At 45.2% G+C, this 71,260-nt stretch overlaps 1 protein-coding gene, 1 long non-coding RNA gene and 1 pseudogene across 8 annotated transcripts; 2 read left to right on the top strand and 1 right to left on the bottom strand.

The window, feature by feature from the left end:
- Positions 1 to 29,164: 29,164 nt before the first annotated feature.
- On the bottom strand, positions 29,165 to 34,752 carry LOC132540348 (uncharacterized). Its single transcript, XR_009551505.1, has 3 exons — positions 34,629 to 34,752; positions 30,999 to 32,153; positions 29,165 to 29,839 (listed from the first exon to the last, which is right to left on the bottom strand). It is a non-coding gene; the product is annotated as an uncharacterized LOC132540348 (long non-coding RNA).
- A 76-nt stretch (positions 34,753 to 34,828) lies between these two features.
- MGAT1 (alpha-1,3-mannosyl-glycoprotein 2-beta-N-acetylglucosaminyltransferase) lies at positions 34,829 to 54,069 on the top strand. Of its 7 annotated transcripts, none has more exons than XM_060197383.1 (3): positions 34,829 to 34,965; positions 35,916 to 36,310; positions 51,649 to 54,069. In XM_060197383.1, exon 3 carries the CDS (start codon positions 51,747 to 51,749, stop codon positions 53,076 to 53,078), a length of 1,332 nt encoding a protein of 443 aa, XP_060053366.1. In that variant the 5' UTR covers positions 34,829 to 34,965; positions 35,916 to 36,310; positions 51,649 to 51,746; the 3' UTR covers positions 53,079 to 54,069. The 7 variants fall into 7 exon arrangements, with proteins under 7 accessions (XP_060053366.1, XP_060053369.1, XP_060053367.1 ...); XM_060197386.1 differs by lacking the exon at positions 34,829 to 34,965 and adding an exon at positions 35,734 to 35,753; XM_060197385.1 differs by lacking the exons at positions 34,829 to 34,965; positions 35,916 to 36,310 and adding exons at positions 40,734 to 40,876; positions 41,652 to 41,718.
- A 14,635-nt stretch (positions 54,070 to 68,704) lies between these two features.
- LOC103117175 (ubiquitin-conjugating enzyme E2 Q2-like) lies at positions 68,705 to 70,274 on the top strand (annotated as a pseudogene).
- The last annotated feature ends 986 nt before the right edge of the window (positions 70,275 to 71,260 follow it).

The raw sequence follows: 71,260 nt of genomic DNA, 5'->3' as shown, positions 1-71,260 counted from the left end.
ATATGATACAATGTGCAAGGACCTGGGTTCAGGCCCCTGATCCCCACCTGCAGTGGGGGAAGCTTTGCAAATGGTGAAGCAGTGCTGTAGGTGTCTATCTCCCCCTTCCCTCTTGATTTCTGGCTGCCTCTATCCAATAAATAAAAAGAGTAAGGGTGAGGGTAGATAGCATAATGGTCATGCAAACAGACTCTCCTGCTTGAGGCTCCAAAGCCCCAGAGTCAATACCTCACACTACCATAAGCCAGAGTTGAGCAGTGCTCTGCTCTTGTTAAAAAAGGAGAGAGAGAGAGAGAGAATAAAAAAAATTAGAGTGTAAGCTGTAAATGAACAAGTTCTTAAAGAAAGGAGGGTTGGGCTGTAGTGCAGCAGGTTAAATGCACATGGAATGAAGCACAAGGATGGCATAAACATCCTAGTTCCTGGTTCGAGCCCCAGGCTCCCCACCTGTAGCGAGTCACTTCACGGGTGGTGAAGCAGATCTGCAGGTGTCTATCCTTCTCCCTCCTCCTTTCTGTCATCCTCTCTTCTCTTGATTTCTTTCTGTCTTATCCAGCAATAACAACAGCAGCAGCAACAACAACGATAAACAATAAAGGCAACAAAAGGAAAAAAAAAAAAAGGCCTCCTGGAGCAGTGGATTCATAGTGCAGGCGCTGAGGCCCAGCAATAACCCTGGAGTCAAAAAAATAAATAAAAAATAATGAAAAACGAAAGTTGTCTGATTGCTTCCTGATGTGTTATCTTTTGTGCATCTATGCCGTTTGAAATGGGAGTCTGGAGGTTTGATTAAGTGTGGATTAAAGTGGTTTTTTTTGGAAATATTTCAGTTACATCTCATGAAGAAGTTCATATGTTGGGCTTTTTTCTTTTTAGATTTTATTTATCTATTTATTTATTTATTTATTTATGAGAAACATAGGAGGAGAGAGAAAGAACCAGACATCACTCTGGTACATGTGCTGCTGGGGATTGAACTCAGAACCTCATGCCTGAGAGTCTGATGTTTTATCCACTGCACCACCTCCTGGACCACTGTTGGGTTTTTTTCCACTAGTGATGTTAAGGGCAGGTAAGCTGGTTGAGAAAAAGCACTGTCATAGGGGCTGGGCAGTGGTGCATTGGGTTAAGCACAAGGACCCACACAAGGATCCTGATTCAAGCCCCAGGTTCCCCACCTGCGGGGAGGGGGGCATGTTTCACAAGCTTTGAAGCAGGTCTGCAGGTGTCTCTCTGTCTCTCTCCCTCTATATCTACCAGTCCCTTCTCCTTTTCTCTCTGTCCTATCCAATAAAAATGAAAAATAGCCACCAACAGCAGTGGATTCGTAGTCTTGGCAATGAGCCCCCTCTATAACCCTGGAGTACACCTGGTTATGTGCTCACAATAGAGTATGCAAGGACCTGGGTTCAAGCCCTTTGTCCTTGAGTTGCAGGTGTCTCTGTCTCTTCCCTTCTCTATTTCCCCCACCCCTCTCAATTTCTCTCTGTCTTTATCTAATAATAAATAAAAATATTTTTTAAAAGTCAAATCCTCAGAACAACAAAGGATAACATCTCACAGGGCACAATGTTTCCGTAACACTAGATGATAAAACAGTTTTACCTACCAGACGTGACACAAGAACTACTTTTTACCAGTTTAAAAAAAATTAAATTATCTTTATTTATTTATTAGATAGAGACAGCCAGAAGTTGAGAGGGAAGGGGGTGATAGGGAGAGAGACAAAGAGACATCTGCAGCACTGCTTCACCACTTGCAAAGCTTTCCTTCTGCAGGTGAGGACCAGGGAAATTACCAATTTTTAAAAAAGTTTAAATGGAAATTGAAATCACTTTTTCTTCCTATACCTAAGTAAAAACATTGTATGTTCATCTCATAAGGGAATTCAGGACTCCACAAAACCATTTGAGATATTATGTGAACTATCAATAATTACCAATTTTTTTCAAAATTCAAAAACATTCTCTTTGGAAAGAAAGCCTTTCTTTCTTCTTAGAAGACAAAAGAATTTTTTAAGTCACCATGGCCATTTGGACAGGACTTTTAGTCCCCCACTACCACTTATACTTAAAGCCTAAGACCGGGTACTGTAATATTAGATTGATTCTGATGTATGCTTAGTGATTACAGAAAAAAAAATGTTGGAGTGGTCTGGGAGGTGGTGCAGTGGATAAAGCATTAGAATCTCAAGCATGAGGTCCTGAGTTCAGTCCCTGGCAGCACATGTACCAGAGGATATCTGGTTCTTTCTCCTATCTTCCTCATGAATAAATAAATGAAATATTTAAAAAAATAAGAAATTAAAAAAAAAATGTTGGCGTGTCTGACTTACATAAGCATTGACAATTCTTATGCAAGGACTGCAGACTCTACAGAAAGGTAAAGGTGGTTCTAGAAGGCATGTGGCTCCTTCCCGAGTAAGGCAGGCTCATCCTTACCTGTAAATGCAAAACTAATTCACCCTGAATGTAGGGCCAACAGTTTTCACAGTGACTGTCTACAAGTCTCAATGTCATATCAGTGGTTTGCAAACATTTTAGACTCTGACTACTATAAGAAATATCACTAGTCACACACACACACATGCAACTGAGCCCACATTTAACCATGTGCAAGGACCTAGGTTCAAGCCCTGGTCTCCACCTGGTGGTAGGGGGAGGAGGGAGCTTCACAAGTGGTCTCTCTCTCTCCTCTCTGTCCCTCTCTAGCACCCCTCCTCCTCTCTCCATTTATCTCTTATCCTATCAAATAGGAGAAAGGAAAAATGGCTGTCAGGAACAGTGTATTCATTGTGTAGGTACCAAGCCCCAGTAATAACCCCAGTGGTAAAAATAAAAAGAATAAAACAAGCTTTATGAGATAAAGTACAAGTAATCTACTCTTCTTCCCTTCCTTACTACACTCTCCCTCCCCCCCATCTCTACTCCCTCTTTTACTGTAGGTACCCCGCCCAACTTAATACCCGGATATGCTCCGCATCTGCAATCTGTGAGAGTTAATGGCCCACTGTTTGAAATACCGGAGCCTGTTGCTTTAACTAATCCAGTCAATGTGTAAAATGTTTCCCTTTGTGTCCCACAGCAAGGGACAAAAAGTGGGGGAGTGGTAATTTAGTATTAGACTGGGATTGTGACCTGGTAACTTGTAACCTGGAGATACATTTGGGTAAATTACCATCTGTGCGAAGATGTGACAAAACCATCTTTATCTATGTTGCACTGTGGTCCCACTTAGCATGCCATCCTTATCTCCAAGAAGGCAAGATTGAGCAAACAACAAAACCATTTTCAGTTAGATTTGAATTTTAGATAGACAAGGAATTGTTTGTTTGGTTTATTTTACCAGAGCACTGTTCAACTCTGGCTTATGGTGGTGCAGGGGATTGAACCTGGGATTGGAGCCTCAGGCATGAGAGTCTGTTTGCATAACCATTATGGTATCTACCCTCTGCCCAAGTAATTTTTTATTTTTATTTACTTAACTTTTAAAAAATATTTATTTCCTTTTTGTTGCCCTTATTTTTATTGTTGTGGTAGTTATTATTGTTAATGTTGTTGTTGGATAGGACAGAGAGACATCGACAGAGGAGGGGACGACAGAGAAGGGGAGCGAAAGACACCTGCAGACCTGCTTCACCGCTTGTAGGGAGGGGGTGTCTCGAACTGGGTTCCTCACGCTGGTCCTTGAGCTTTGCGCCACGTGTGCTTAATCCGCTACACTACCGCCTGACTCCCCCAAGTAATTTTTTTAAGTGTATGATCCACGCAGTAATCATAATCTTTGTGTACCTGAAGTTCAAATTTAGTTAGATGTCCTATATTTTATCTGGCAGCATTACTGGTCATAGGCCTTGTCCTTTTACTTTAAGGTCCCACATCTTACTGATGGGTCCTCGCTGGACAGGATATGGGCACTGCTTCTGGGAGAAAGGAGTCATCTGGCTCCAGCTCCTGTTCCCCTGAATTTTCATCGCTGGTCACACATCCTGTGGTCTATTCAGAGTTGCATCATTGGGTGGTCACCAGCTTGAGGCACTGGGATGGCACAGTAGCAAAAGCTCTGACCCTCACATCTTTCTGAAACTTGAAATGCCGCACCTCCAAATGCCTGCTGTCCCACCGCCATCTCTACTTCAAAGGTAAAGGGACAGTGACCAAACCTTTTCAACTCGTGAACAGATACCCTGTCCACATTCTATAATTACTCCAGTCTCTACAATGATCCCCCTAGTGAGTTAGGACCCACTGGTTGCCTGTTGCACCCCATTCTCCACAACCTCTTATATCTCCAGAAGGAAAGTTTTACCTTTCCATCAAAAACAGTACCTGTGTCCCACAGAAGCCAAAGCTGTTCATCCTCTCAGATTTAGAAGCTTTGAAGATGGTTTTCTGTCTCCCTCTGCTCCTTCTGACTCCCAGCAGATTGGCCAGTGTGACATCCCTACAAACGGATAGTTTCAGTGAGGTGCTCTCCCCCGCCCCTCCCCCCGCCACTGTTCTGGATGTTTCTTTAATGTCTGGTTAACAGCAAGAATAAATATCAGCTCCTGGCCAAGGCTTTGGTCTGAGTTCAGAGTGCTGGCCTGTTGCAGAGCCTTCCTCTATGGCCCAGGTTCCATGATGACACTATCTGTTTCTCCAGCTGTGACCAGCATGAAATGAGTTGTGGGAGGCATTTTATGGAAGGTCCTTTTTTTTTTTTTTTCTTTTGGTGGGTATAATCAGCTACTGCAGCTGGATAGAGGGAGCTGTGGGGAATTACAGAATGTGATCCTTGGTGTCCTTTCTGTTTGCTTTCATCAAACACTTTCAGTAAACACACCTTCCTCCAGGCTGCAAAGACCCATCAAGATGGCTGTCCAGGCCACACTTCTGGAACCTTCTCTGTTAATACTTACCCAGACCTTTTTGTCAGGACCATCTTGGCCTTCCAAAATGGTATAAAGTGAATAACAACAACAACAAAAGAATCATTACTAATATCTAAATAGTATCATTAGGATAACTTTGAAATGTCAAAAAATATTAAACCCTATTATCTGTGGCTACTACGGTTAAGATTGCAGAATGTTGACACAAGTTCCTCTGTTACAGAATCGTATCAGAGGTCTGGTGAAATAGATCACTTGGATAGTGTGTGCTTTGCCATGTGTGTGAAATAGCTTCAAGCCTGGTACCCCCTGCATTGAAGGAAGCTTTGGTGATATAGTCTTTCTCTCTCTCCCTCTCTCTCTCCCTCTCCCTCTCTCTCTCTCTTTCTCTCTCTCTTCCTTCTCTGCCTCTATATATAAACAAAGAAATCATGCTAGAAGACAAAATTTATATTAAAAGGTCACTTTTGAAAACTACATCACAGGAGTTGGGCTGTAGTGCAGCAGGTTAAGTGCAGGTGGCGCAAAGCACAAGAATGGGCATGAGGATCCCGGTTTGAGCCCCCGGGTCCCCACCTGTAGGGGAGTTGCTTCATAAGCGGTGAAACAGGTCTGCAGGTGTCTATCTTTCTCTCCCCCTCTCTGTCTTCCCCCTCCTCCCTCCATTTCTCTCTGTCCTATCCAACAACAATGACAACAATAATAACTACAACAATAAAACAACAAGGGCAACAAAAGGGAATAAATAAATAAATAAAATAAAATAAAATAAAAAAGAAAGCTACATCACTACTCAGCTCTGGCTTATTGTTGTACCAGGCACTGAACCTGGGACTTCATAGCCTCAGGCATGAAATCCCTTTGCATAACCATTATGATGTCACTCTAGTCCCTATCTTAAAAAAGCCATTTGGAAGTCAGTCTTTAGAGAGACTAGTGGACAACAAAATGCACACAAGTCACTCATACAGGTCATGTCACTGTGGCTCATTGTCTGTGAAATCACTGGATTTGACCAGTTTACCCCTAACAATCCCTTATTTGTTACAATGAACTACAAATTCAAGCTTTCGAATTTTATATGATAATGTAATACGATATGGTACTATGTGTCAGGCACCACTGCTGACAGTTCCTCCAGTCTTTCCAAGACTACCATGAGATGGCCATTATTCTCTTCCCACACTTCTCTACCTAGTGAAGCTGTTCACACTCTATCTGAGGCTCTCAAGATACCACTGGAGCATCAGGGAGAGAATTCTGTAGTTGAGCATAGGACTTAACATGCATAAGACTCTGGGTTTGATCATCAGCACTACCATAAGTCAGAACTCAGTGGTGCTCTGACATCTATCTGTCTGTCTTTCTCTCACTAATTAAAAAAAAAAAAAAAACACCAAAATTATCTGGAGGGGAGGAATACAGAGGAGAGGAAAGTTAGATAGATGTGGCCTATACTGAATTTCAACACAAGGCAAAGAAAAGTCAGTGTTGACAATGAAGCTGGCTTCGAAGCAGGGCTGGTATTAGAACTGGGGCTAAGTCCTTTAAAGGGCATTAGTGGGTGAAGAAGGAAAGGGTGACACCCCAAGTTGAAGTGAGAGAGATGAATTTGGAGTCTGGTCTCCCACACCAACCTTCTCTGATCTCTTCCCTGAAACAGAGCCTGTAGTATTCCAGGGACTGACCAAGTCCCCCCACACCCCCCAAAGCAACCAACCAAACAAACAAAAAAAAAACCCCGCTGTTTCTTGGACCAGTCTCCCCACTCTTGGCTACCTGGGCTAGATGATTAATTTGATTCAGTTCTTTCCTGGAACTCCTATTGTTTTTCACTTATCTAGGAGACTTGTCTTAACATAAGCAAGCTGAATACTCCCCCCACCCCCCCCACCCCCGACATGACGTCAAGTGCTTCTGACTTCTTTAGAAGCATCAACATCTGGAAAGGGCATCCCTTTGATAGTTTCTGTGTGCACACAACACAGAGGAGACAGCCACACAGCAGTGCAAAAATGTGGAGATGGAAGCTTCTGGTATTATTAACTCCCAGAAGTAAGTGGCCCTTTCTCCTTCTTTTTCTTCTTATCCCTCCTCCTCTTCTTCCTCAATTTTCCTCAAACATTTTCTAGAAGAGACCTATTGAAATGGCTGCTGGAATATTAGACTGCCTTAAACCTCCATTCTTCCATCATTCTGCAGGAGCCTCTTGTTGGCTGGGCCGGGGGTGGGGGGGGGGTGCAGGAGGAAGAGGAGGAGAAGGAGGGAGCATGTGAACCACACCTTTGTCCCCAAATCACATGGAAACAGTGAATCACACATCTAACAAAGGCCCAGTGATGATTCTTTGAAAAGATGAATGTATGTGTTTCTCTTTTTATGATTAATCAAAGTTATTACTGGCAAGTACTTAAAATGTTTCTAACAATTGGAAATGGTTGTGCTGATTTAAAACCCACTTAAAAAAAAGATAAATGGGTTATTATAAGGTTATAATTATGGTTTGAGGGTAATAGTGGCAATTGTTCTCCCCAAGTACTTTTTAATTGCTCTCATGCAAAAAGATGCTTTCAAGGATTTGGTCGGGAGGGTAGAACCAGGTCACTGCTATCAGGGCCAGCATCCTGACACCAGACCCACTTTACATTGTACAGAGACCTAACATTCCTTTTCAGGTTTTTGTTCTACTTGATGTAAAGAAGAATTTAGGCCTCCTGGACTGGAGTCCCTCTCTCCTTTCCTTTAGAAACTTGCTGGTAATCCATCTACCCCAGGGAGAGATTCCTGAATAATTTTATACCCCTCTAAACATTGCTTTGTAGTAGCGTTTCTAAATTGTCTCTCTTTCTCTTTCTTTTTTTTTTTTTTACTTCTGTTTCCTTTGTTCCTTCTTGAAACTGTCTCTCCTCTCTCCTTGTGATCTGTTATATCCCGATGGCAAAAGATACTTTTTTAAAAAAATTTTTCTTTATGGGAGGGTTAATAGTTTACAGTCCACAGTAAAATACAATAGTTTGTACATGCATAACATTTCCACATAATAATACAATCCCCACTAGGTCCTCCTTGCCATCATGTTCCAGGACTTAAACCCTCCCCCTCACCACAGTCTTTTACTTTATGTAATATACCAACTCCAGTCTAAGTTCTGCTTAGTCTTTTCTTTTTTCTTCTTTTTGCCCCCAGGGATATTGCTAGGGCTCAGTGCCTGCACTAAGAATGCACTGCTCCTGGAGGCCATTTTTTTCCCTTTTGTTGCCCATCTGTGTTGTAGTTGCCATTATTGTTGTCGTTGTTGTTGGATAGGACAGAGAGAAATCGAGAGAGGAGGGGAAGACAGAGAGGGGGAGAGAAAGACACCTGAAGACCTACTTCACCGCCTGTGAAGTGACTCCCCTGCAGGTGGGGAGCCGGGGGCTCAAACCGGGATCGTTTTTTGCACAATGTGTGCTTAACCTGCTGCGCTACCGCCCAGCCCCCCTCTTTTCTATTTTCTTTCCTTTCTTTCTCTCTCTCTTGCTTTTCCTTTCCTTTCCTTTCCTTTCCTTTCCTTTCCTTTCCTTTCCTTTCCTTTCCTTTCCTTTCCTTTCCTTTCCTTTCCTTCTGTCTCTTTCTTTTTCTTTCTTTCTCCCTTTCTTTCTTTCTTTCTTTTCATCTTCTTTTTTTATTGGGGAATTAATGTTTTACATTCAACAGTAAGTACAATAGTTTGTACATGTATAACATTCCCCAATTTCCCAAATAACAATACAACCCCCACTAGGTCCTGTTAAAGTTCAGAAGCTCCAGCAGGCTGGGCTAGCGTCGCGCTGGTAGACAGAGACAGAGACTCAGGGACACACAGCTGGGCTGAGAAGCTGCAGTTTAATCTTTATTCACGAAATCACCACACCATGTGCTTCTCCATCATTCTTCCTCCACGGCTGCTGCTGAGACTCTGCACATCCTTAGCATAGGGGGCGGGGAGAAAGTGGGGCAAGAAACTAGCAAGGGCCAAACCAATTCCCTCAGAGGTCAGGGGGAAGAGGAGCATGGCTGCCAGTTCTTAGCAACATCGCCCCGCCAGATGTTCCTCGGGATGCGGCATCATCTAAGCTCATTTCCCACGTCTATGCTCGACCGGACCTGCCAATATACGTGGATATCTTCGCCCACCCTGTCCAACGCTTGACGTCTCGTCACCCAATCTGGTCCCCTATGCCTACACTGAACTTCTCTGTTCCAGACTCTTGGAAACAGAGTTGGCAGTCAGCTGAGGTAAAGAACAAACACCTCATCACAGACCCCTGCAAGCGTCAACCCGGCTTTGACCTAGCACGTTATGATTGGGCCCTCCTCAATCGCTATTGAACAGGCCATGGCCGGTGCGCCGCTATGTTCCATCGCTGGGGAGCCAGAGACGACCCGAAATGCCCCTGCGGCTACAGATAGACTATGACCCACATAGTCAACGACTGCCACCTCTCTAGATTCAAAGGAGGTCTCGAAACTTTACATCAGGCTCAACCTGATGCTGTTGACTGGCTACGGAAGAAGGGCAAGCGCTAGAAGAAGAAGAGGAGCAAACCAATATGAAACATACCAACAAGGTCCTCTGAATCCTTCTTGGACCTTGGTGCGATATGCCAGTTTCTTTCTTTCTTTCTTTCTTTCTTTCTTTCTTTCTTTCTTTCTTTCTTTCTTTCTTTCTTTCTTTACTTTTTTTACCAGAGCACTGCTCAGCTCTGGTTTATGGTGGTGCTAGGGATTGAACCGGGGACTTTGGAGCCTCAGGCATGAGAGTCTCTTTGCATAACCATTATGCTATCTACCCCCACCGGCAAAAGATGCTTTTTCAAACTGTGCTCCTTTGACTGGTTGCCCTGTAAGTTCCCCCAAAAATATACATAGTGGAGGCCCAGTACAGGCAACACTTTGCACTGCTGCCCCACCCAACCCCCCCGCCCCAAACTGGGGGACCAAAGGTTTCAAATACTTAGTAGGTACCTATGCAGTCTCTACTGGTGGAGCTGGTCGAGGGAAATATTGGGCTGAGCAAAATGTTCCTCATTTTAAATGCAAAATTTAGATTTAAGAACCAACCCAGTACCACTAGGACTTAAAATAGTGTTAAAGAAAGGTGTTTAGAAACAGGCAGGTTTTCTCTCTGGCACAATCACACGTTAAGAGCCCTGAAAAAGGAGAGGAGAGGTGGGGGCTGGGAGCAGCTTCCTCAGGGCAGGGCTGCTCAGAATCTCCTCTGTTATCACCTGGAGAGGACATTGTGTGTCAAGCCCTCTCCCAAAGCAGGCTTCTACCAGCACCCAGGCTTTTCTGATAGCTATCTACAAACTTCCAACCATCAGAGGTATTTACATAATTCATTCTACTCGCAAAAGGGTTCCCACAACCTTGGCTTTATTTGATCCTCGTGAATAACTGTTAAGGGGTGAAGGACAGGTTTTAGTATCCTCACAGAGGAAAGCAAATCTCCCCCAGCCCCTAGAAATTAGATGATCTGGATCTGAGCCTACGTGTAAATGTTCCCTGAATTGAACAAGTATAGAAATAGTTGAGTATTTTAAGGTATACAAGCTCTCTTTCCCGAGAAGCTTATAATCTAGCTGGGGAGAAATGCCCCAGATTCAAATAACTAAAACAATACCAGGATCTAGTAAGGAAAAGCCAGTCACAAGACAGTAGGTGCATTGTGAGTTGAGGCGAGAATGTGCTATGATTTTCAGTGTAAACAGCATTCATTCCATGACTGAACTGAACGCCTCAAGTGTACTCCACCTGCCACTCTACCTCCAGTCTAAGTCCCTGCTTAATATTCTGGGCTTTACTCAGATTCCTTATGGCTTCTATAAAAAGCTTCAGTTTTACACTTTAATTATGGTGATGTTTGGGCTTGTCACATTCTCTTTGGCTCTTTATTTACAGTGTTAACTCTGGGTCTCTCTTTTTTTTTTAATTTAAAAAGTTACAAGAGATATGAAAAAGGAGTGGGGGAGGGCACTTCTCCTTTATTCTCCAAAGAAGTCTAACCCCCAACTCCCGGAATTCCTGAAAAAGGCTTTAGACTATGTACAACGATTAATGAATCACACAAGAGAGATGTCTAGGAGGGGAACAGGAAGAGATACTAACACGGCCAAAGGAAGAGGGACAGAGAAGGTGAGGAGAAAGGCAGGGCACAGAACCAATGCTGATTATCACATACCAATAGGTTGACCGTCATTTAAAATTAGGATTTTCCAAAATCTAGGGTGGCACTGGTCTATATCTGCTTGTCTGTGGACTCTGCAGTCATTTATGTGGAGATAATAATTTTTTCTTTTCTTTTCTTTTTTTTTTTTTTTTTGCCTCCAGGGTTATTATTGCTGGCACTCAGTGCTCCTGGGGGCCATTCCCCCCCAATTTTATTGGATAGGACAGAGAGAAATTGAGGGGAGAGAGGAAGACAGAGAGGGAGAGAGAGGGGCCAGGCAGTGACACACTTCGTTAAGCATACGTGATACAATGCTCCAGGACCCAGTTCGAGCCCCCAGTCCCCACCTGCAGGGAGACAGCTTTTCAAGTGGTGAAGCAGTGCTGCAGGTGTCTGTCTCTCTCCCTACCACCCCCTTCCCTCTCGATGTCTGGATGTCTCTATCAAATAAATAAAGATAATATTAAAAAATTAAAGAGAGAGAGAGAAAGACACCTGCAGGTCTGTTTCACTGCTTGTGAAGCATGCTCCTGCAGGTGGGGAGCCCAGAGCTAGAACCCAGGTACTTGCATGGGTCCCTGCACTTTGTACTAAGTGCGCTTAACCTAGTATAGATACTCCACTGCCAGACACCTGAGATATTCACACTTTACGTCACACTGATAAAACCAGATGCACCAATGTTGAAAAGCAGATGAACAATGGAAAGAATTGATGAATTTTCCAAATGTTATGTGTATATATACATATTAGATACATATACATAAATATATCTGAATGCTATTTACAAAAAGTAATGATGTAGCCATATATTACAATATGGATAAACTTTAAAATAATATGCTTATTTAAACAAACCAGTGATGACTTCTTGGTTATGATTCAATTCACATGGAATGTCCATGGACAGAATGTAAACCAGTGTTTGCCTGGGTTTGGGGAAGGGAGCTATGATGTTTCCTGTGGGAACGTTTTGTTGCATCTTTTATCCTGGGGTGATAAATAGTTCTGCAATTGGTGATGGCCATACAACTCTGTGAAAATACTAAATAAAAGTCCTTTATTATACAGTTTAGAAGGATGGAAAAAAAACATGTATATAATGTGATAGTTTTAGTTTGAATTTATGGAAAACTTAAGGAAAACAGAACTGGAGTAATCTGGCATTTCCTTGGAAACATTAGAAACATCAAAAATAAGGGGCCAGGTGGTGTTGTACCCTGTGGAACACACATTACCATGTACAGGAACCTGGATTTAAGCACTCAGTCCCTATCTGTAGGGGGAGGCTTCTCTCTCTCCCTCTCCTTCTCCCTCTCCCTCTTCCTTCCCCCCTCTCTCTTTATATGTGTATACTCTCTCCCCCTTTCCTCTCAATTTCTGTCACTATCCAAAATAAATAAGAATATTGAAAAACTAAACATAACTAAAAATCTACTCATTAAAATATTAAACATGAAAAGAAACAGAGACATAAAATGGAAGAAATGGAAGGTAATCAAAGGAGCTCCAACCTAAACCTTTGAAGAGGAATACAGAACATGCAGGGGTAGATAGCATAGTGGTTATGCAAAGAGACTTTTATACCTGAGGCTCCAAATTTCCCTGATTGAATACCTCACACCAGTATCAACCAGAGCTGAGCAGTGTTCTAGTAAAACTAAATGAATAACAGGAAAGCAGAGCCAGGAAAGTACTGGTGGAGACTTCTTGACATCAGGTAGTGTCAGGGCAGAAGGTAGAGCAACTTCTGCAGATCCTGAGGAAAAATGTGACACATGATTTCAGTAGTTGAAGGCTTGTCCTTCAAGTCAAAAGTTTTGAAGCTTTTGGTATTCTGTCAGAAGCATCCAAGGAAGCCGCCTAGGCTCCTTCATTACTGCCAAAACTCATACACCCAACCACTTGCTTGGCATCTCAGCTTGGCCCCTTTCATATTCATGGAAGTGCCAACATTGAACTCACAAAATTCCTCCAGGCTCTTCTCCCAAGATTTTGCTTCTCCTCAAGTGACTCCATCAATTGGTTGTGCCATATACAGTTGTCCCTCACCACTTCATGCTTTGACTTTCATGGCTTCACTCTATTGTGGTTTTTTTTCAAACATATTCATTAAAAATTGCTAATAGAAACTATGTGATTTTTTTTTTGTTGGTCCAACTAAAAGAAAGGTTAAAATTGGGCTGGCAAAATAGCTCACTTGGATAGCATGCTGCTCTATGCTTGGCCCAGGTTTGAGCCTGGTCCCCACAGCACTGAAGGATGTTTTGGTGTTGGTGTTGTGCTCTTTTCCACACACTCTATCTCTCTGTCTTAAAAAAAAAAAAAAGTGTAAAATGAGAGAAAGTGAAAGTCCAGGGAAGGGGCCCAGAGAGCCTGAACATTTATCTGGCAGAGAAGAGGGGGAAGGAAGAAGTTAGTTAGGAAGAGTGAGGAGCAGATAGGAAGGGGCAACTCAGGAGAGTGAGGTGGGGAGGGAGATGGGGAAAGAGTGTTGGAAGATGAGCAGTCGGCTGTGTCAGCTGCTAAGAGGAAATAAAACAAAAAGGATAGGCTTTTTTTTTTTTCTCTTTTCATTTGGAGTCAAAAGGTTGTTTCCTTCTGTGTCAGAACCTTAAAAAATATGTTCCAGGTAAACAAAGCATGTGAGGAGCAGCAAATATACAAACTGACTTTTGTACCTACCAGACTTTGGACTAAACTCAGCTCAAATACTTGCCAGAAGTCTAGTAGATTATACAAGAGCATACAGCTTCCTAAGTGAGTTTGAATTGTTATATAAAAAGTCTCAAAAATACATATTGCTGAAAAAATATTTGTGAAAAGGACCAAGTAAACATGAAAAAGGTAATATAGGTAGAAAGGTAATAATTCTTACTGCTAATTCATTTAAGCTGCACTGATTGGAACAGGTGTCAGTATAGGTAACTACCATGCCAGAACGGAAAAGCCCCAATCTGTTATATTAGTTTGACAAAGGTTGGGGAATTAGCTCCATAGTCTTCACCTATCTTCATTCTAGTTGGAAATTCAAGTCCCTTGAAATTAGATTTGTTTCTTGCATGAGACGTGGAAGACAGGAGAGAACTGAAAGCCATTTTCTTACAGATTCTGATAGAAACATAAGAAGAGAGGAAGAAACCATTTGTTATAAACAGCTCTGTGGGCTAGCTTCTTCTCCAGGGATTCGATTCTTGCTCACACCCAATCCAAATGACCTTGCAAGGAGACTACTGGTGCTGGTCAGCCCACCAGGTGGAGCAACTAATAGAGATAATCAAAAAGAAAATAAAACATTTACCCTAAGCATTTACTCAGATGGTAGAGCATGACCATGTTTCTGTAATGTAAAATAAACAAATACATAAAATAAAATAAAAGTCACACATGACTGGGGAAATATTGCAATGTTAGTGCACCAGATCTTTATGCCTGAAGCCTCTGGTTCAATACACAACACAATCATAAACCAGTGCTGATTAGTGCTTTGTTTTCTCCTATTTATTGTACTCTTTCAAAACAACCACAGACATGAAATTAACAAACTAGGGCAATAGGGAGTCGGGTGGTGGCGCACCCGGTAGAGCATGTGAAGTACTAAGTGCAAGGCCCTGAGCAAAGGATCCTGGTTTGAACCGAGCTCCCTACCTGCAGCGGAGATGCTTCACAGGGGGTGCAACAGGTTTTCAAGTGTCTATCTTCCTCTCCTCTCTCAATTTCTCAGTCATCACCCTGGAGGAAAAAAAAATGACAATATGCATAGCGCAGGGTAGCAACTGTTTTATTTTACACTCCAAAGTGTTCCTGCAGGTGATATGAACAGGAAACACACACGCACACGATAGAAAGAGGTCTGAATTTACTAGTAATTAATGAAAAAAGAACAGTAATGCAAAATCACTTGTAAAAATTCACATAGATAACAGTGAATATTAAAATAGTGCTGGCAGGGTGTGCAGTAAAGGCAGTATCTATGGACAGGTGGAAGCTAGATAGCATAATGGTTATGCAAACAGACTCTCAAGCCTGATGCTCCGAAGTCTCAGGTTCAATCCCCCCACCATAAGCCAGAGCTGAACAGTGCTCTGGTAAAAAAAAAAAAAGTATCAATTTCATACTACCTTTTTTTTAAAATTTATTTTTTATTCTTAAAAAGGAAACATTAAAAAATTTTAAAAAAGGAAACACTGACAAAACCATAGGATAAGAGGGGCACATCTCCACACAATTCCCACGACCAGATCTCTGTATCCCATTCCCTGATAGCTTTTCTATTCTTTAACCATCTGGGAGTATGGACCCAAGGTCATTGTGGGATGCAGAAGGTGGAAGGTCTGGCTTCTGTAATTGCTTCCCTACTGAACATAGACATTGACAGGCCGATCCATACTCCCAGCCTTCCTTTCTCTTTCCCTAGTAGGGTGGGGCTCTGGGGAAGCAGGGCTCCAGGACACATTGGTGGGGTTGTCTGTCCAGGGAAATCATGGTAGCATCTGGAACCTGGTGGCTGAAAAGAGAGTTAACATACAAAGCCAAACAAGTTGTTGACTAATCATGAACCTGAAGGCTGGAATAGTGCAGATGAAGATTTGAGGGTCTCTGTTTCGTAGATAGCTAGTAGGCATATTTAGTTATATTCCAAAGGGACCGTGACTATACTAGTTCCCGCCCCCCCCCCCGAGCCTGAAATCTGATATGCAGGGGGACCCAAGTTATTGTTTGGGGAGATAATGTCATGGCTGGGAAAAGGAACAGAAAGCTGTATCAGGGAATAGAGTAGCTCCCAAATATGGGAAAGGTGTATAAATATTGTTGACTGTAAACCCCATTGATTTGATGTGATCTGGGGCCCATATTTAACTTAGGAGCCTATGGTGACCTCTGTATCCCTGTAGGTCTGAGCTCACATTCTGTGGTCATGAGTTGGAACTTTCCAAGCTGCCTCAATTTCAGGACCCATCTTCCTCAGGTGGAGCATAGAATATATTGTCCAGCCTCCCTTCGGAGGATGGAACATTCTCTACTGTTGTTGATCCACATTGAGGGAAAGGTCCTATGGGGGGCCCACAAAGGGGTCTATTTTGTTGTTCCTGATAGAAATGACTGGTAACATTAGGGAGAGGGATTTATTTGAGGTTTAGGTCCATCATGTCTGTTTGGGAGTCTCAGGACTCCCTGAGTAAGGCCCCAGCTGATGGCATAGCCTGGTAGTGACTAAAGAGTCATCATTAAAGTATGCTAGTCTCTTGCCCTTATTCAGCTTTTGCAGTCCTTGCTTTGATAAAGTTAGCTTTGGAGTGAGTGAGAGAACTGTAATAGGAAGTAGGTGAGGAGGGTATCTAAGTCTAAGTAGACATTATTTTATTATGAACTTGATACTGACTCACTACAGACTATTGTGCACTTTTGATTTCAGGTATATATTTTGCCCTAATTTATGGATGGATACATGTGAACATATGCCCTATCTCATAGGACCTGGTCTATGTCTTGGTTTTGGGATTTTGTTAGGAAGTGAACCTCCTGGAATGGGATTAGAGAATCCTATGAAAGGAAAGGTCTCACCTGAGTAATGAGGCTGAAGGGTTGAGATTCCATGCCTGATGTCTCTGGACACAGTCTGAAGTGAAGCATGTTGAGGTGATACTCATTGCGTTGATTTGGTTGGGATCAGCAGATGCAATATCATTTGGTATGAACTGAGAGAAGCATGTAGGAAATTGAGCTCCACCCTAGAGGTTCTAGGACTGGGGGAAATACAAGCTCTATAGAGGAAGTGGGAGGTTCCTGCTGTCTTTGGGTTTAAGAAGGCAATAAATAGTTATTGCTATAATTATATTATTTGGCAATTGGATTAACTTAAAAAAAGTCCCTTTGTTAGTATTTGCTGTATCATACACAACATCACCATAATTTATGTCCTTTGGTGTTATTTGTATATGATTGTGCCATGGTTGTTTCTGTTCTCCCTTAGCACTACCTTTCTTTTGACAAAGTGCATCAAGTCTTCCTCAATGACACCAGTTTTAAAAACTTTCCATGGGAATTGGGCAGTAGCGCAGCAGGTTAAGCGTATGTAGCACAAAGCTTAAGGACCGGCATAAGGATCCCAGTTTCAGTCCCTAGCTCCTCACCTATAGAGGAGTCACTTCACAAGTGGTGAAGCAAGTCTGCAGGTGTCTTTCTTTCCCCCTGTCTTTCCTTCCTCTCTCCATTTCTTTCTGTCCTATCCAACAACGACAACAACAACAACTACAACAACAATAAAAAACAACAAGGGCAACAAAAGGGAAAATAAATAAATATAAAAAAATTCCAGTATTTGACTTATTGCAGAATTGTTACAATTAATTTTGTAAAAATGTATCAGTGATGATAATAATAATTATTTTTTACCAGAGCACTGCTCAGCTCTGGTTTATGACAGTGCAGGGAATTGAACCTGGGACTTCAAGCCTCAGGCATGAGAGCCTCTTTGTATAACCATTTATCTACACCCACCTGCTATGGTATGTTTACAGAGAGGGATAGATCAGTTATTCAAGTATTGTAAACATTTCTTTTTGATATGGAGAAATATTTGCATTATATTAATCAGTAAAAGTAGTCATAATGTGACCCCAAATATGCATGCACATGAATAGAATACATCTGGAAGACTTGACTATTCTTTTTTTAATATTTATTTATTTATTTATTTCCTTTTCGTTGCCTTTGTTTTTTTTATTGTTGCTGTAGTTATTGATGTCTTCATTGTTGGATAGGACAGAGATAAATGGAGAGAGGAGGGGAAGACAGAGAGGGAGAGAGAACGAGAGACACCTATAGACCTGCTTCACCACCTGTGAAGCGACTCCCCTGCAGATGGGGAGCCGGGGGCTCAAACCAGCATCCTCACTTTGGTCTTTGCACTTTGTGCCATGGCACTTAACACGCTGTGCTACTGCCCAACTGCCTACTTGATTATTCTTTGCTGCTGGGTTTGTAGATGACTTTTTCCACCCTTGTTTTAGTTATTCATTTATTACTCTTAAAAAAAACCTGGAGATTATTTGAAGGTGAAAGAAAAGCAGGGCATTAGCAAATTCTGAATTAACAAGAATTAAGACTAAACTGATCATTAGTACAGAAGTAATTCTAAAGTGGTAGCAATTATCTTGATTAGATTTAGTTTTTTCTGCTGTCAAAGGAAATAAAGCCCAAAATAGCAGACTGGTTTGAGTGATAGAAAAATAAGATTATAATTCAGGCACACCTGCCTTTCAACTGTGAAATCTGTACTTATTAGATGTCTGCATTTGTGCAGAGAAAATATTTGGAAGGAGGGGCTGGGTGGTGGTGCACCTGGTTGAGTGCATGTTATAATGCATAAGGACCCAGGTTCAAACCACCAGTCCCCACCTGCAGGGGAAAGCTTTGCAAGTGGTGAAGCAGTGCTGCAAGTGTCTCCCTGTCTTTCTACTGCCTTCTTCCTTTTTGATTTCTGGCTGTGTCTATCCAATAAATAAAGCTAATAAAAACATTTTAAAATGAGGGGGTTGTATTGTTATGTGGAAAACTGAGAAATGTTATGCATGTACAAACTACTGTATTTACTGTTGATTGTAAAACATTAATCCCCCAATAAAGAAATTAAAAAAAATTAAAAAATGAAAATATTTGGATGAATATCTGTGAAATTTAAAAATGTAATTATACAGGAAGATACATAACTTTTATTTATTTATTTATTTTTATTTTTTCTGCAGGTCTGCAGGTGTCTCTCTGTCTCTCTCTCCCTATCTCCCCATCCCATTCAATTTCTCTTTGTCTCTATCAAATAATAAATAAAAATAAAAATTTAAAAAGATTAAATTAACTTAGACTTGGGGGTTTGCAAAAGGACAAACTGATTTTGGTACTTAAGATAATAGCAGTAGCAACCGTCACCATCACTGAGGTCACACCACCTGCTCCAAGGAGATTTGGATTTGTTTTCATCCTACAATCCCACCTTTAAGAAGTTTACAGATATTTAGTCCATGACATACAAAGTTTAATCATTCCAGCGGTCAGGCAGTGGCGCACCTGATTAAGTTCACATAGTACAAAGTGCAAGGATCTGTGTTTGAGCCTCCAGCTCCCCACCTGCATGGGGGAAACTTCACAAGTGGTGAAATTGGTCTGCAGGTGTCTTTCTATCTCTCTTCCTCTCTATCTTCTCTATCTCCCCCTTCCCTTTCAATTTCTGACTATGTCTATCCAATACATGAAGGTAATAAAAAATTAAAAACAGGCAAACAAAAAAAAAAACAAATGTTGGGTAGTATGCCAGCTCCCCCTGGCTTCTGCTTAACCAAGCACCGGTATGCCTGTATAGGGATTGGTTTGATCCCGCTCAAAGCTGCGGTCTATTTACAAAAATCACTTTTACATTTACATAAAGCACCACCTTCCCTCCAGGGCATTGGTGGTTCAGTGGTAGAATTCTCACCTGCTCCGCCCCCTCTCCTTGTCACACCCTGATCTTCCACCAGTCACTTTTCTCTCCACCCTCTCTATGTCACATCCTGTTCACACCCTACTTGGGAAGTATATATAAAGAGAACATTGTTCGTTTTAGTTTAGTTTTAGTTTAGCTTAGCTCGGCTTAGATTGTGCTGCGTCCTGCATGAATAAAGAGATACTGCCTACAGCTCAGCCATGAGTCCCGGGTCATCTGTCTCCGCTGGCGAAGCTAGCCCAACAAACAAAGTGCAATTATTTCTACATGTTCTTGTTACTAGGTGGCAAATAGAAGTGACTTAGAAACCTCTGGATATGTTTTGTAGAGATAGGCAGTTGGGTCAGCAGGGTGGCTGCAAGTAAAACTAAAATTCATCCCCCAAAGTCTCTAACAGAAAGGCAGATCACCTTTTCTTTGAACAAACACATCAGAACTTCTAGTGGTTTTGTGCTTTCCTGCCAGCAGAATCCTGCCCTGGATCTCCCTCCTCCGCACTGTCCCCAGATGCTACCACTAACACTCAGACATCATGCTGAGTGTTAAATAACTTTTTTAAAAAAAGTTTTATAGAACTCCATACTGTTCAACTTATTGGAAAACACTTGTAAAACTAAGATTTAAAAAATATATATTTTAAAATATTTCTTTACTTAATTAATTTAAATGAGAAATATACAGAGAGATAGACAAGAGCACTGCTCAGCTCTGGTTTATGGTGGTGCTGTGGGTTAAACCTGGGACCTAAGAGCCTTAGGCATAAAAGTTGTTTGCAGAACCATTATGCTGTCTCCCCACCCCAAAACTTAAGATTTTTAAAGCAGAAATGGCTAACAAAAGGTATCTAGAAACATGAATATTTCCAGTGTATGGTCAAAATCATTTTATTTATTTATTTTTATTTATTTTTGATTTTTTAATTGGGGAATGAATGTTTTACATTCAACAGTAAGTACAATAGTTTGTACATGCATAACATTCCCCAGTTTCCCATATAACAATACTAACCCCACCAGGTCCTCTGTCATCCTTCTTCAACCTGTATCCTCCCCACCCAGCCACCCCAAAGTCTTTTACTTCGGTGTGATACACCAATTCCATTTCAGGTTCTGCGTCTGTTTTCCTTTACTGATCTTGTTTTTCAACTTCTGCCTGAGAGTGAGATCATCCCATATTCATCCTTCTGTTTCTGACTTATTTCACTCAACATGATTTTTTCAAGGTCCATCCAAGATCGGCTGAAAATGGTGAAGTCACCATTTTTTTTTTTACAGCTGAGTAGTATTCCATTGTGTATATATACCACAACTTGCTCAGCCACTCATCTGTTGTTGGACACCTGGGTTGCTTCCAGGTTTTGGATATTACAAATTGTGCTGCCAAGAACATATGTGTACACAGATCTTTTTGGATGGATGTGTTGGGTTCCTTAGGATATATCCCCAGGAGAGGAATGGCAGGATCATAGGGTAGGTCCATTTCTAGCCTTCTGAGAGTTCTCCAGACTGTTCTCCACAGAGGTTGGACCAATTTACATTCCCACCAGCAGTGTAGGAGGGTTCCTTTGACTCCACACCCTCTCCAGCATTTGCTGCCGTTACCTTTTCTGATGTATGACATTCTCACAGGAGTGAAGTGGTATCTATTGTTGTCTTTATTTGCATTTATCTAACAATAAGAGACTTGGAGCATTTTTTCATGTGTTTCTCGGCCTTTTGGACCTCTTCTGTGGTGAATATTCTGTCCATATCCTCCCCCCATTTTTGGATGGGGTTATTTGTTGTCTTTTTTTTTTTTTTTTTTTTATTTTTTTTTTTTTTATTTATTTAAATTTTTAATTTAAGAAAGGATTAGTGAACAAAGGCATAAGGTAGGAGGGGTACAACTCCACACAATTCCCACCACCCAATCCCCATAACCCACCCTCTCCCATGATAGCCTTCCCATTCTCTAGCCCTCTGGGAGCATGGACCCAGGGTCGTTGAGGGTTGCAGAAGGTAGAAGGTCTGGCTTCTGTAATTGCTTCCCTGCTGAACATGGGTGTTGACTGGTCGGTCCATACTCCCAGTCTGCCTCTCTCTTTCCCTAGTAAGGTGTGTCTCTGGGGAAGCTGAGCTCCAGGACACATTGGTGGGGTCCTCAATCCAGGGAAGCCTAGCCAGCATCCTGGTGGCATCTGGAACCTGGTGATTGAAAAGAGAGTTAACATACAAAGCCAATCAATTTGTTGAGCAAACATGGATCCCAAGATTGGAATAGTGGAGAGGAAGTGTTGGGGAGGTACTCACTGCAAACTCTAGTGTAATGCTGCTTTCAGGTATATATTTTGCAGTAGTTTATGGATACGTGTGCACATACGCTCTCTCTCACAGAAACTGGTATATGTCTAGGTTATGGGACTTTGTTAGAAAGTGAACTACCTGAGATGAAATTAGAGTGTACTATAAAAGGAAAGGTCTCACCCGAGTAATGAAGCTGAAGGGTTGTCACTCCACACGTGAAGTCTCTGGATACACTCTGAGGTGAAGCATGTTGAGATGGCAATCGTTGCTTTGGTTAGGTTGTGATCGGCGGATGCAATATTATTTGGTATGGAATGGGAGAAGCATACGGGAAAGTGAGCCCTATCCAAGGGTGCCAGGACTGGGGGAAGTAGGGGATCTATAGTGAAGATGTGAGGTTCCTGCTGTCTTAGGGTTCAAAAAGACAATCAATAGTTAATGTTACCCACACATTATTTGTTAATTGGGTTAACTTTGAAAAGTCCCTTTGTTATGGTTTGCTGTACAGTACCCAGTATCTTGTATATAGCTGTGCTATTGGAAGCTTCTAATCTACTTGGTCTAGGCTTTTGAGAGAGTCCGCATATCAAATACGTAGCCTATCTATTAAAAAGATTCAGTTTGTCTTTTGAGAACCTTTGAGACATACAATTGATTTCCCCCTCTCATATTAATTAACTACTGATTTATATGACTACATTTTGCTAGGAGTGTACATAAACACCATTCCCATCACCAAAGGACCGTGACCCATCCCTCCCGCCCATTCCCACCCTCCACTGGCCCAGGAAGCTACATGTCTACTCCTCACCACTGGGTTTTTACTTCGGTGCCCTACTTACAATTTGATCAGGTCCTGCTTTTAGTTTCCCTTTCAAATCTTCTAAGTCAGCTTCTGTTGAAGAGTGGGATCATCCCATACTCATCTTTAACTTTCTGACTTAGTCCACTTAACATAATTCCTTCTAGCTCTGTCCAAGATGGGTCAGAGAAGGTGAGTTCATTGTTCTTGATAGCTGCATAGTATTCCATTGTGTATATATACCACAGCTTTCTCAGCCATTCATCTGTTGTTGGGCACCTGGGTTGCTTCCAGGTTTTAGCTATTATGAATTGTGCTGCTATGAACATAGGAGTACACACCTCTTTTTGGTTGGGTGTTATGGAGTCCTTGGGGTATAACCCCAGGAGAGGAATTATTGGGTCATATGGAAGGTCCATGTCTAGCCTTCTGAGGGTTTTCCAGACTGCTCTCCACAGAGGCTGTACCAATTTACATTCCCACCAGCAATGTAAAAGGGTTCCTCTGTCCCCACATCCTCTCCAGCATTTGTTGCTGCTGTCCTTTTTGATGTATGCCATTCTTACAGGAGTGAGGTGGTATCTTAGTGTTGTCTTAATTTGCATTTCTCTGACAATCAGTGACCTAGAGCAGTTTTTCATATGTTTGTTAGCCTTTTGGATCTCCTCTGTGGTGAGTGTTTTGTTCATTTCCTCTGCCCATTTTTGGATGGGGTCATTTGCTTTTTTGTGGCTAAGTTTGCTGAGCTCTTTATATATTTTGGTGATTAGTTTCTTGTCTGATGTCTGGCATGTAAAGATCTTCTCCCATTCTGTGAGGGGTCTCTCTGTTTGTTTAATAGTTTCTTTGGATGTGCAGAAGCTTTTCAATTTGATGTAGTCCCATTGGTTTGTTTCTGCTTTGGTCTTCCTTGCAATTGGGTTTGATTCATCGAAGATATCCTTGAGGTGTAGATGGGAAAGTGTTTTACCAATGTTTTCCTCTAAGTATTTGATTGTTTCTGGTCTGACATCTAGGTCTTTGATCCATTTGGAGTTGATTTTTGTTTCTGGTGAGATAAAGTAGTTCAATTTCATTCTTCTGCATGTTTCAACCCAGTTTTCCCAGCACCATTTATTGAAGAGAGCCTCCTTCTTCCATTTAATCCTTTGGGCCCCCTTATCAAATATTAGATGCCCATAGGTGTTGGGATTTACTTCTGGGCTTTCAATTCTGTTCCACTGGTCTGTGTGCCTATTTTTGTTCCAGTACCATGCTGTTTTGATGATGATGGCTTTATAATATAGTTTAAGGTCTGGGAGTGTGATGCCTCCATTTCTGTTTCTTTTCCTCAAGATGGTTTTGGCAATTCTAGGTGTTTTCAGGTTCCAGATAAATGATTGTAGTGTTTGTTCTATTCTCTTAAAGAAGCTTGGTGGAACTTTGATGGGTATTGCATTAAATTTGTATATGGCTCTGGGGAGAATGTTCATTTTGATGATATTTATTCTTCCAATCCATGAGCATGGGATATCTTTCCATTTCTTGGTATCAGTTTCTATCTCCTTGAGTAGCGACTCATAGTTTTCAGCATACAAGTCTTTCACTTCTTTGGTCAACTTTATTCCTAGGTATTTGATTGATTTTGCTGAAACAGTGAATGGGAGTGATTTCTGGATGTCTTCTTCTTCAGATTTAGTGTTTGCATAAAGAAATGCCACTGATTTTTGTACATTGATTTTGTAGCCTGATACCTTGCTATATTGCCTAACAACTTCCAGTAATTTTCTACTGGATTCTTTAGGTCTTTCTATGTATACTATCATATCATCTGCAAATAGTGAGAGCTTGACTTCTTCCCTTCCAATCTGTATCCCTTTGATTTCTTTCTCTTGCCTGATTGCTATGGCAAGAACTTCCAATACTATGTTGAAGAGTAACGGTGACAGTGGGCAGCCCTGTCTAGTCCCTGATCTGAGGGGGAATGCTTTCAGCTTCTCTCCATTGAGTATGATGTTGGCTGTAGGTTTGCTATATATAGACTCCACTATCTTGAGGAATTTCCCATCTATTCCCATTTTTTGTAGAGTTTTGAGCATGAATGGGTGTTGGATTTTGTCAAAGGCTTTCTCTGCATCTATTGAGATAATCATGTGGTTTTTGGCTTTGCTTTTATTGATGTGATGAATGACATTGATTGATTTACGGATGTTGAACCAGCCTTGCATTCCTGGAATGAATCCCACTTGGTCATGATGAACAATCTTTTTGATGTGTTGCTGTATCCGGTTGGCCAAGATCTTGTTTAATATTTTGGCATCTATGTTCATCAGAGATATTGGTCTGTAGTTTTCCTTTTTTGTTCTGTCCCTATCAGCTTTTGGTATCAGGGTGATGTTGGCTTCATAAAAGGTGGAAGGGAGTATTCCTGTTTCTTCAATCTTATGGAATAGCTTAAGAAGTATGGGTATTAACTGTTTCCTGAAAGTTTTGTAGAATTCGTTTGTGAAGCCATCAGGTCCAGGACTTTTGTTGTTGGGGAGATTCTTAATAACGGTTTCAATTTCTTTGTCTGTGATTGGTGCATTTAGATTTTGTAGTTCTTCTTGGTTCAGTTTTGGAAGTGCATAGGTTTCTAGGAATTGTTCCATTTCTTCCAGATTCTCTAGCTTGGTGGCATATAGTTCTTTATAGAAGTTTCGCAGAATTCTCTGGATTTCTGTGGTGTCAGTTGTGATATCTCCTGTATCGTTGATAATTCTATTAATTTGAGTCTTCTCTCTTTTTTGTTTGGTGAGTCTGGCTAGGGGTTTGTCAATTTTGTTTAATCTTTCAAAGAACCAACATTTGGCTTCATTGATCTTTTGTATGGTTCTTTTATTTTCGATGTTGTTTATTTCTGCTCTAACTTTAGTGATTTCTGTCCTTCTGGTTGCTTTAGGGTTCCTTTGTTCCTCTTCCTCTAAGTCCTTGAGGTGTGTAGTAAGTTCGTTCATTTGGGCTTCTTCTTGGTGTTTAATATGTGATTGTATAGCTATAAGTTTCCCTCTCAGTACTGCTTTAGCTGTGTCCCAAATATTTTGATAGGTTGTGTCTTCATTTTCATTAGTTTCCAGGAACATTTGAATTTCCTGTTTGAGTGAGTGTCTGACCCAGTGGTTCTTAAGGAGCGTGTTGTTTAGTTTCCAAATTCTATGTCTTTTAATAATTTTCCGTTTGTTGTTAAAAGTTAGTTTTACTCCACTGTGGTCTGAGAAGATACTTGGGATGATTTCAATGCTCTTGAATTTATTGATGCTGTCTTTGTGGCCTAACATGTGGTCTATCCTTGAGTATGTGTTATGTGGATTTGAAAAGAAGGTGTATTCCAGTTTTTTGGGGTGGAGGAGTCTGAAAATGTCCAAGAGGTCTAGTCTGTCAATCTCTTCATTCAATTCTCTTATATCTTTATTGGTTCTCTTCTTTGTTGATCTGTCTAAGTGTGAGAGTGGGGTATTGAAGTCTCCCACTATTATTGTATTACTATTGATGTATTTTTGAAATTGTTTCAATAGGTGTTTAATGTATTTAGATGGTCCCTCGTTGGGTGCATAGATGTTAATAATTGTTAAGTCTTCTTGGCTGATTGATCCTCTTATCATTATGTAATGTCCTTGCCTATCTTTTATTACTTTATTTAATTTAAAATCTATCGTGTCTGAGATGAGAATGGCTGTTCCTGCCCTTTTTTGTGGACCGTTAGCCTGTATGATAGTTTTCCATCCTTTCACTTTAAGTCTGTGTTTATCTTGTTGTGACAGATGTGATTCTTGCAAGCAGCATATGGTTGGGTTATGTTTTCTGATCCATCCCCCCACCCTGTGCCTTTTGATGGGTGAGTTTAAGCCATTGACATTTATTGATATTATGGATTTAATGTATTGTAGTGCCATTGTTCTAAGAAACAATTTGTTTGCTCTGATATATTACAAGTATTATAGTGATGTTCTTGTTTATAAGAGGTCTTTTAATACCTCTTTCAGGGCCGGCTTGGTGATAGTTGCCTCCTTTAACTGTTGTTTGTCTAAGAAGGTTTTGATCCCTCCATCTAGCTTGAATGAAAGTCTAGCAGGATATATAATCCTTGGTTGAAACCCTTTTTCATTCAGGGCTCGATAGATATCTTGCCACTCCCTTCTGGCTTTTAGAGTTTGAGTTGAAAAATCTGCAGAAAGTCTTATGGGTTTTCCCCTGTATGTGACTTTTTGTTTCTCTCTTGCAGCCTTTAGGATCCTTTCTTTATCCTTACTTCTTCTCATTGTGACTATGATGTGTCTTGGTGTTTTCAGGTCTGGGTTGATTCTGTTTGGTACTCTCTGGGCCTCTTGCACCTTGATATCCTTTCTGTTATTCAGGTCTGGGAAATTTTCTTGTATTATTTCCTCTAGGATGTTTGCTTCCCCTTCCTCTCTTTCTTCCTCTGGCAGGCCAATTATACGAATGTTACTTCTTTTGAGATCATCCCATATGTCTCTGTTGTTGTTTTCAGTGTCTCTCAATCTCTTTTTAAGCTCTTTCACCTCTTTCTTAGTTTTCTCTAACTCATCCTCTGTCTGACTAATTCTGTTTTCTGCTTCTGTTAGTCTGCTTTCCCTTGCCTCAGCTTCTTTCTTCATTACAGCTATTTCAGCTTTCAGTTCTCTAATTGTCTCAAGATAATCAGTATTTTCCTTGGGGGTCTCAACTGTTGTTTCCCTAATACTGCCATTTCTTTCCTCCAATGTTGTTTTCATTTCTGTGATTAATAAGTTTATTATTGCTTGCATACTTTTCTTATCTATGGTTACTTCTGACTGATTTGTGGTTTCTTCTGGGCTCTTGTCTTCATTCATTGGGGTAGCAGTTTTATTTGTTTTTAATCTACCCATTTTTTTTTTAATTTATGTGTTTCTCTCTCTTTTTTTTTTTTAATGTTCTGTTGTTCCTCAGTTGTTGTGTTTTGAGCACAAGTAACACTGTACTAAATACCTTTATGACAATTGCACTCACCAACCTCCGGAATAACCGTAGCAACTGAAGTAAGTATTGAAGGAGTTTAATCGTTACCAGTTAGCCAAACAATTTCTCCAGTCCGTGAAAAAATAGTAACCAAATCCCAGTGAAGAAAGAGAAAAGGAAGAGAGGATAGCAAGAATAGACAGTTATGCAAATCTACTATCCAGTGTATATTCTAAGGGTAACAAGAGTGTAAAGGGAACTAGAGCAGAGATACACACATAGAGAGTCCACTCTGGGTCAGATTTCTTCCCCAAAGTAATTCAGAAATTCAGAAAGGCAAAGAAGAAAGAAGTGTATGACAAGATTAAAAAAAAAAAAAAAAAAAAAAGAAAAAAAAAAGAGAGAGATTGAGAGAGATAAGAGAGAGAAAAGGGAGAAGATAGGAAGAAGAGTTGTAATTAAAGAGCAGTGCGAGGAACTTCCCAAATGTGTATCAGTGAATTAAAAAAAAAAAAAAAAAAAAAGGAAAAAGGAAAAAAAAAAAAAAAAAAAAAAAAAAAAAAAAAAACCCTGTTTGGTGGTATGGGGTATCCTGCTAGTAGCTGGTCCCAGGCACTGCTTATGGGGGGAGGGGGGGCGGCGGGAAGGATGTATGCTTGAAAATTAAAAGGAAGAAAAAAGAATTTTTTCCCCTACTCTAATTCTTAACCCAAATTAAGTTATAGAAACATCCTTGGTATGACCGTTATGGCCCCTTATTGGATGGCCTGCTAAAGGCAGAAAATCCTATTGTTTACACGAGATGTGTCCGGAGCTCAAAGGCTAACCGCTTCTGCTTCTCCGGGCGCCATCTTCCGGGAAACCCCGCCCTCCAGACTTTTTTAAAGGATTTCTCAAAAATGAACACTAGCTCCAAGTCCTTTGATCCAATGAGAGCTATACTCAAGAAGTCTTTGGATCCACCCTCAGGGTCGCGGTGGACCCTGGCAACTCCCAAGAGGCAGCCCCCGAGCTAAAGTGCTCTCTCCGGGTCCTCTGCCCGCCGCGCTCTGCAACCGGCGGAGGAGCCGCCTTCCCGGGCGGGCGGAGGACAATGCCCGGCGCACTTGCCTTGCCTGGCGCCGCCTGGGAATTCTGGAGCCCCGCTAGTCCGTGTCACCTTTGCTCTAATTGTTAACCCAAATTAAACTGTAATAACTTCTTTGGTGCCCTCCCCCTTATTGACTGGCCTGCTAAAGGCAGAAAATCCTACCTTTGCCGGCGATGCTATCAGAGCACTCGCTGTTAAGCGACTTCTCAGGCCGTCGCCATCTTACCTCTCTATTTGTTGTCTTGTTGTTGAGTTTGGCAAGCTCTTTATACATGTTGGTTATTAAACTTGTCTGATGTATGGCATGTAAAGATCTTCTCCCATTCTGTGAGGGGTCTCTTGGTTTGGGTAGTGGTTTCTTTTGCTGTGAAGAAGCTTTTTAATTTGATGTAGTCCCATAGGTTTATACTTGCCTTAGTATTCTTTTGCAATTGCATTCGTTTCATTGAAGATGTCTTTAAAATTTATGTGGAAAAGAGTTCTGCCAATATTTTCTTCTAAGTATCTGATAGTTTCTGGTCTAACATCCAAGTCCTTGATCCACTTGGAATTTACTTTTATATTTGGTGAAATACAGTGGTTCAGTTTCATTCTTCTGCATGTTTCAACCTATTGTTTCCAACACCATTTGTCGAAGAGACTCTGCTTTCCCCATTTAATATAGTCTGGGCCCCTTTGTCAAAGATTAGATGTCCATAGGTGTGAGGGCTATTTATTTTTTTTAACCAGAGCACTGCTCAGCTCTGGCTTATGGTTGTGCGGGGAATTGAACCTGGGACTTTGGAGCCTCAGGCTTGCGAGTCTGTTTGCATAACCATTATGCTATCTACCCTCTGCCCGGTCAAAATCATAATGTAAAACCTGTACACTGTTTATAACTATGTTCACACGAAAGGTCTAGACAGGAATAGGGTGTCCTGAAAATAGTTCAAGTTCATTATTCATTCTTTCCACAAATGACTGCTGAGCACCTACTATAGGCCTGGCCAGTGGCCCTGTTCTAGGCACAATAGGAAAGTAAAATAAATCTACTAGTAGTTGATCAGAGTAAATGCTACGGAAAAGTGAAGCAGAAAACAGGGGGTTGGCAAGGTTTTAGGTGAAGGGCAGGGCTCAACAGGTTGGCCAGGCAAGGCCTTGCTGATTTGAATGAAGGTTGGGAACCTGGCACTTCTTCAGGTGTTTGCTCTTCTTCTGTAGCCAGTCAACAGCGTCAGGTTGCGCCTGATGTAAAGTTTCGAGACCTCCTTTGAATCTGGAGAGGTGGCAGTCGTTGACTATGTGGGTCATAGTCTGTCTGGAGCCGCAGGGGCAGTTCGGGTCGTCTCTGGCTCCCAACGATGGAACAAAGCGGCGCACCGGCCATGGCCTGTTCGATAGCGATTGAGGAGGGCCCAATCATAACGTGCTAGGTCAAAGCCGGGTTGACGCTTGCAGGGGTCTGTGATGAGGTGTTTGTTCTTTACCTCAGCTGACTGCCAACTCTGTTTCCAAGAGTCTGGAACAGAGAAGTTCAGTGTAGGCGTAGGGGACCAGATTGGGTGACGAGACGTCAAGCGTTGGACAGGGTGGGCGAAGATATCCGCGTATATTGGCAGGTCTGGTCAAGCGTAGACGTGGGAAATGAACTTAGATGATGCCGCATCCCGACGAATATCTGGCGGGGCGATGTTGCTAAGAACTGGCAGCCATGGAACCGGGGTGGAACGGATAGTTCCAGAAATTATCCCCATGGAGGAATATAATTTGGAGTCGACCAAGTGGACATGGGGGCTATGGAACCATACTGGGGCACAGTATTCTGCAGTGGAATAGCATAATGCCAGAGAGGATGATCGCAGTGTGGAAGCGCTCGCGCCCCATGAGGAGCTGGCCAGTCTTGCAATGATGTTATTCCTCGCGCCCACCTTTGCTGCAGTTTTTATGAGATGTTCATGAAATGACAGAGTGCAATCGAGAGTAACGCCAAGATAGACTGGCTGGGCTTCATGCAGGATTCTCGTATCGCCAAGCTGCACATTAAGCTCACGCGAGGCCGAGGCATGGTGTAGATGGAAAACAGATGATACCGTTTTTGCAGTGCTAGGGATTAGTCGCCATTTTTTACAGTAATCAGATATCAGAGACATGTCTTTTGTGAGTGTTTCCTCGAGGATGTTGAACTTGGATGCCTGAGTTGCACAGCAGATGTCATCGGCGTAGATGAACTTCCTTGAAGAAGTTTCTGGGAGGTCATTGATGTAAATATTAAATAGCGTAGGAGCCAGAACAGAGCCCTGGGGGAGGCCACTTGAGACAAGTCTCCATCTGCTAGACTTGTCACCTGGCACTGAACTAGAAGAACTTTACAATGGAGCAAAGAGCCAGTGCACAGGTTCTGAGGTGAGTTCAAGGAACAGCAGCCAGGACAGCGTCCTCAGAGGGCATCAACCAGGAGGTGAGCATGTGATTTTAATGTTGGCTTCTGTGGATTGTTAAGGATCCTGACTATTTCTTTTAATCTTTATTTATTTATATGTTTGCTTTGTTTTAATGAGAGGTAGATAAATAGATAGGGAGGGGATAGAGCTCTGTTCAGCTCTGGTTTTGCACCTGGGATTTTAGAGCCTCAGGCATCCAAGTCTTTTTGCATAACCATTATGCTACCTTTCTCTCCTTTTTGGGCTCTGTGCCTGCACTGTAAATCCACTGCTCCTGTAGCTACTTTTTTTTTTTTTTTTTTTTTTTTTTTTAGGACTGAGAGAAACTGAGAAAGGAGGGGTTGATAGAGAGGGAGAGAGACACTGGTTGTGAAGCAACTTCCCTGAAGATGGGGAGCCAGGGACTCGAACCATGCAAGATCCTTATGCACTTCGTACTATGTACGCTTAATTCAGTGTGCCACTGCCCAGCCCCCTATGCTACCTCTCCAGTCCTAGGGCTGTTTTTATCCCAAGCAAAGAGGGACATCACTGTGGATTTTTGAGTGAAGAAACGTTAGGATCCCTTGAACTACTGTGTGGAGATCATGTTACTGGGATCAGGGAAGGCAGAGAACTGGTATGTCCATGAGTGATAAAGGTGACTGGGGACGCTGAGGCATTGGGTCCTAGGCTGGCTTTTTTTTTTTTTTTAATAAAAAAAAAACTTTTTATTTATAAAAAGGAGACATTGAAGAAACCAAAGGATAAGAGGGGTACAACTTCACACAGTTCCCACCACCAGAACTCTGTATCCCATCCTCTCCCCTGACAGCTTTCCTATTCTTTAACCCTCTGGAATATGGACCCAAGGTCCTCGTGGGATGCAGAAAGTTGAAGGTCTGGCTTCTGTAATTGCTTCCCTTCTGAAGATGGTTGTTGATAGGTCGATCCAAACTCCCAGCCTGTCTTTCTCTTTCCCTATTGGGGAAGGGCTCTGGGGAAGCAGAGCTCCAGGACACATTTGTGGGGTGGTCTGTCCAGGGAAGTCTAGTTGGCATCATGCTAGCATCTGGAACCTGGTGGTTGAAAATAGAGTTAGCATACAAAGCTAAACAAATTGTTGATCAATTATGGACCTAAAGGCTGGAATAGTGCAGATGACGAGTTGGGGGGAGGGGTGTCTCTGTTTTGTAGATAGCTAGTAGGCATATTTTAGTTATATTCCAAAGGGCTAGGCTGACTTTGATGTAGCCAATAGGCAGGCTGAGACAGAAGATGAGACAGGGCTGCATGGACGACTCTTGGGACTTGGGTCTGAGTACATGGAATAGAGTTGCTATTCATTTGGGTGGGAACATGTTGGCCACAGTAGGTTTGCGGCTGGAAAGATCAGGAATTAATTTGCAGATTTTCATGAGTGTAGGGACAATATAAACTGTTTTTAAAATGTTTCTAATGTTACAATATCTTTCCGTTTAAAAAAAAAAAAGTCATTCCTAGACTCTGACCCAACAACTGTTACATTTCCAGTACTGAAAATGTGCAAGTTAGTCACTGCAAGTATTCTGGAGAATCACAGGGATAGGACCTATGCCAGAAGACCAAGGCTGCCTAGGTTCCAATTTTCAAAGGAGTGTGTGTTGGGCGGGGGGATGGAGGTGGGGTGACAGGAAAGGGGGGGGTAGAGGCTACAAATTTGTCCACAGCCCTAGAAATATTATAGGATGTTTCATTTAGTGGATGACTTAACTCTAAAAATTAGGAACAGTTCCTCTTGGATTTAGCTCTTAATCAGGAATAAGTCAGACTAATGGATGGATGAATGAAACTCAGTCTTCTCTCCTGTGTTTCCTTTGTAACCCATACAGAGAACACTTCTAGCACGTGTCAGATGAACGGGGCTCCCCCTAACCCCAGCTAACACCAGCTGAATACCCTACAGTAAACTCGATTCTGATACCATCTATTCCAGATCATCTGTCCCCAGATGCCAATCTCATATAATAGGCTTCAGGTTTACCCACAGCTTTGTTCCACTTCTATACAAGTTACAGGTTCCCATGATTCCCCCTGCCCACTTTGAATTTGATTATCCACAACTGCTGTGAACTCAGAGAGATACTTCCTTATGTTACTAGTTTATTAAGGCTGCAGATTGACAGTCAAATTAAGAGACACAGAGGGCAGGGTCTGGGAGAGCCCCCAGCACAAGAATTGCTCTCCCTGCAGAGCTGGATGAATCAGCTTTACCAGTGGCTGTGTTCACTGACCCAGAAGATCTCTGAAGTTCACATAATCCGGACTATTATAGAGCTATTATGTAGGCACGAGATTGTTAATTCCATTTTAACCCATCTCTCAAGAGAATAGGGTTGAAAATTCCAACCACCTAAATGTGACTTGTTTTTTCTAGCAGAGAAGTCACCCTCTAGAGTTACTACTGCCAGCCATATGGGACAAGGAGCCCTGTGTCAGAAACCTGGGTCGAAGACCAAACGCTAGCATTAAAGTTGCTTATTGTTTAGAAGACTCCAAGAGTTGTATTTTTTTTTTTTTACTAGTTCAGTGCCAAAAGATGAGAAGAAAAATATGTAATAGTAAATCACAGTAACACTGAAGTTGCCAGGAAACTGGAATCAAGACTCCAGTTCTCAAAGGAGGGGTGGGGCAAGGGGGGGAGACAAGTCTTCCCACAGCTATGACAAAACTCTCAGACGTGTTTACATGGACTAACAAAAAAAAAAAATCAGTAGTAGCTCCTCTTGGACTGAAGCCACAAGAATGTCGGAGCAACATATTTAGAAAACAACCCAGCAGCGCAACTTTGGATTTGCAAGTCCAGTGTTTGTGGGAGTCAAGTTGTAGGTTTCTCTAGCGACAGGTGGCAGGTGTGATGCTCCAGGCGTGGCCGGCAGCCCTGCGGGCACTGATCGAGCTCAAGGCGGGGAGGGCACGCCTTCTATGCCACTGCCATCCCTCTTTTCACACCCCAGGAAGGTCCTGCCACCCCAGAAGCCAGAAAAAAGGAACAAAATAACCTAAGATTCCGCCTGGGAATAGTGCGGTGGTGCACCTGGTTGAGCACACATTACAGTGTATAGGGACCCGGGTTCGAGCCCCTGGTCCCCACCTACAGGGGGAAAGCTTCATGAGTGGTGAAGCAGGGCTGCAGGTGTCTCTCTGCCAACTAACCTACCCTCTCAACTTCTGACTGTCTATCTAATAAATAAAGATAATAAAAAATGTTTTCCTCGCTAGGAAACAGCATCTTGAACAGCGGTCAGCCAAACGCCCGGGTTGCTAAGCGACCGAGACAGAGGAAAGGGGCGGGGCCACCCAGCGTCTACCAGAGTCCCACTTCCGCACTCTCGCCCCGCCCCTCCCCGCCCAAGTCCCGCCCGCTTTAAATATCGCGACAGGCGCCGGGACGCATGCGCTCTTCTCTCCGCGCGGCTGGAAGTGAGGCGTGCTCTCTCTCCGGGCCCTAGTCTCAGCCCCGCCCTTCCTCCCTCGGCGGTTACACTGGCCCTCAGCTCGGTTCTCACCCACACCTTGACTTCAGTCTTGTGGGCAGTGACTTGTCAAACCACCTCGAGCCCCGCCGACCTACGTCCAGGGCTCCCGCAGAGGCGGGGGTGATGGGCGAGGGGGCGTGGGGTAGAGGAGTTAGGCGGGGGGAAGGGAGGCGGCCATCGCCGCGGACTCACTTCCGGGGGACGGGCGGAAGTGGCGGTGGTGGATGGTGGGAGGGGGAGAGGAGCGAGGGGAGGGCCGGGCCGCCGGGGGTCGGGGGGGTGGGGCTTGGGCCGGCATTGGGGGTCCCGGCTCCCGGCCTGGACTCCGACGGGGGTGGGCTGCGGCTCCCTGCCAAGACGGGGCGGGATCCAGGTAACCATCGGGCGCAGGTAGGGTTAGGGGCCCCGGGCGGCGGAGGGGTGGGGGGCTCAGAGTCTAAAGGGGGGTCGCCATGTCAACCCCCCTCCCTCGTTCTCCCTTGAACCCCGAGCCCTGGGCTCGTAGGAGGCGCAGGGTGGGAGGAGTTAAATTCTTGGCGGGGGAGGGGGTGTCATGTGGACGCCACGCCCCTAAGAGTGTGTGTGTGTGTGTGTGTGTGTGTGTGTGTGTGTATGTGTGCGCGCGCGTGTGTGTGCGCGTGTGTGTGCGCGCAAACTTGCAAGGGAGCTGGGTTTTCTTCTGGTTCCCGAGAAATCAGACCCCTCCGGGGCAGTTGCTGACTGGGCTCAGGCCTCCCTCCAGCATTCCAGGAGAGAGCTCCTTCGGGAGTGGCCCCGGGAAGGAGTTTGACAGGAAATTGGGAATTACATCCCTGGCACAGTTTTTAGAAGCAGAGGGTGAGGTCAGGAAGGGAGGGGAGGGGAGCAAAGACTGCATGTGTGGAAAGGTGGTGCCAACATCAAGGTCTGGAAGAGATTTAGTTCAGGCGTGGAGAACTGGCCGATTAAAAAACCCCAGACACCCTAAGAAGCTTGGGAGATGTAGGGCTATTAGTGTGCAGCTCAAGACAGGACTTGGGGGTGGGGGGTGGAGGAGGATGGTCTTTTCTGTTCCTCATGGAAGACAGTCGCCATACCAGAGTCGTTGGCTACTTTTCTGGAATGAAAATAGGTGCTACCTGGCCTTTATCCGACCCATAGATGTCGATACATATTCATAAGGTGACTGTGTTTTGGGGGTGCAGTACTTTGCCTTTGTGGGGTGTTGAAGGAAGGGTTTTGGATGACAGCACAGTAAAGGAGTCTAGGTGGGCAACCTTAGGAATAAATTCCTTGGGGCCTCTCATAGTTCAGAGAGTGTCTTAATACTGAAATCTTCTGCAGGTTAACAGGGAAATCAGCCTCCTGGGCCATGCTGGTTCTAAGAATCTTTTCTTCCTGCAAGCCCCCCAGTGGAAGAGCGTCGCGGATGCCTTCCCCTCCCTGAGCAAGAGATGGGCTAGTGCCTGGGATCTGGCCATCAGCAGACTCTGGGCTTAACCCTCCAACTGAATGAAGGGATGTAACAGACCCCTGGGAGTGACACTAAAGTCTCCAGGGGGGGGAGGGGTTTGGACGTACCCCTTCCCCCCCAGACTCCTCCCCCGAAGAGTCCAGTGAGCCATGGACTTTGGATCTGGATAAGAGGAGACAGGCTGCACGTTGGAGTCTCACTTGGAAATGGAGTGTTGGATGGGGGCTTGACACTCCTGGGGAACAACTGAGAGAAGAGAAGAAAGGTAAGGTTCTTGTCTCCTTCCCCATGTTGTTTTGCTGCTCCCTGTGCAGGAAGTGTTGAGTGGGATACATCTGGGGACACTTGACTGCCATTCAGGAAGCACCCTCACCCCAGTGGGGACACTCACTTTCTGGTGTTGCAGACTTCGTCCCAGCCTCTTCTCCTCACCCCACTGAGGGGAACAGAAACAAAGGGATCAGAAGCAAAAGCTGTTGTGAGGTTAGGCCAGGAGAACCATAGGATGAATTTTAGCCTCAGAAGAGAGGGCCCTGTGCATAGAAAGCACTAGAATACATTGCTTGATATCCTCGCTACATAGAGAAAATCTCTGGAGTAGTAGTTCTGCTCTTTTTTTTTTTTTACCTTTATTTTTTTACTTACTGTTTTTTACTTTTTTTTTAACCTTTATTTATAGACACAGCCAGAAATTGAGAGGGAAGTGGGTGTTAGGGAGATAGAGAGACACTTGCAGCACTGCTTCACCACTTGTGAAGCCTTCCCTCTGCAGGCAGGGACTAAGGGGCTCAAACCTAGAACCTTGCTCACTATAACATGTGCACTCAACCAGGTGCGTCACCACTCGGCCCCATCGTTCTGCACTTTTATTGAATCGTTGTCTTGGCAAAAACCTTGGATGTCCTTAATTAAACGCTTGCCCTGACTTTGTCTCATCCTGTTGCTGTTCGACTACCTAGGCTTATCAGGTTGTGGGAAAGATGCAGGTCCCTCACTCCAGTGCGCTTGCTGACTGACTGTGCCTTTTAGAGAGGGGTGGGGAGAGTAGAATTCTTGGGGTGAATGTCTGGCTAGAGATGGGCTCTCTGTCTTGGAGTGAGCAGTGGGAGTGAGCAGACTTCTCACCTGCTGTCTAAGATCACAGTGCTTGCAGACTGACCCCTCTTAGCACTGTGTATTTCTGTAGGCTCTGTTTCCCCCTTAAAGCAGAGTTGGTCACCTCCTTTCTATCTCTCCCTGAACTCCAGTTTACCTGTATCAAGACACCCGCTTGTTTCAGTGACAGCCAACAGCACAAAGGAGAGCTGTTGGTAATTTCGTTGAGACAGAGGGATATGGTGGCCTGGGAGAGGGTCAGGAAGCTTGGCTTTGCCTCTCTAGCTATGTTACACCGAGGCCTCATCTTCACTGGGGGCATTTGCAAGCTGGAAATCGTGCCTTTGTGACTCTTCACCCTTTTCCTTCCTGTGGGAAGCCATGACTCCCCATAGAAGCCTGAGGACTGAGCAGGCAGGCCTGGGGGGAGCCCCTGCTCCAGTGTCTGGTAGCCCCACAGACTTCACTCTGCAAGTTCCAGATGCCAGCTTTTGTGCAGGTGCCAAGATCACAGTGACCCCTCAAAGATGTGGGGCCCAAGGAGCAGAGATTATTCCTCTGGTTTGATGTGTGAAGGGAAGGCACAGGTCAGGAATGGCTTGCCCCAGTGTGGAGGGGCAGATGCCACCATTGTGCTCTGTGCTTTCCTGCCAGGGGTCATCTGGAGTCTCTGCAAAGCTCCAGGGAGGTGTCTGGCACCATCAGACAACCTCTCTGGTAAGTCATTTCCTCCTCAGTGAGCCACAACTCCTTTCCCCAAGCCCAGGCCTGCCCTCTGCCTGCCCCTCTTATAAGCCAGTCCTGTCAAGACAGCCACTGGCCTTCTCACAGGGGCACCAGATGCCAGGCCACTGCCCTCCTTGGGTGGTGTCAGCCACTGAACCAGAACCAGTGAGGGACTGAACAAAAGAGCGTATGGTGTGTCCTTTAGCTGAATTTATTTGTATTTATATGCGTCTTTTATCCAAAAGGAACTGAGGTGACTAACCAGAAGTGACAGCTTAACAGTATTGCTGGTGATAATCGTGCCTATCTTTTTCTGTTGTTGTTGATGGTGATGATCTCTGAGACTCGGCAGGGAGTGGTGGTGGGGTGGGTGGAAGGAGGGGGATAAATGCAGATACATTTCAAACTTGGCTTTTACTTCTTCTAATAATTTTAAGCCTAATATCTGTCTTATGGCCAGGGGGTTAAGTGCTCACATTACAGTTTGCAAGGACTCAGGTTCAACCCCCCAGTTCCCACCTGCAGGGTGAAAACTTCACAAGTGGTGAAGCAGGGCAACAGGTGTGTCTCTTTTTCCCTCTACTCCCTCTCAATTTCTCTGTCTCTATCCAATAATAAATAAAAAGTTAAAAAATTATATAAAAAGAGATCTATCTTATGTGCAGTTCAGGAGTTCTTTCCAAATTGGAAGAAAGTTGGTGGTATCATGGGCACAGAAGGCAGTTTCCTGGGATAATTTTCACTTCCTTTTCTTATCTGCACAGCCCTCTTTAGGAGGCAGTGGGGAGGAGCAGGATTCAGGATTGCCCCTTAACTTTCTCCTCTTCTATGGCCAGATCTTCCTTTTTCTTCCATTTTCACATTATTTACTCCTAGATTTATTCCCAGAATCCAAGCACCTGACTTGTTTCTTCTGCTCTTTTCCCAGAACCCTTCCCCACAAAATCTCCTTCAAGATTGCAGGGGCTCTTAATGCCAGGTCTGTTTGACACATCACTCAGGCTTGCCTCTCAGCTCAAGTGTTTCTTGTGTCCTCTAAGAATTCAGTCCATTCCAATTCCCTCACTGTCCCCTCCTTGGGCCAGTTTTGTTGCCCTTGGGGGAGTCTCTACTCTTAGATCTTTCTGTGAGCCTGGGGGTTTTAAACAGAGGACTGCAGTGATCGGGTGCGAACTACGGTGCACGACCAGTGGACTTCCCTCTCCCACAGCCTGCTTCTCATTGAATTGCCTTCGATGGAGAGAGAAGTGTTACTGTTACAGGTGGGAATCTGGCATCTCCTAGATCAGCTCGTCTCCCCATTTAGGAGCATCCCGCTGTGCCCTCTGCCCCAGAGAGTGATTTTTCTTTAAGTTCTTGTTAACTTGGGTCTGAACACTAGTTTCCCATCTTTGTATGCTTTGGGGAACCTTTATTGCTGTCCCTCTTGCCTTGACAATGTTAGGCCCCTTCTACTGCCTGGCTGGCACTTGAGGGTGGAGTTGCTTCTCTTGCCACAGTTCATGCAGTCAGCTAAGCTGGAGACCTTGGAGACAGACAGACAGACAGACAGACACACACACACACACACACACATATACACGAGCTTCACGAATGTGTCAGCTCCTCTCTTAACTCTGCTCCTTCAGGGCCAGGCACCAATTGTTTCTACAAGATTCCCCTGCTTTCCCACTGTGTACCCGTTACACTGGACATAGATGTCTCAGAGAGCATGTGATGTGTAGTCACTGGGGCATGAGGGGTGGGTGTGGTTGCCAAACTTTGCAGACAGGGTCTGAAACCAGGCATGTTCCTCTCTAGGTCTTGTGACCTCTTGCTGACTGGCACTTACTTACCCACAGAACAGACAGGAGCGCAGGCCTGGCTGAGCCACTGGGAGTGTTAAAGGAGAGGCCAGAGGAGGGTCTTGCTGTGGAGCCCTCTGTGCAGTGTAGCTTGAGCTCCTCCATGCAGACCCACAAGGAATTTCCTGCCTTTCTCTAGAACCCTGCATGCTTCCTGTAGAAACAAGTCCTGAGTGGAGTCAGTAACCACACAACTCAAAGTTCCAGCTGCTGTGTGCTCTAGAACAGCAGGGAGAAGAGTGGCCTGGGAGCGCGCTCACAAACACACACACACACACACACACACACACACACACACACACACACACACACACACACACACACACCCCTCTCCTCTCCTGAGTCTTATCTGCACCTGCAGCCTGGGTGCTCAGCTCCCCGGCCCCCAGCCACAGATCCTGTGCTGGAGACCTTACCTCCTGCATTTTTTCTTAAACCTTTTATTCAGAACCAACCTTCCATTCCTCACCCTAAAGAGAAGGAAAAAAAAAGAAAAAAAAAAAACCGGGTGGGGGTTGGGGTCGATAGCTTAATGGTTATGTAAAGAGACTCAAGCCTGAGGCTCCCAAGTCCCAGATTCAACCCCCCACACCACCATAAGCCAGACCTAAGCAGTGTTCTGGTTACAGAAACACCGAAAAACAGAAGAAACAACAGCTGGTCCGCGTTTGCCACGGGCAGCAGGTGTTTTCCTCCCTGACTTCCTTGTTGGCACCCCGGTTCCTGCTTTCACACCCTACACCAGGCTCCCTCCCCAGCATCTGGGCAGGGGGTGAGAGGAGCCGGGCACCCGCAGCCCAAGTCGCGGACAGGGGTCTGCTGGAGGGGCGCGGGCTGCAGGTGGGGCCGGGGATCTAGGACCGGGGCCCAAGCCGCCCCACTGCCCCAGGCGAAGTTAGGGACCCAGGGAAACTCGCCCCGGAGACAGGGGTGCGGGCTGGGAGCTGGACCTAGGAGGTGGGCGGGGCGCAGGGCAGCCGCCCCGCCCCAGTGCCGCCCCGCCCCGCCCCTCGGGGAAGGGCCACGTTGCCGCGGGCGGTCGGCGGAGAGGGAAGGGCCGGCCCGGCGGAAGGCGCGGTGGCCGCGGAGCACCTGGGTCGCTCGGGGCTGCGGCTGCTCCCCGCTCCCCGGCCGCCGAGCTCAGGGCCGGGAAGTGGGAGGACGCGGTGAGTTGGGGCCGAGGCCGCGGCGGCCGTCCGCGCTGAGCTGTCCCGGGAGGGGCCGGGGTCCGAGGCCGGGAGGGCGCAAAGGCGGCGCTCCGGGGGCCGGGCACCGGGCTGGAGGAGTTGCTGTAGCCGAGCCTCCGGGGCGCCCCCCTCCCCGGGCCCGGGCCGCTTCTCCCTGCCTGGAAGTGGGAGCTGGGTGTCGCTGGGTGAATTCCGGGCCTCCAGCTGTCGGGGGAAGGCGGGGGCCTGCAGACGGGGTGTGCGGGGCCGCCAGAGGTGGGTCACGGGACAGAGTTGGGAGAGCGGGAATGGGAGGGGCCCTTGTCCCAAACCCTACCCCACTCTCCTAACAAATTACTGGGGCTGCTTTCCCCTCGCTCAGAAGGGAGAATCGACCGGCTGTGGAAATGAGTAAACTGGTAGAAAACTTTTCTCCTACCTGTTTGCTGGCGAGTGCAGGGACTGGGGCGCCCTCCCTCTCCGGCTGGCCGGCTGCCACGCGTGTCCACCAAAGAGTCCGGGGCTGAGGCTTCACCTCAGCCAACCCCAGCCCTGTGACATGTTTACTTAGTCTTTGCTTTAGCGCATCCTCACTGGCCAACATGTTCAGCTTCGTTTTGTGTTCATGATGCTTTTCCAGACCGGCAGGCTTTTCTCATAGATGCTGGTCCTAACTCCTGTCCCCCCTCCCTGCTGGCCCACCCCTGCCACCGGGACACTCCAGATGCGCCCCCCCTCCATTTCTGTGTCCTTTCTCACAGTGGCATCTTGACAGGTTCGACCCATTTCCTGTTTGGACAGAATTGCCATCCATGGCCCACACCAGCCCTCTCTGCATTCAGGTGAGGGAACCAAGGCACCAACCAGCAGGCCAGGTACCGGGCCCGGGTTACCTGGTTTCAGTGCCGGATTCCCTGGACTGTAGAACCCATGCTTTCTCTGCACCAACATCAAACACCCTCGGTGACTTTCCTTTTCCAGGACGAATAACCTACGTCCCTTCCCTGCTAGGTTTTATTTTCCAAAACCTTGAATTATTTAGCAATTCTCCTCTGACTCCCTTTCAGTTCTTCCATCCTCTTGAAATGCTGGAGCTTGGTACATGATACAGGAGCTTAGCGGAGGCCCAGTAATGAACAAGCAAGTAATTCAGTTAGGCCTCCATTATCTGTGGCATGTTCTATACTGCTGGGTTTCATAGGCAGTGCTTTAGAGCACACTAAGCAAGACAGGCCAGAATACTGTCACTGTTCCTTCAACTTCCATATTTTTTGAAAGCCACGTGTGACTTCTTCTTTAGTGCTCCTGCTGGAAGGTTGATTATTAGTTCCTAGCAGTCTTTCAATGAAGAATCAGCCATAGAGTTAGGGAGGTGGTTGCATAGAGCCTGCTGGGTTTTGACTGAGGGGTCCATATATTAAAAAGGCTCACTCCTGGGCTGATGAAATAACTCACTTGAGTAATTAATGTGTTGCTTTGTCATGTGTGCAACCCAGGCTCCATCCTGGCCCCCTACTGCAGTAAAGGAAGCTTTGGTGCTGTGGTCTCTCTCCCTCTCCATCTCCCTCGCCCCCCCCCCCCGACTTTATCTAAAATAAAAAGGTCTAGTCTTTATCTACCACAGACAGTGCAGCTATCTTGGACCTGGAGATTTAAGCCTCTTGTGTCACTGCCCCGAACGCTTCGTAAAAGCTTTAGAAATCAGGCAGGGTAGATAGCATGATGGTTTTGCAAAGAGACTTTTATGCCTGAGGCTCTGAAGTTCCAGGTTCAACCCCCTGCACCTCTATAAGTCTGAGTTGAGCAGTGCTTTCTGGTAAAAAAACAAACAAAAAGGTAGAAATCAAAACCAGTTTTGAGTGTGTGCCTTGCAGGCAGATGCCATTAGTAACCAACCCCCAGAGGCCTGGGTCAGGGTTAAGGACTGTGGTTCTGTTGTAGAAAAGGAAGATGAGTGGCAGATTGTATCTTCCCAGAGTGGCCACATCCATAAACATCCCCTGTCCCTGTTGCAGTTGGGCCATGCCGCCCTCCCACTCAGTGGTGGGGCTTGTGGTCCCTTTGCATGTGTGTAGGGACTTGTGATTATCCGGCCTGTAAGACAGGAGTCATCCAGGGCTAGATTGTGAGGACTCAACATCACCTGACTTGCTGTCTTCCTTGGGACACTCACTTTTGGGGCCCAGCTGTCATGGTCAGAGTAAGCCCAGGACAAGTGGGGAGGCTACATGGAGGTATCCCAGCCTGCACCCCGGCTCTTATCTCACTCTGTGTCAGCACCAGCCTACAGACATGAGAGATGATTAGCCTGTAGAGGAGCCCAGCCCCCTTCTTTTAGGTCATCCAGCTGTAATCAGTGTTGGGCAAACAGGTCACACACACATACACACACACACACCCCCACCATATTCCGTACAAACAGAGAGAGGATAAATGGTTTCTGTTGCTTTAAGCCACTAAGCATTTTCATTGTTCAGCAATAGATATCTAAGGAGGAAGTGTGGGTATGAATAGAAGCACGCGCTGGGATTCTGGACTGTGTGCCTGAGCAGAGAGGGCAGGAAGAGCGTTGACCCTGCTTACCATGGCTCCTTCCATTCTGTTTCCCTCATTGTTTCAGGTGCTTACTGCTGCCTAACAAGTCACCCCCGAATTTAATGCCGTAAAACAAGAGTAACTATTCCTGCTCCAGGTACATGGCTCTTGCTCCTGGTCTCCCATGCTGTCAGTCATATCTGGCTGGACTGGCATCCTCTGGCAGACTTTCTCCCATGTCTGCTGGGTTCTTCGCACCACTTGGACCTTACTGATCCCTGTAGGTGCCATTTCCATGGGCCTCAGGCTTCCTCTGATCTTCGTTACTGGATTCTATTACCAGGTGGAAACTGTATTGCCTTTTCTGAATTCACAAGTCACAGGTTGTCACATGCTGTCACATGCTGTGTAGTCACAAGCCAAAAAGAAAGGAAATGTAGACCCCAGATCCAGTGGCAGGAGAGTTGTCTTCACTTTCTAAGAAGAGCTTGTGGCATGAGAGAGATGTGGTGCTTGTCTTTAGAAAATGGAGTCTTCTGCTCCCGGCTCATCTGGTTTCCTTTCTTCCTGATTTATTAGTAATGCCAGCCGTCCTCCCATCTGGCCTCTTGAACTTTGTACATGTGTCAGGTACTGTGATGGGCTTGCAGGCCAGAGAGCCTTTTTCTTAGGAGTAAGTGGGGAGTCAGGTAAGGAGTGGCCACAGAGTTTGTTACATCTTAGAGGGGGAAGGACAGGAGGTATCAAGAGTGGGAAGTCTGGCTCTGCCAGACAAAAGGATTAATTTCCCTGAATGGGGTGATGTGGGGTCTAAAGAGTGCTAGCAGATGGGGTGAGGATAATATCTTGGGAAGATGGACTAGCTCAAGCTGGTCCATAGCAGGAAAACCACAGTGACTTTTCGGTATACCTCACACTTGCGGAATACCTACAAGACCAGAGTAATGTAGCCTGCTGAGGCCAGAGTTGAGGGCTTAAGGGCACAGTTGAAAGAGAAGTTTGAATTAGTTCATTGTGAAGGCTCTGCGTGTTCTTGTAACGCAGTTTGAGTTTTACTCAGTGGGCTGTGGCAGCCTCTGTGGTTTTTTAAGGCAGTTTAGTGGTGACAAGGTGTGTATTTAAAGAAGTATGCTCTGTTCTCATTTGTGACGGGTGCTTAAAGGGAATGAAGATTAGCGGCAAGTAGACTAACTGAGAAACGATATCAAGAGTCCAGGCCGAAAACGCTTCTTCATAAGTAAGAAGAGTCCAGGTGAGAGGGTTTGAGAGCTTCAAATAAGACAACGACAGTGAATGAGCGACTGTCTCTTCTATTTCTGTCATCCTGGAATTATTAGGGCTGTCTTCCAAAACTTAGAATTTTTTTGGATTTGAGATCATTGGTCTGGTGCATTTACAGTGGAACAGCACAGTCTAATCCAGTGTGTTTATTTCTGTAGCAAAAATATATGAGTAGTCACACCAAGTGGGATAAATAAAGACTATAAATAGCTTACATCAGGTCAGATTTCACCAAATGAGATTAGGACAGGTTTTACTGCCAAACAAATGTAGAAAACTCCTGTTTTATTATGCTTTTTGAATTTGGAAATTGCAATTAAGGGATTGTGGGTGTGTGGCATCCACACAGAAGCCAGTTTTTAGGTCACAGGCAAACTTCCATATCTAGAATCCTAGCTTGGCAGCATTGGTCCATATCCTAGAGTAACTTGTAGCCAAGGCGATAACAGAAGATTGCCCTGAGCCCGTGCTTGGGAAGGGGACCTGGGCCTCACGTTGTCCAGAGGCTTGAGGGGTGGGGGGTAGGGGGAGTCCTTATAGGAAGGTGACGGCAGGGAAGAGCAGATCAGGCATACAGGCACATGCAAAGACCCTGAGGCTGGCTTAGGTGTTGGGGGTGTGGAAGGAAGCTGGTGGAGAAGCACGAGGAGACAAATGAGTGACTGGCTGGAATTGATGTTGTCACATGCTGGGCAGGCACTGCTCCAACCCTGATGTGTATGACCTCACCCAGTTCTCACAGCGAGCCACTGAGGTATTTATTCTATTATGGTTTCTACCTTAGAGGTGAGGTGAGAACGTTGCATCTCAGAGATGATAAAGAAAAAAAAAAAAACTGATGCAAAGTAGTGCTGTGGTCTCTCAGGCTTGCTCTGGTTCCTGCCGAGCCCTCTGGGGGAGGTGGCTGGATGCAGAACAGCACTTCTGGAGGAGTGCGCGGGCTCTGCTGACCAAGGCTGACCTTCTGCACTGCTTGTCCCTCTGGCGCAATCGGCAGCTGGACAGTGTGTGCCCGTGTGGCCACGCACAGCCCACTGACTGAGGCAGCAGAGGATCTGCCCTGAAGAGTGTTCCAGCAGTCAGCAAGACACAGCACGGGGACTCTGGAGGAGTCTGTGGAGCAGCTGTGAGGTCTGAGAGTACAGGGCAGGATCCCACCCTCAGCTGACCCGTAAAAGCACAGGTGGCCCACACCCACTACTCAAGGTCTGGACGTTCCCCACCACCATTTCTGAGCCCTGCATTTGTTAGTCCATCTGTCAACATGGGGAGGGCGGTCTGTGCACAGGAAACAGTTTTACTAGACCAGCCAGGTCTTTATCTTAGTCTTTAGGCCCTATTTCTCTGGTCTTTCTTTCTTTCAAGAATTTATTTATTCATGAGAAAGATAGGAGAGAGAGAAAGAACCAGATATCACTCTGGTACATGTGCTACCGGGGATTGAATTTGGGGCCTCATGGTCGAGAATCCAGAGTTTTATCCACTGCGCCACCTCTCTGGTCTTTCTTTAACTTCAAAAATAGAAGGGGGATAGATAGCATAATGGTTGTGCAGAGTGGCTCTAGTGCCTGAGGCTTCAACTCCCAGGTTTCAGTCCCCTGCACCACCAGAAGCCAGAGCTCATCAATCTTCTGGTAAAAAGATAAAAATAAAAAAAATAAAACAAAAAAATAGAAATTGCATCTCGAGGACGGTAGAGAGGACTCAGTCCCTTGGGGTTTTGTCACCAGTCTGAGAGCTTGCTAGTCTGAGGCAACTCCTTGGTAAATTAGGGGCAGGCCTGCTTCTCCAACTCTGAGGCCCCCACTTTCAGTAATATGATTCAGTGTTTCTACTTCTCCTCTTCGCCTATAAACTTTCTTCTTCCACCCCCACCCTTTCAGTGAAACAGGAAGTTGGGGAATAGGAAATCCTGGCCAAGAGCTTGGAGAGAACTTTCCAATTCTGACCGTGATCTGAAGGGTGGATGAGGAAACTGGAAATCTCTGTCTTGATTCCAGAAAACTTGATTAGGTATGTGAGTGCTGATAAAATGGGAATTTAATGACTAGGTAAAACGGAAACAGACTTGAGGTTTCTGAGAAGACAGGTGGAATTGTGGGGGTGGGTGTTGTGCGGTGTGGGCAGGTGCCAGGGGAAGTCTCGCAGGAGGAGACAAACACAGGACCCTTCAGGGCCGTCAGGACCAGCCCTTTGATACTGTGTCTGTGTGCACGGGGCGGGGGGTGGGGGCACAGCGAGGACATCTGGGGTCTGCATCTTGGGCTGGGATTAATCCCAGACTGTGCGACAGAGGGCAACTGGCAGAGCAGCTGGCACAAGAAGTGACATATTTGAAGCTTTCTGGTGTGAAGGGATGAGACCCAAAGATGTCAAGGGTCAGAGTCACAAATCAGGAATGGCAGCCATCTGGGACTTGAAGGGCTTGGTGGATTCTCTCAAGTAATGGGGTCTGGCAGAGTGGGGTGGGGGTATTGGTAGAACTCTCTTTACCTTTATCAGCAGTGTATTCTAGTTCCTTTCCCAAGCCAGAGAGAGAGAGACACACACACACAGACAGAAGGTATATGTGATGGCTCTCATGGTCTGACTGAGTTCAGAACAGATGGATTGTCTCAGTTGCTATTAGCAATGCCCCCAACTGGGCCCATTTGATGGGCACGCTGGTGAGAACTATGAACTATAATCATATATAGGTGAAATCTTACAGTATTTCTGCTCTTCTTTTTAAAGTCTTTTACATCTTGCATATTTTTTTTGACATTCATCTATTTGTGTGTCAGTTTATTCCTTTTTATTATTGCTATCCCACTCTACCAGTAGAACCACTCTCTGTCCTTATCCCCCTTTTTAAGCCTTTGGAATGATTCCAGTTTTGACAGTTTTGAAGAAAGCTGCTGTAAATATTCCATAAAGGTTTTTGTGTGGACATATGTTCTCATTTATTTAAGGTCTGTACATAGGCGTGGACTTTCTGGGTCATATGGTAACCTGCTATGGTTAGAAGTTTTACCTGCTATAAGATTAGTTCCATTCCTCACACCATGTATCAGAATTAACTCAAAAGAGAGTCGTAAATCTAAATGTAAAACCTAAAGGTAAAAACAGAGAGAAATCTTTGTGATTTTGTGTTAGGTGCAGATTTCTTACAGCCAAAAACATGACCCATATAAAAGGGGAAAAGTAATCAAACCCTGATAATTGGCCACCATCAAAATTAGGAACTTGTGTTCATCAGTTGACACTGTTAAGATAACGGAAAGATATGTTGTTGAATTCTTGCCAGTGTTGAGTGAGAAATAGGATCTCATTATAACTTTAATTTGTATTTTTCATATTATAAGTGAAGTTGAACATCTTTTCATGTGCCAAAGGTTGACTTTACTGCCTGTTTTGTGAGTTGACCTAGTTTGTTGGACTTGGATCGTTTTTTCCCTTTCAGTACTTAAAAAATTCCTTGCTTATCAGGGTATTGAGGCTTTGTTGTATATGTTTAAAATAATGCCCTCCGATTTGTCATTTGTCTTTTGGCTTGACTTGCAGTATGTAATAGTGCAAAACAAACAAAGTTTTATTTGTTCTACACAGGGTCCTACTTAGGAAAACCTTTCCAATGACCATTAAGGGAATTGATCCACATTTTATTTTAATATATGTATAATTTAATTGTATATAGATCACCAGTCCACTTGGAAGTCATTCTTAGGCATGGATCTAATTTTAGTTTTCCAGATAGTTGTTATGATGTTATTAATAAATTTTTTTCTATGCCCCAGTAAGCCTAAATCCCACCTTTATTACACACTAGATTGCTGTGTGTAACTGGGCCTATTTCTAGACTTTAAACTCCCTTCTATATCAGATGGTCTATTTATTTGCCTTCCAGCACTGAAGAGCTTTAATTATAGAGATTTTGCAGTGGTAGCCTTTTAACTTTTTTTCATTACTTGGGCTTCACTGCTTGGGCAGGCTTTTTCATTAGAAGGAAAGAGACATTGGGAGAGAAACTACAGCTCCAAGACTTCCCTTGATGCTGTAGTAATTCCATTTGGTGCCTGGGCCTCACACTTGGGTTGTGCACTTGGCAGAACAAGTGCCCTCCCAGTGAGCTGCCTCACCAGTCCCCACAGTGTTAATCCCTGAAGATTGATTGCATTCGGCTTGTGCTTTGCCAGAGAACATTTTTCATTATTTTCTTAGGTATTCCTATGCTTATTTTCTTCATGTGAACTTTCATACTAGATTTTCTAACTCTGTAAATACATATATATTATCTTTATTTATTTATTGGAGAGAGACAGCCAGAAATTGAGAGTGAAGGAGGAGATAGGAGGAGAGACAGAGAGACACCTGCAGCACTGCTTCACCATTCGTAAAGCTTTTGTCCTGCAGGTGGGGACTGGGAGCTCGAAGCCAAGTCTTTGCACATTGTAACATGTGCACCCAACCAGGTGTGCCACCACCTGGCCCCAAGTTTTATTATTTTGTTTTAATTAAATTTTTTAAAAAATATTGCCACTAGGGTTATTGCTGGGGGTTGGTGCCTCCACAATGAATCCACTGTTCCTGGAGGGCACTTTTTGCTCTTTCTTAAAACATTTTTTTTTTAAATTTATAAAATGGAGATATTGACAAGATTATTGACAAGGATAAGAGGGATACAATTCCCACCACCAGAACTCCATCTCATTCACCCCCCCCCCCCAAAGCTTCCCTATTAAAGAATAGGAAGAAGGATAAAGATCCTTGGTCGAGTATGAATCCAAGACCATTATAGAGTACAGTAGGTAGAAGGTCTGGCGTCTATAATTGTTTCTCTGCTGAACGTGGGCATTGGCAGGTTGGACTATACTCCCAACCTGTCTCTCTCTTTGCCTAGTGGGGCAGGGATCTGGGGAGGTGGGACACCAGGACACATTGGTGGGGTCATCTGCACAGGGAAGTCAGGTTGGCATCATGGTAGGGTCTGAAACCTGGTGACTGAAAAAGAGTTAAGATGTAAAGCAGAACAAATTGTTGACTAGTCAACAATAAAGACAAGAATATTGTAGTTGAAGATTTGGGGGTCTGTTTTGGAAATAGCTAGTAGGTCTATTTTAGGTATATCAAAGGACCATGAATACTAATTTTTGCCTGAGTCTGACAGCTAACATGCAGGTGGACCAAAGGTATTGTCTGGGAAGATGGTGTTGGAATAAATATATTTTATTAAAGTTCTTGATGATGCTGAGATGTTCTTACCAAGATTGAGAGCTATTTAAGTCCTTTTGTGTCTTTTAGGAGTTATCATTTCCTTCCAAGTTTTGACTATCTCACATTAAGTTTATTCCTAAGTAGTTTATAATTTTCATGTCTATTACAGAATTTCTCATCTTTTCTTCTAATGAGTTGTTTATGGATATGAAAAAAATTTGCATGTTATTTTCTGTATCCCATTACATTTTTTCAGTTCTTTGTTTGGTTTGAATTTACTGGGTTGATTCTTTGAGTTTTCTAGGCATATTCTCAGAGTATCAAGATAGAAATAGCTTTGCTTACTTCCTACTTCTGTAACTGCTTACTTTTTTTTGAATAATTTTTATTAGTGATTTAGTAATAATTGACAAGATTGTGGTTTAAGAGGGGTACAGTTCCCACCACCATATCCCCTCTCCTCCATTGGAAGTTTCCCTATTCTTTATCCTTCTGGGAGTATGGACCTAAGATCATTATGAGGTACAGAAGGTGGGAGGTCTGGCTTCTGTAATTGTTTGTCCACTGAACATGGGCATTGGCAGGTTGGACTATACTCCCAGCCTGTCTCTTTCTTTCCCTAGTGGGGCAGGGCTCTGGGGAGGTGGGGTTCTAGGACACATTGGTGAGGTCGTCTGCCCAGAGTGTAACTGCTTTCAGGTGCATGGGTGATTCCCTGAAACAAGTGCTCAGTAATCCAGTAGGTCCTACTTAGCTTGGCTTGCTCCTGACTTCCCTGGACAGGTATCAGACTGGTGCTTCCTTAGTAGGTAAGGTCTTGTTGACCTTTGTCTTGACATTGATATTGGAGCTTTTCAGTCAGTATCTTTGGGCAGTTTGATTTGATGGTGGGAGGCAAGGTGGTTTCACCTTCAAGACTCCCCACCTCCCATAGGGATGGAGACTCCCCCTGAATGCAAAAGCAAACAAAATGAAATTGCAGGGAGTCGGGTGGTAGCGCAGCAGGTTAAGTGCACGTGGTGCAGAGTGCAAGGATCCCGGTTCGAGCCCCTGGCTCCCCACCTGCAGGGGAGTCGATTCACAGGCGGTGAAGCAGGTCTGCAGGTGTCTTTCTCTCCCCCTCTCTGTCTTCCCCTCCTCTCTCCATTTCTCTCTGTCCTATCCAACAACAACGACAATAACAACAACAATAACTACAACAACAATGAAAACAACAAGGGCAACAAAAGGGAAAATAAATATAAAACAAAAAATAAACAAAATGAAATTGCTCTGGTGGGGAGTGGGGTTGGATTCCCTTGCTCCTCCTTTCTACCAGCATCATCCTCCACTCCCTCTTGAGGTCTCCTGAACTCATTTTGGAGGGGGCTGTGTATTAGCTGAACCCAATTTTCCTGTGCACAGTGTCCTCCAGATCAGGGAATTGGCAGCTTTTTCTTTTCTTTCTCTCTCTCTCTCAAAGATTTTATTTACTAATGAGAAAGATAGGAGGAGAGAGAGAGGGAGAAAGAACCAGGCATCACTCTGGTACATGTGTTGCCGTGGATTGAACTCAGGACATCATGCTTGAGAGCCCAATGCCTTATCCACTGTGCCACCTCAGGAACCACCCGGCAGCTCTTTTCTAAGTGATCTCTGGGCGATGCCCTGGCCGGCCTCCCTTCTGCAGCCGTTACACCTGCCCCTCTCCCGGTCCCCACCCGCAGGGAGCCCGGCCTGAGTGGTGGTGAGGTTGTGGTGACTGTGCTCTCTTCTCTCCTCAGGTGCATGGCTGCTTCTTGACCCCACAGCCCAGAGGCAGCCTCTCTGAGCCCAGGGGCAGCCCCAGCCCTGCCCTGCCGCCTCCCCTGCGGGGGCCAGGATGCTGAAGAAGCAGTCTGCAGGGCTTGTGCTGTGGGGCGCCATCCTCTTCGTGGCCTGGAACGCCCTGCTGCTGCTCTTCTTCTGGACGCGCCCGCTGCCCAGCCGCCTGCCCCCGGACAGCACCCTGGGTGACGACCCAGCCAGCCTCACCCGCGACGTGATCAGCCTGGTGGAGGTGGCCGAGGCCGAGCTGGAGCGGCAGCGGGAGCTGCTGCAGCAGATCCGGGACCACCATGCGCGCCGCAGCCAGCGCTGGAGGGGGCCCACGGTGGCCCCGCCCGCCCCCGCCACCCCTCCCTCGGCCGTGATCCCCATCCTGGTCATCGCCTGTGACCGCAGCACGGTCCGCCGCTGCCTGGACAAGCTGCTGCACTACCGGCCTTCTGCCGAGCGCTTCCCCATCATCGTCAGCCAGGACTGCGGCCACGAGGAGACGGCGCGGGTCATCGCCTCGTACGGGAGCGCCGTCACGCACCTGCAGCAGCCGGACCTGAGTGCCATCGCCGTGCCGCCCGACCACCGCAAGTTCCAGGGCTACTACAAGATCGCGCGCCACTACCGCTGGGCGCTCGGCCAAGTGTTCCGCGCCTTCCAGTTCCGTGCCGCCGTGGTGGTGGAGGACGACCTGGAGGTGGCGCCCGACTTCTTCGAGTACTTCCAGGCCACCTACCCGCTGCTGCGCGCCGACCCCTCGCTGTGGTGCGTGTCGGCCTGGAACGACAACGGCAAGGAGCAGATGGTGGACGCGGCCAGGCCCGAGCTGCTGTACCGCACCGACTTCTTCCCCGGGCTGGGCTGGCTGCTGCTGGCCGAGCTCTGGGCCGAGCTGGAGCCCAAGTGGCCACGGGCCTTCTGGGACGACTGGATGCGGCGGCCCGAGCAGCGCCAGGGCCGGGCCTGCCTGCGGCCGGAGATCTCCAGGACCATGACCTTCGGCCGCAAGGGCGTGAGCCACGGCCAGTTCTTCGACCAGCACCTCAAGTTCATCAAGCTGAACCAGAACTTCGTGCCCTTCACCCAGCTGGACCTGTCCTACCTGCGGCGGGAGGCCTACGACCGCGACTTCTTGGCACGGGTCTATGCAGCCCCGCTGCTGCAGGTGGAGAAGGTGCGGACCAGTGAGCGGCAGGAGCTGGGTGAGGTGCGGGTGCAGTACACCAGCAGGGACAGCTTTAAGGCCTTCGCCAAGGCCCTGGGAGTCATGGACGACCTCAAGTCCGGGGTGCCTAGGGCCGGCTACCGGGGCATCGTCAGCTTCCTCTTCCGGGGCCGCCGGGTCCACCTGGCACCGCCTCAGTCCTGGGAAGGCTATGACCCCAGCTGGAATTAGCCGCCTGCCTGCCTGGGTTGTTTTCTCTGCGTTTCTCCCCGGAGTCCATTTCCATTCTTTTCCATATTCTTTCTTTTCTTTTTTTTTAAAGTGGCATTCAAGTGCACAGGATAGGCAAAGATTATCCTCTTGTTCTCGAGGGGGTCAAATCAGGTGAAGCATTGAGGGTGCTAAGCAGGAAACCACTGTGTGGTGAGGGGAGGCCTGGGCTTGTAGGAGCCACAGATCTGGGCTCCAGGTTTTATCCTGGGGCATCTGCAGAGAGGTTGGCAGCTTCTGCCATCTTGGACAGGCCCCCTCCCCCTAGTCCTGGCTCTTCTGCCCAGGTAGGAGTTCTCCTCTTGTCTGTTCTCCTTCCCTGCCTCCCCCAGTTTGGTGGGGGTCTGGCCTCTGTGAGAAGGGAACATGTATGTATGTGGCCAAATGAGACTAACCAAAGGGGTCCATCATCAGGGTCGGGGCAAAGCTGCTAGGTAGTCAGGGACTGCTGCCGCCTGCCGGAGTTTCTCTTCCCCTCCCCTGCTCCTGACCCCTTCTCATCTCTTTCCCAGCTGTTGATTCTAAGATGTAAAGTTGGGGGTGGGGGGGGGGGAATCAAGGCCATCAGCATGGGATGAGGGAAACCTCGGGATTCTGGGGCATACCTCTCTGATCACGCCTCAGAGAAACTGCCTCTCTAGCGTCCATCCAGGAGAGCCCTTCACTGGCTGGGTGGAAGAGCTTAACTTTCCTTGCTCCTTTTCGGCTGGGGCTTGGTGCTCAGGCTCTTCCCCCAGGGCCCTCTTAGCTGGAGGTAGAGCAGCCAAGACCCCACTGCCCAGTCCTCCCCACTTCCACCCCCCGGCAGTTACATCTGCACAGAGTAGGGTGCAGATCGCGGCTTGTAGAGCAATGCGTGTATGTCTTGTTCCTTGCCTGACTTCAGTTCATGGAAGAAAGATGAAGTTACAAAATTATTTTCAAAAATAAAGTAAAGGCTGAATTGTCTGAAGATTATTGCGTGTGTGTATTTGCATCTGTCGTGTCATGGAAGAGTGGGGGTGGGGTGTGGAAAAGGGTGGAGGAAAGGAGGGAAGGGAGCACAAAGACCAAACAGTTGGACAAGGAAAAGGAAGTGGACCACTTGAAGGAAAGCAGATCACTAAGGAGAGCTGGGGAGGGGGGAAAGGCACTCAGAGCTGAGGCCGGGGCAGAGACCAGACTCGGAGGTGGACGGACTCAAGGCTGACTCTTCCCACAGTTAATTCTGTCTAGAGGTGGGCCTTGGACTGTTCTGAAGGAGACCCACATAGCCCTGCCCTGGGGAGACCACCTCTTGGGCTCCCTCTTGTGACTTGGGCAGCATTTCCTGGGCAGGCCTATGGTCACACAGCTGGGCACATGTTTTCTGCGACTGAACTTGTAGCATGGTCAGCTCACTGCATGTTTCTGCTCTCCATTAATTATTTTTAAATACTGCATGTGAACCACCTGCCTGATTTCTTCATTGGGTCTGGCAGAGTAGGTGAGTTTGTCGGCAGATGTCACCTGGAGCTTTGCGCCAGGTGGACAAGCTTGGAGAAGGGGAGTCACCTGGTCACCGATTATGCCACTCCCTCTGACCACCCAGTGAGACCCAGGAACAGTGAGTGTGCACCAAACTGATGGACATTTATTCTAACCTCTCAGGTGGTAGTTTTCTAGTCACTGGGTTGGATTGTGTAACACTATTTGGGGTTGGGGGTGGGGGTGGAGAGATGGTTATTATTCATTATTTCATTGGTGCTCAGGCTCGTCCCCAAGGGCCCTCTCAACAGGAGGTAGAGCAGCCAAGACCCCCCCACTACCCAGAGTATCACTGTCACATGGGATGTTGGGTCAGGGATTGAACTTGGGACCTCATGCCTTCATGTTCAGCTGTGTGCCACCTCCCAGGCCCAACACCATCTTTAAATAGCTAACATGCGGCTGGGAGATGGTTTACACGCCCAGGGCCCTTGTCTTACCTGATGCACAAAGCCCTGGATCCTAGCATCGTGGCACCCAGGGGTGCACCACAGATGGTGGAGCAGTGGTGAGGTATCTCTGAAATAAAAAGAATGGAAAAACTGGCCCCGGAATAGTGAGATCACACACCCACAAGGCCCCACAGTTAAAGCAGAGGGCTCAGGGAAGAAGAAAGAGAAGGTTTGGAAGGTTACTAAAGGCATTCTGACTCCTCCATCTTTTCTGAGGCCCTTATCTCAAAGGCAAACCACATTCTGCCTATAGGCACCCTTTCACAAAATTAACCTATTTTGTTCATTTTTATTTTTTATTATCTTTATTTTTTGATTGGATAGAAGCAGCCAGAAATTGAGAGTAGTGCAGGGATAGAGAGGGAGAGAGTCACCTGCAACCTTTCACCACTCGCAAAGCTTTCTGCTTCACTCACAAAGCTTTCCCCCCTGCAGGTGGGGACTGGGGGCTCGAACCCAGGTCCTTGCTCATTGTAATGTGTGCTCAACCAGGTGTGCCACCACCCAGCCCCCTCTGGCTTTTTTTTTTTCCCTCTCATAAGAATAAACCCTAAAAAATTCTTGGGGCTAGGCAGTGGTGCATCCACTTAAGTGCACATGGTATGAAGTGCAAAGATCCACGCAAGGATCCGGGTTCGAGACCCTGGCTCCCCACCTGCAGGGGGTAGCTCTTCATAGGTGGTGACGAAGGTCTGCATACAGGTGTTCCTCCTCTCTCAAGTCTATCAAAAAAAAAAAAAAAAGACCAGGTGGATCATAGTCCTAAATGATAACCCTGAAGGCAATAAATAAGAGAAATTTCTCTCGCCTAAGCCCCACCTCTGGCTGAATCGAGCTGAGATGTGAAAGGAAGACGTGTCAATCATTACCATTATTTAAAACTGGCCAATTTCCTTCTAGCTCACTTCCTCCTGGATCTCAACCTGCCTTGTACTCTGACCTCCGCTCTCTTGGTCCCCAGGGTGGTGGGTCGGGGTGGGTGGCCCTCCCGAAGAGATTGTAGCTACTACAGTAGACCCTGATTGGTATCTCAGGTTTCTCCTGAACAAATAGCACTTCCCCAGCACCCGTCTCCTTTCCTTTTGATGTGGGTCTCCAGGAATAGTCACCCTCACCACGTGCAGTGTTCTCAACTGTGGTTCCCGTGTACGTGACTGCTGCCCCTGAAGTGTTAACCACCACCCTGTGGGTAACAAAACAACTGAAACACCAGCTGGAAAAGCACCCTGACACTAAATGCTGCAGTGTTCAGGAGTTGAGAGGTTTAAAGATAATTCCAAAGAGTTCATCCAGCTCATGCCAGCCCCCGGGTTAGATTCCTCACAGAAAAACAATGACCTTTGCAGGTGCAAACCCCCCCCCCCCTTGTAGGGTCTGTGTGCTCAGTGTGGTGGGGGTCTTAGCTGCCCACAGGAGGCCTCAGAGTTTGCACGCTAGTGGGTTCAGAAGCCACCCAGCCAGCCCATCCCTCCTTCACCTTGGGCTTGACATTTCTTTTTTTTTACTTCATATTTTCACTACATCTCAGATTACCATGTTCTTTAACCATTTTTAAAAGATTGCCTCTATGTAAGGTTCTTTTTTTTTTTTAAATTTATTTTTTTATTGGGGAATTAATGTTTTACATTTAACAGTAAATTCTATGGAAGGTTCTAGTTGTTGCCCATTCTCAGAAATGGGTTTCTATATTAAACAAACCAGCACATTCCCCTAGTGTGAACTTTTTTCCCCTTTATTGGGGGATTAATGGTTTCCAGTCGACAGTAAATACCATAGTTTGTACATGCATAACATTTCTCAGTTTTCCACATAACAGTACAAACCCCACTAGGTCCTCTGACGGCCTTTTCGAGGGCTCAACATTTCTGCCTCTACCGGTGACCCACTTCTTCCTCAGCTACTTCCGGCCACTCTTTCCTGCCTGCTTTCTGAGAACCCAGAACCTCTGCTTCTGCCTCACCTGCAGTCTTTCCTCCATGAGACTCTTGGCCTTTGCTCTTTTGTTTATTTGTTTTGTTTTCCTCTAAATATTTCCATTAATTTTTATTAGTGATTTAATATTGATTGACAAAATTATAAGATAATAGGGTTATAATTCCATAATGTTCCCACCGCCGGAGTTCTGTGTCCTCACTCCTTCCATTGGCGATTACAGTAGTTGTGGTCTGGGAGGTGGCACAGTAGAAAAAGGGGTGGACTCTCAAGCATGAAGTCCCGAGTTTCATCCCTGGTAGCACATGTACCAGAGTGATGTCTGGTCCTAACTCTCTCCTCCTATCCTTATTAGTAAATAAATAAAAATATTAAATAAGAAAGCCCGCATGCGGGGGGGGGGGGGAAGTGATAGTACAGCGGGTTAAGCACACATGGCGCAAAGTGTAAGGACTGGTGTAAGGATCCCAGCTTGAGCCCCTGGCTCACCACCTGCAGGGGGATCGCTTCACAGGTGGTGAAGCAGGTCTGCGGGTGTCTACATTTCTCTTCCCCTCTCTGTCCTCCCCTCCTCTATTTCTCTCTGTCCTATCTGAAAATGACATCAATAACAACAACAATAACTACAACAATAAAACAACAAGGGCAACAAAGGGGAAGAAATAGCCTCCAGGAGCAGTGGATTTGTGTGCAGGCACCGAACCCCAGCAATAAATAGCCCTGGGGAGTTGGATGGTAGAGCAATGGGTTAAGCGCACATGGCACGAAGTGTAAAGTCCAGTGTAAGGATCCCGGTTTGAGCCCCTGGCTCCCTACCTTCAGGGGAGTCGCATCACAAGCAGTGAAGCAGGTCTGCAGGTGTCTATCTTTCTCTCCCCCTCTTTGTCTTCCCCTCCTCTCTCCATATTTCTCTGTCCTATCTAACAATGACGACATCAATAGTAACAACAATAAAAGGGCCACAAAAGGGAAAATAAATATTAAAAAATTAAAAATAAATAAATAACCCTGGAGGCAAAAAATAAAGTGCAATAATTCTCCCATGGTCACAGCTATGGTTTGACTTTATAATTATCTAAATTTTTTTGCCCACTTTTTCTATGTTTCTGCCTCCACTTCCTTTTTTTTTTTTTTTTTTTAAATTTATTCCCTTTTGTTGCCTTTGTTTTTTGTTGTAGTTATTACTGCTGCTGTTATTGATGTCGTCATTGTTAATAGGACAGAGAGAAATCAAGAGAGAAGGGGAAGACAGAGAGGGGGAGAGAAAGACAGACACCTGCAGACCTGCTTCGTCGCCTGTGAAGCAACTCCCCTGCAGGTGGGGAGCTGGGGGCTCGAACCTGGCTCTACATCCCGAGTCCCCTTCACTTCCTTTCTAAGTGATACTTATACCTATTACTATTTTTGAGTGTCTTTCCTTTTTTTTTTTTTTTTTAAATTTCTCTCTTCTTTTTAATAAGGGAAACAGTTTGGCCTTTGCCCTTCTCCCTTATTGGCACCTTATCTGCGCCATTTTGGTGGGATTTCATTTGTGGGCAGCCCACCCACCCCCACCCCAGCATGGAAAGATGTGTTGGGTGGCTCTCTGTCAGCACCCCCTCCCCATCTGTAGTCACCTCCCCCATCTGACAGGTTTGTCTAGAACCTGGTCATGAGGGAGGGGTATGGCTGGATCCGGGGATCTGGACTGGAAGGGACAGGGCAGGAGCCTGGGTAGGGTAGAAATAGACAGGCCAGCACTTGAAGGTGAGATACAAAGCCTTTTCAAAATGATATTTGTCATTTATATTATTCTTATTACAAAAGCAGTACACATTGCTTTCAGAAAAGCCGAAAATAGATTAACCATAATAACAAAAGCATTCACACTTCCACACTTCCCCTCATCTCTGTTTATACTTACCAGGCTTCTTTCTCACATTTATAAATACACAGAGGAAACATTTATTTACTTATCCATAAAGTCCATACCATTGTATACATGTCTCATTTTATAGAAATTGAATATTTTTGGATGGAGGGTAGATAGCAAAATGATTATGCAAAGAGTCTCTCATGCCTGAGGCTCCTAAGTCGCAGGTTCAATCCCCCACACCACTATAAACCAGAGCTGAACAGTGCTCTGGTAAAAAATAAATAATTTTTTGAAATTGAATATTTTTGTCATTGAAACTTTATGTTATGTCTTAGCCACTGTTTCATAGCCTGATTTTTTTTTTTATTTAGCAGGAATTTGTTCCAGGTAGAATACCTTCACCATAATTGTAATCATTTACCCTTTACAATTGTTTATTTGGTGGTTTGGGAGGTGGCACAGTGGATAAAGCATTGGACTCTCAAGCATGAGGTCCTGAGTTCAATCCCCAAAATCATATCTGGTTCTTTCTCTCTTTAATTTTTTTTAAAACTGTTTTAAAACACTTTTTTTATAATTAAAAAATAGCTTTATATTTATGTTTTCCCCTTTGTTGCCCTTGTTTTTTATTGTTGTTGTATTTATTATTGTTATTATTACTGATGTCATCATTGTTAGATAGGACAGAAAGAAATGGAAAGAGGAGGGGAAAACAGTCGGGGAGAGAAAAGATAGACACCCAAAAATCTGCTTCACCTCTTTTGAGGGGACTCCCTTGCAGGTAGGGAGCCGGGGGCTCAAACTGGGATCCTTACACCTGTTCTTGGCGCTTAGTGCTACGTTATGATTGGGCCCTCCTCAATCGCTATCGAACAGGCTATGGCCTGTTCCATCGCTGGGGAGCCAGAGACGACCTGAACTGCCCCTGCGACTCCAGACAGACTATGACCCACATAGTCAACGACTGCCACCTCTCCAGATTCAAAGGAGGTCTCGAAACTTTACATCAGGCTCAACCTGACGCTGTTGACTGGCTACGGAAGAAGGACAAACGCTAGAAGAAGAAGTGCTACGTGCACTTAACCCACTGCGCTACAGCACGACTCCCTACTTTTTTTTTTTTTGCCTCCAGGGTTATTGCTGAGGCTCGGTGTCTGCACTATGAAACCACTGCTCCTGAAGGCTATTTCCCCCCTTTTGCCCTTGTTGTTGTTATTGTTGTTGGATAGGACAGAGAGAAATGGAGAGAGGAGGGGAAGACAGAGAGAAGGAGAGAAAGGCAGACACCTGCAGACCTGCTTCACTGCTTGTGAAGCGACCCCCCCCCCCACACACACACACACTGTAGGTGCGGAACCTCGTGTTGGCACCAGGATCTTAACTCTGGTCCTTGTGCTTTGTGCCATGTGCGTTTAACCCGCTGCACCTGGACCCCTGGTTCTTCCCCTTTCCTTCTATATTTCTCATTAATAAATAAAGAATATATATATATATATTGCCTCCAGGGTTATCTCAGGGACTTGGTGTCTGCACTACAAATCCACTGCTTCTGTGGCCATGTTTTCGATTTTTTGGATAGGACAGAGAGACCTGCAGACCTGCTTCACCACTTGTAAAGCGACCCCCCCTGCAGGCGGGGGGTGGGGTGGGGGAGGCAGGGGCTTAAACTGGGACCCTTGTGCCTTCTATTATGTGTGCTTAACCTGGTGCACCACCGCCTGGCCCCGAAGAGAATCTTGTTAAGAATTGTTTGCTTTTTTTTTTTTTTTTTTTTGAGCAGGGGTACTTGGGACCTGGGGCTTTGGAGGCTCCAGTATCTCCCAAGTCATTCCTCTTCCTCCTCCTCTTCCTTTTACGATTTGATTTATTAAAGAGTGGAGAGAAGCAAAGCATCACACCTGCTTATGTGATGTTAGGGGTCAAATTTAGGGCTCATGCTTTTAGGTCTGTTTGGTGGACTAACCAACCACTGCACCAACTCCTCCTGTGCCACCCCCAACCCCTTAAATATGCTTAACATGTGTGAGGGATTTCAGGCTTCCAGACAATCTCCAGAGGGGCCTCTGAGCCTCCGCCTGCTCTCCCACTGCCTGCAGTCTAAACTGGGCAGGATGCAAGGAGTTTGTGCCTGGAGCTGAGCATCACAGGGACCTGAGACCCTAAGTCTGCACCCACCCCCACCCCCATGAGGTCCCATCATGGTAGAACTTGGCTCTCAGCCCTGCCTGCATGTTCCACTCTGGACCTGACATCTGTCCTTTGTGAGCCTCTCCCTGTGAGGCGGAGGCAGTAGTCACCCTGTGGAGGTGTCTGTGAAGATTAACTAAAATGTGTGAAAGCAACAGTCCAAGTTTTAGAGAAATCCCTATCTCCTTGGCTTCTCTGTTTCCCTGATGTTTGCTTTCCATCCCAGCATATACGAACATTTCCCTCTCCAAATGTCGGGAGAGAGGAGAGCAGAGTGCTGCCTGTTTAGGTGCTGAAAGGGATCTGGACAGTCCTGAAGCTGTCACGGTTTGTGCCCCCTCCCCCATTACTTGAAACCTGATGCTGGGCCAGGAGATAGTGAAGTGCTAGTGCACAGGATTTGTACACCCAGAGGACTCAGGTTTGATTCCAGATCACACCAACAGTGCAGAGCTGAGAGCTCTGGTGAAAAATAAAATGAAATAGGGCAGAGGGTAGATAGTATAATGGTTATGCAAAGAGACTTTGGTATCTGAGGATCCAAAGTCCCAGGTTCAATCCCCAGTACCACCATAAGCCAGAACTGAGCAGTGCTCTGGTAAAAATAATAATAACTAATAGAAACCTGACTCTTTATGCAAAAAGAGAATCTAGTGCACCAGATTAGACTTGGCTGCAGTAGCAGAGACTCAGGCTCACAGAGCCTGATGTGTGGGAGCTTGGTAGTATAGGGCTGGATGGCAGACTGGACACCTCCTGTCTCTCTCCCACTCGCCTTGCATGAGGCTTCCATCCAGGATGCCCCTCCTGGGCTGCAGGAGCTCTGGCCAAGACCTTCAGATTTCAGGCAGGAAGAAAGGAAGGAGGAAGGGTGGAAGGTGGGCACAGGTTGCCTTTGTACTGCTGAGAACACACTGACTGTAAGCAAAAGGAATTATGGGCTATGTACAGAATTATCATATGGTTGGCAGGCAGCATGACCCCTAAAGATGTAAACTCACAAGAGGTTGTAGGTATGGGAGGTTACTTAGACAAGTGTCTGATGGAAGTTCACCCTTTCCCCTCAGCTTCATTCCCTCCTGCTTGCCCTTCACCTGGTCAGCTCAACCTTTTCCCAGGACCTGTGCAATGCTATTTCTCCCTGGACCCACAATTAACTGTACGCTGATGAACTAAGTCCAAGGACTCATGCTCTGACCACATGGCTAGCTAACCTTTTTCTCATGACTATTTCCCCATAATGTTTTTTTTTAAAAAAAAATTCATGCTTTTTATGCACCTAATAAAGCTGCCACATTTGATAAACCCCAAACAAGAAGTCCACAGAATTTATTATTATTATTACTACTATGATATACCTTTCTGGGCAGCTTACAGACAGTGAGTGCCTAATCATAGCTGCCTGGGCAGAGAAGCAAGCCTTTCAGGCTTTCTCATCTACAGAGAGGCTGAGAGGCTGCACAGAGCAATTGTTCAGCTAAATCAAACTGATTTTTTTTTTTACCAGAGCACTTAATAGCTGTGGCTTACAGTGATGTGTGTGTGTGTGTGTGTGTGTGTGTGTGTGTGTGTATGTGTGGTGGGGGGACTGAACCTGGGACTTGGAAGTTTCAGGCATGACAGTCTCTTTGCATAACTATTATGCTATCTACTCCCCCTCCCCAATTCTTTTTTCATGAAGATAGTTGTATGGAATCTATGCCACACTCTGGACCTGTAGGACAGAACTTAGCATAGTGGAAGGGAGGCTTCAGAGAGGCCAGCCTGTTGGGGAGGACTAGGGGGTGAGCTGGGAGCTTTGACCTGGAGAGGGGCCCTATTGTAGAGAGGTGGGTGGTGGGGGTGGATGGTTGTAGGTCTGAGCCATGAATAGTGAGCAAGGCAAAATAGTTATTCTAAGCTGCTGGGCTTTGGGTTAACTTGTTAAAGAAATAATACTAGGGCAGGGGATATAGCACTAGGAGATAGGCTGGGCAAAAAGACTTTCATATGAGCTTGGAACTCTGAACTCCTAGGTTTAACCCCTATACCGCCATACGGTAGAGCTGTGAAGTGCTGGTAAAGAGGCGGAGGAGAAGGAGAAATGATGCTAATGGGTTAATGGGTACGCTGAAGCACTGTGTTCTGATATTGCAATATTAGTTGTTTTTTTTTTTAACCAGACTCCTCCTACACTCTGGTTTATGGTGGCTCAGAGGATTGAACCTGGGACTTTGGAGCCTCAGGCATGAGAGTCTCTTTGTATAACCATAATGCTATCTACCCTTGCCCTATATTAGAAGATTTTTAAGTAAGGGCATATTTCAACAGGTTGTTTTGAGAATCAGGAAATTTAAAATTTAAAACATTTGCTCATCATCCTTCAGATGTGAAGATACAGTGACCTAGTTAGAAGCAGTCCTTATACTAACATGTGAAGTCAGTTTACCTGGGGAGGTGACTGGGCATGTGTATGACACAGGTTTGAATATGGCTCGCACTGCACTGGAGGGAAGTTCAGTGCTGTCCTTTCTCTCTCTTTGAGATTTTATTTATTTATTAATGCGAAAGATAGGAGGAGACAGAGAAAGAACCAGACATTATTCTGGTACATGTACTGCCGGGGATTGAACTGAGGACCTTGAGTTTGAGAGTCCAATGCCTTAACCACTGTGCCACCTCCCAGACCATGGTGCTGTCCTTTATTTGAAAAGGTTACAAGGCAGGGAAATAACTCACTTGACTAGTACACTGCTTTGCCATGTGCACCACTAAGGTTCAAGCCTGACCTCTACCACATTGAAGGAAACTTTGGTGCTATTGTTCTCTTTCACTATCTCTGCCTCTCTCTAAAACAAACAAACAAACAAACAAACAAACAAAATCAACGTTTATGAAAAGGTCAGTTGACAGTGGTGAAGCCCCAGCAATGATATCATCATCATCCTACGGGCTGTATTTTAAAAAAATTTAATTATCTTTATTTATTTATTGGATAGAGACAGTCAGAAATCAGGAGGGAAGAGAGGGATAGAGAGGGTGTGAGACAGAGAGAAACCTGCAGCATTGCTTCACTGCTTATAAAGCCTTCCCCTTGCAGGTGGGGACTGAGGGCTTGAACCTGGGTCCTTGTGCGTTGTAAAGTGTGCTCACCACCTGGCCCCAATTTTTTGTAATTTTACATTAAAAGTATTCCACAAAATATTGACTGTGAAAAACAAATGTTGAAACTGTAGAGAAGTTGACAGAGTAGTACCAAGTGGGACCACATTCCTCCCACTGAGATAATACAATATTTCACCAGATGGCAAACATATAACTTTCTCTATCATTTGATAGAAAATTACAGCACAGACATCTTATTATTATTATTATTATTAATTTTGTTTTTTACCAGAGCACTGATCAGTTCTGGCTTATGGTGCTGTGGTGCGGGGGATTGAACCTGGGACCTTAGAGCCTCAAGGCAGCATGAGAGTTTCTTTGCATAACTATTATGATGTCTACACTAATCCCAAACATCTTATTTTAAAATAAGAAATTTTTTCTGATTACATAAGAAATATATGATAATTTTATAGTTCTTTTTAATGTAGAAAAATGAAATTAAAATAAACTCACTTCACCCATTATCAGCTCTGTAGATCAACCGGGTACTTAAGAGAGCAAGTTTCTTATCTGAATTTATTCTTCATTGGGCAGGGGTTCCCTCTAGTGGCAACAGAATGAATTGCCAGGTGGTGGATTTTTTAAAAAAATATTTATTTTCCCTTTTGTTAACCCCCCCTTTTTTAAATTGTTGTTGTAGTTACCATTGTTGTTGTTACTGTCGTTATTGGATAGGACAGAGAGAAATGAAGAGAGGAGGGGAAGACAGAGAGGAGAGAAAGAGAGACACCTGCAGACCTGCTTCACTGCCTGTGAAGTGACTCCTCTGCAGGTGGGGAGCGGGGGCTTGACCCGGTTCATTTTGCCTGTCCTTGTACTTCGCGCGCCACGTGCTCTTAATCGCTTAATCCGCTGCGCTACCATCAGACTCCCCCAGGTGGTGGATTTTTAATTGAAATAACTCTTGTGGGTTTGGGTGGGAAGGTTCTTTAACTCCCCCCGCTTTGTTGCCCTTGCTGTTCTGTCGTTGTTGTTGTTATTATTGATGTCATCACTGTTGGATAGGACAGAGAGAAATAGAGAGAGGAAGGGAAGACAGAGAGGGGGAAAGAAAGACACCTGTAAACCTGCTTCACTGTCTGTGAAGCGACTCCCCTGCAGGTGGGGGGTTGGGGGCTGTAGCCAGGATCCTTAAGCCGCTCCTTGCATTTCACGCCATGTGCACTTAACTCACTGTGCTATGGCCGCACTCCCGGTTCTTCAACTTTCTCATGAATAAATCTGTTAATTTATTCAGAATACCAGTTGCAAGAAAGAGAAAAGAGGAAAGAAGAGTGGGTCAACTGTATAAAAGTGGTCAAACATAAGGAAGACGGGTGGAACCGAGATTTCTATGGTGAGTATAATATAGTAAACAATATACTATATAATGCTTATCTCTGATGGTGTATACCTGAAGCCTGTCTAATGACATAAGCTAATGTCACTTCAATTAAAAACATTTACAAATAGAATGAATTAAAAAAGAAAAAAGAAAAGTGGAATTTCTTAAATTGTATAAGAAACTCCCGTGGCCACATACCTGGAGATTTTACCAAGGTCTCTCAGTGTGTGTGTGTGTGTGTGTTTGCATGTTTGCATGTGTGTGTGTGTTCTCACCTGGGACATGGAGGCTGACTTCCTGTCCTTCTGCTCTGTATTTCACTCTTGAACTGGGGCCTAGACTGATGGGCACTGACTTTAGCCCACTCTGGTGGTTTTACACACAGTGTTCCAATACTTGCTTTCCTCAACTGAACTAATGACCCCATTTCTTCCTAGCTTCCTTCTTCCTCTGGTTCCTTATTCTTACTCCTTTCATCCAATCCTCCCTTCCTCCCCTGTTCCCCAAGATTATAGCTCAGCTCTGGCTGATGGTGGTGCTGCAGGTTGAACGGGTTGAACATGAGACCTCAGAGCCTCTGGCCTGAAAGCTGTTTGCATACTCACTGTGCTGCCTCCCCAAGTTTTATCCAAATCACTTCTCATCTTGTTTTCACTTCCCATCTTTTGGGGCCTCTGGTGTAAATTCATTTCACTCCCCCCCCCACCCCTGTCAATTCATGCCTCCCTGCAAAGTGGCAGGCTCAAGTATTTCCATTTATAAAAGGAAAACCTCAAGAAGAGTTATGAGAAAACTCTCCCTGTATATCACCAGGAAGTCACACCCTCCCCACAAGCAGTGTCTTTCCTGCTGCTTCAGGAGGCCCAGATTGCCTGCACTTTGAACTCTCATTGAATTGATTTGTTGTTTGCTTCCATTCCAAGGCAGACAGGAACTGCAGTGATTTTTTTTTTTACTTACACAAATGAATTAAGCAATTCTAAATATATATGAAGCTTTACCCCTGCACCCCATTCTACCTGGGAAAATAGTTTGGTTTTGTGGCAAGAGTGTGGTAAGTGAAGTGAAGGAGGGAATGAAGTTAACTGAAGATTTTATTTTATTTTTTATTGCTACTAGGCTTATTGCTGGGACTCAGTGCCAGCACTATGAATCCACCACTCCCGGTGGCCATTGTTTCCATTCCCCCCCCCCTTTTTCCTCTTTATTATATTTGACAGGACAGAAATAAATTGAGAGAGGAGGGGAAGACAGAGAGGGAGAGAGAAAGCTAGACACTTGCAGACCTGCTTCACCACTTATAAAGTGATACCCCCTGCAGGTGGGGAGTCAGGGCACCAAACTGGCTCAGTGTATGATAATATTTGCACTTAACCAGGTGTGCTACTGCCTGGCCTGGTTTTATTTTATTTTCTAAATACTGAGTAGTTCAGTTGGAGTTTGAATATTTTTATTTGTTCATTTTGGATAGAGACAGAAATTGGCAGGGGGTGGGAGAGAGAAATACTTGCAGCACTGATTGACTGCTCATGAAGCTCACGAAGCCTAAGGGCTTGAACAGTAACACTCAGCACTATGCTGTGACCTCTAGAATAGACTGCCCCTCACAGAGCTCTCCGCATAAAGTACTCCAAGCCTGTGTTCACTTTCCTGCTATGATCAGATGGGGTCCTTCTTAAATATCTGACCTCTGCCATCACTCACTAGGTCAGTCTGATCTCCAGTGGGTCGCAGATAGGAATCTTCTCCAGGCCATATAGAATTCTCTGTTACCTTAACGTGAAGAATAAATGCACTCTATTTAGACGGGTCTTAGACCTCTGCTCTTTTTTTCTTTCTTCTTCTCCTTCTCTTCCTCCTCCTTCCTCTTCTTCCTCTCAGGTCAACTGTGAAGTGTAGCAGAGTGATTCCCAATAATGGACAAGAAGGAAAACTGAAGCACAGGCCTTACCTTTAAGAGGAACTCCTTCCAGTGGTGGGGAGTGGGCAGAGTTTGGGTTTACAGGTGTCTGCTCTTGGGGTGGGCGTAGCTCATCATGTTAAGTACTCATAGTGCAAAGTGCAAGGACCTGTGCAAGGTTCCCAGTTTGAGCCCTGCTGGGATAGCCTGAGGGTGCTTCTTCCCGAGCAAGTGCGCTAACCTAGGCTTCTGCTGGGCTAGGGCTAGTGTCGCAGGAGAGAGACTCTGGGACTCTTGGAGCCAGAAGGCAATCCCAAGTGTGCTCAAACAGAAGAGCAGCTGTATATATACTTGCCAAGTAGGGTGGAAACAGGATGTGACCTAGAGAGGGTGGAAATCAGGGTGTGTCTAGGAGAGGGGGTGGAGCAAAAAGGGAGTATGAACCAGTGGGGATTAAACCAATGCCCTGTAGGCAGGGCGGTTCTAGTGGTTATGTAAGTAGACCGCAGAGTTAAGCAGGGGGAAGCTGGCATACTGACCAACAGAGCCCCTACCTGCAGGGGGATCATTTCACAAGTGGTGAAGCAGGTCTTGAGTTGTCTACTTTTCTCTCTCCCTCTCTATCTTACCCTCCTCTCTCCAGTTCTCTCTGTCCTATCCAACAACAATAACAGCAACAACAACATGAATAAAAGATGGCTGTCAGGAGCAGTGGATTCAGGTGGCCCAGGAACATGAATAGTCATGCCCCCCTCTTTGTTCCCACTCCTCAGCCTCCTCACAATACCTCTTAGTTCCTTTCCTTTAGCACAGCCTGGGGAAGCTCCGGAAAGTCTTCCTGCCTTTTTATCAAGGACTCTGCACTCAGAGAATGCTAGACTTTCTTCCCTATTGACGTGACTATCACTGAATCAAAGAGATCCTCACCACATTGCTACTTCTGGCGTTGGGCTCAGTGTGGGCACTATGAATCCAGTGCTCCTGGCAGCCATCTTTCTCATTTTATTGAGTAGGCTAAAGGGAAATTGAGAGAGAGGGGGATATACAGAGGGAGGGAGAGAAATAGATAGATAGAGAGAGAGAGAGAGATACCTGTAGACCTGCTTCACTGGTTCTGAAGCAACTCCCTGCAGGTGGGGAGCTGGGGGCTCGAACCCGGATCTTTGAGTGGGTCCTTGACTTTTGTACTATGTGCCCGCCAAGGCCTCGGTGCCCCCCCTCGCCATTTTCCAAGCCGCCCTCGGACGCAGCCCGGGCTGGCCCCGCTGGGCGGTTGCGTCCCTGACGGCGGCTCCGGGCTCAGCTCCCCTTTCCTCACTCCTCCCCTCGGAGATGAGGGGAAGATGTCCGTGTCAGGTCTCAAGGTCGAGCTGAAGTTCCTGGCGTCCATCTTCGACAAGAACCAGGAGCAATTCCGCATGTCAGCTGGAAGCTGAAAGAGCTGCACTGCCAGTTACTGCTGCCTTCACTGCCGCCGCCGCTCTCTCTGCACTGCAACATCACTGAATCTTACCCATCTTCCTCACCAGTTTGGGTTGTGGACTCTGATGACCCCAATCTGACAACAGTTTTGGAACATCTAGAAGTTACTAAGAACAATTTGCTTCGCCAGCAATTGAAGTGGTTGATATGTGAACTCTGCAGATTATATAATCTTCCTAAACACCTGGATGTTGAGATGCTAGATCAACCACTATCCACGGGTCAGAATGGGACAACAGAAGAAGTGACTTCAGAAGAAGAGGAGGAGGAGGAGGAAGAGATGGCCAAAGATATAGAAGACTTAGACCATTATGAGATGAAGGAAGAAGAGCCTATTAGTGGAAAAAAGTCAAAAGATGAAGGAATTGTAAAAGAAAATTAGGAAGACTCAGAGGCAAGACCATCTAAATGGTGCAGTGTCTGGATCTGTGCAAGCTTCTGATAGACTTATGAAAGAGCACAGGGACATATACAGATCACAGAGTTATAAAACAGGGATTTAGTCAGTGGAACTCATAAATGACAGTTTATATGACTGGCATGTTAAACTGCAAAAGGTTGATCCTGATAGTCCTTTGCATAGTGATCTCCAGATCTTAAAAGAAAAAGAAGGCATAGAATATATTTTGCTCAACTTTTCTTTTAAGGATAATTTTCCATTTGATCCATCATTTGTTCGAGTGGTGTTACCTGTTCTCTCAGGAGGGTATGGGTTGGGTGGTGGACCATTATGTATGGAACTTCTTACAAAACAGGGCTGGAGCAATGCCTACTCTATAGAATTGGCCGTCATGCAAATCAATGCCACCTTAGTCAAAGGCAAAGCCAGAGTGCAGTTTGGTGCAAATAAGAATCAGTACAATCTAGCAAGAGCCCAGAAGTCCTATAATTCCATTGTACAGATACACGAAAAAAAAAAATGGCTGGTACACTCCTCCAAAGGAAGCTGGCTAGATGTGCTGCCTGTCATATGTTTGGACGAATGTTACTTTAAAGAAGATCTTTCCAACATGCAGACACAAGCTTTGAGTGCCCTTATAACAGCAGTACCGAAGACATTAGCCAATAGATATTTTAGTGGATAATCTGTCAACTGACACCCATGATAAGTTATAGCCTCTTCACTTTGCTCATCTTAGATATCTTGGACTGAGCAGTGGGGCTTTTACTGAATTTTTCTTGGTAAACACATATAATGGCCACTCCTTATCATCTCTTCCTGAAAAGTGAGATCTGTAAAGCGGGCAAGTCAGTATCCAGTTACTGGTTGCAACATTAGGATAACTTTCCTATTGAACTCCTGTGTTCTGAGAACTTGCAATATGTTGTTCTGTTTAGAGCCAATAAATGTTTAGTTGATGTTTAAAAAAAATATGGTGGGCATGGCTGTTAAATAGAGCAATCTGCTTATTTAGTAAATATAAATTTAGTGTAAAAAATCTCAACACGGTATATTTAGTGAAGTAAGCTAACACCGTTCACAAGAATAAACATGATTGGGAAGGTGTTCTTTTGATAATGAAGGGGCGGTAAGGCCGATAGCATAAGAATAACAGTAATTATGAAGAACTCTGTTAGTAAACACATACACACACGTGCCTTATTCTGAGTATTATTTCAGTTCTGAGTTAAGTAAAATGAGCAAATTCTCAGATTATACTCTGTCTCTCCACCTGAATGTAGCTAAAAAAATATCTGCACAAAATGTATCAGGTAAATTGGCAGATTAGGAAAGAAGGCCAAAATTTAGAGTATATAGAACCACTGACATCTCCAGCCCTGTTGAAATGTGGATGGGATGCTGGAAAGAGAGTTATAAATCTGGAGGCCCTGATCTTTTAATTTTTTTATATTTATTTATTTTATTTTCCCTTTTGTTGGCCTTGTTTTCGGCCCTGATCTTTTTATTGTCTCCACTGGGTCAATTGCATCTTCTTTTATGGGCAGATTTCCTGTAGAACTTGGTAAAACCTATAGCATACCTTCTCTGAAAACTAACATAATGCTCTCCTCAGAATTCACCAGTATCCTCAAAGAGCCTCCCTGTTTCACCCCTTACCCACCCACAACTTTAAATCAACACTTAGTAGATCAACCTGCTTTTGGACATCCCAGTAATCAGCGTCTTCATTTTCAAGGGGACCTGTACTGCATGAAGGACAAATAATTGAGGGTCACAACAATATCTCAGTATCCTTGACCATAAACTCAGCGGGAGCAAACTAAGACAGGAGGCCCCCTTGGGCACAGGGGCCAGTTGGTGACTGTAGATAACACTTTGTGGTTGTATGGTGGCCTTCATCATTCTGGGTGAACCAAGAGTATGTTCTTCGCTTTCATGTACAAAAAGGGATTCCT

This window comes from Erinaceus europaeus, chromosome 9, assembly GCF_950295315.1.
Source record: "Erinaceus europaeus chromosome 9, mEriEur2.1, whole genome shotgun sequence".
NCBI lineage: Eukaryota > Metazoa > Chordata > Mammalia > Eulipotyphla > Erinaceidae > Erinaceus > Erinaceus europaeus.
Note: the sequence above shows the minus strand (reverse complement) of the source record. Positions and strands in the feature narration are given on the sequence as shown.

Bases quoted from the DNA above. Each gene is read 5' to 3' on its own strand.
- MGAT1 (XM_060197383.1), top strand. From the start codon at position 51,747: ATGCTGAAGAAGCAGTCTGCAGGGCTTGTGCTGTGGGGCGCCATCCTC.